This window comes from Mytilus californianus, unplaced genomic scaffold (assembly GCF_021869535.1).
Source record: "Mytilus californianus isolate M0D057914Y unplaced genomic scaffold, xbMytCali1.0.p SCAF_13, whole genome shotgun sequence".
Taxonomy (NCBI): Eukaryota; Metazoa; Mollusca; class Bivalvia; order Mytilida; family Mytilidae; genus Mytilus; species Mytilus californianus.
The window spans coordinates 19,304,920-19,377,008 of record NW_026262615.1 but is presented as its reverse complement, the minus strand read 5'-3'; the positions used below and the strand labels follow the sequence as shown (position 1 = coordinate 19,377,008).

The window sequence follows — 72,089 nt, the reverse complement described above, 5'->3', positions numbered from 1 at the left end:
ATTGTAACACCAGTATATAACTCAACACCCATGATCATGATCAGATGATGGTAATTATCTGTTTAAACATTTGTTAATAACTTTACTTTGAACAAAGCACAAGATCGTGTCTTCCTTCTCTGTTCAAGATGTTGCTGTTTGAAATCTACTCAGAATTACAGTAACCAATATTATGGCATGGTTTAAATTTCAGCTTGTTAAGAACCCCTAGCAAGTTTTCCGTAACGTCGTGAACATTCTTTCATATGGTATCATTAACATATACATGTATATGTACCTTTGTTCTCTACAGTTGTCTACAGTACCAATTATAAAGTTATGCATGTTCTTAACTTATTGATGTGTAGCTTTTTAAAACGCTGTACATTTTCAAAAACTCAAACACATCAAACGAATTGAAAACAACTGTCATATTCCTGACTTGGTACAGGCATTTCCTTATGTAGAAAATGGTGGATTAAACCTGGTTTTATAGTTAGCTCATCCTCTTACTTGTATGTCAGTCTCATAGAATTCCACTATGTTGACAATAATGTGTGGGCAAAACAAACAGACATAATAGGTAAAAACTTCAAAAAATGAGGTATTGCAGTCAACATTGTGTTATAATCTTAATCACTATTAAAACAATTAACTATTTCAACAAAGAAAAACAAAAATGGCGTAAAAACACTCTATGGACAGAGTACATGAGCAAAAATGAAAGACAAGAATACAAAAAATTACGATACCACAATAACACAATGGCAGGATGTATAGATACTGAGCCACGCCAAAAGTATATTACCAAAAATGGACTAAACAGTAAAGATTAAAAAATATACAAAGACAAATACAACGAACACTATAACACGTTATTTGGATGATAAACAACGTCAGTACCTAGACTCTATAATTCAAGACCATCATGTATTATTTGTGAAGTTGATACGGAATATTTATCAACAAGGCATGGTCTTGATATCTTCAGATGATCTTTCAAGTGTGACCACGTTTTATTCGAGTGAGTATGTTCAAAAATGCAAACAATCAGACTTATGTTCTTGTAAGACGTGAAAGAGATGCTTGGACGTGAATTTATATGAAACTTCAAATTTCAGAAAGAAAGTTGAATATGTTTTATATACTTGAATGGCTTAGTTTTACTATAATACAAGTGTACGTGAACTTTCCTGTAAAAACAAATCCTTAATATTAACAAAATCTTCATAAATGTACTACTATTGGATTATTGACTTCCCGTCACTAATTCGCCGATATATTTTCCGTATGCAGTGACCTTAATTACGAGACCTTGCGTTATAATTCGGCCACCGCACAGCGCAAGTGCGACGGGAAAACCGTGATGAAAGAATGTAAACAAACGAGCACTGGAAAGTAAATAGTGTTAACTGGTTCTTTAACAACAAATTTAATACAACAAATCATTATCAAATGTTAAGGAAAAGTTTAATTAACAAATTGAAACGCATGGAAAATATATAGAAAATATCATGGCTCTATCAATTAACTTAGTTGTCATGTGTTGATAGTTTATCATGATCCGGTTAACATCGGCAAAAAACTCGAAAGTTAATTAACTTGCGACCAACAATCATTGAATGAAATGTTATTTGTCGATAGTACGTTATAGATTCGTAATAAATACAAAAACAAAACGTGCATACAGGACTTAGTTTAGTATATATGCATGCATTGGTTCAATAACTTCGATAAAATTAAAATTACAAGAAAGTCATTGCATATGACTTTAAGATACAAGATCATACAAGGTTAGTTAGTATTTGTGATAAAAAGATATCATCAACCCTATATGTTTTATAAAAGATTAATTTTGCCTTACTATACTTTTATTCTAAAATATAGAATAAAGCAATTTCATACAAAAACCAATGCAAATGTCAAAGGAAAAGTATATTTGGAATCTATATATCCTTAGATATACAGACACTGTATAAAAATTCTTGTTACTGCAGTGAGAAGGACATATTTAAAATAGATTAATTTTCATGTGTCCGTGTTTTTTCGAGAGCAGTCCGGGTTTTTTTATTGCGGTCCGGGTTTGTATCCAGTAAATAGGCAAAATTTCAATGGCTAAAATTGTTATATGTCATTGAATTTACATCTAAAAAACAACAAAAAGGTTCAAATAAAGTATTTTTTCAAAGCACGAATCCAATGCATTAAACCAGTTTGATAATATCGTATTAAGTAACACGTATATTTCATAAAAAGCATTGTTCATGCATTTGTACATATTATTGTTTGCCACATCTTATAAATATAAATTGCATAGTTACAATTGGATAGACCAAACCTATCCACGCTCATGTTAATATGTTGGAACTATTCAAAAGTTCAACGCCATGGAATACATGTTGTATCGATCAAAGCATACGTATATCGATATCGATTCCATACAGTACAGGTACGTGATATGAACAATCCTCATTTTAAAGTACCGATATGGATTTTATACAGTACCGATGTAAGAGTACTTGCAGTTACTCAAAGCTATTCCAAAGCCAATAACAGCTGATAATTAAATCATGTTTGTCCAGACTGGTCATTTGGTCATTGACCATGGTGTTATCAGTTTGTCTTCGACTAATGGGAATATCGCTTAAATATCTTCCCCTCTCTTTTTTTAAATGAACTGAAAGGTACCAGTACCTTATATTTGCTTTGGATACACCTATATGCTTTGAATGTAAACATATAGCTGACTAATTGTTTATGAACAATTGTTAATACAACACTTTTGAAATTTGAAGAATTATAATACAGGATATACTTAATTATTTACATTCAATAGATTTATATTGAGTTTCTTGTTACTTAGACAACTTTAAAACCGGGGATAACTTTCAATGGAACTTAATCAAAGTAGCCATTAAAAATAAAGCAGTATCATTTTTTGTATCATTCAATTTTACCGATAGTCCAGAATGAACGATGATTGAATGAATGAAATTGAATATGAAAGAAATTATAGCTGAATTTCATGTATTGACAACAGATGGCTTGAAGATATATTTCTAACTTAAAAGGCAACTTTTATCTGATTAGTTGTAAAGGACTGAACTCGAAATAATTTAACCGTGTTCCATCTGTTTAATTATTCACAATATTAAGTTACGAAATACTAAGGACTTTTACCACAGGAATAGATTACCTCGGCTGTATTTGGCAAAACCTTTCGGATTTTTGGTCCTCAGTGCTCTTTAACTTTGTATTTTTTTTTTAACCTTTTTAATTTAATATTTTGGATTCGAGCGTCACTGATGAGTCTTTTGTAGACGAAACGAGCGTTTGGCGTATACAATTTTAACCCAGTTATCCATCATGAGTTTTTTTTAACTAATACCAAAAGTGAAGAGAAAGAGAAAAACAAAATATTCCAGTGACAAAAGAAAAGAGACAAAATGTCTAACAAAGGACCTCGAAAAACTACGTTTAGAAAACCCCAAAATAAACATGACATCAATTTATGTGTATCCTTCTTTTTAGTACTTCCTATCTTCTGAATTGAAAGTGCTGTTAGAAGGATGCACAACGAAAACAGAATACCAATATGAAACTGGGTATATATAATATAAGCATACTACATATGAACCGAAACAATCAAAAACAAAAATGCCCCTTTAACAGTTGATGATTTTTATATAGTTTTACATGATGTTGTTATTGGTAAGTAAAGAGAACTGAATGTTCTATGATTAAAAATAATTATATATCATAAAAACATTAATTCAAAAATAGTAAATTCCTATTTTATACTAGCGCAACTGACGAATCTATGTAGACGAAACGCGAGAGTAACAATTGTAAGCCTGGTATCTTTGATAAGTTTTCATTTACCTTCATGTCAAGCTCTTGTTGTGAAATTAGGGCATCAGTACTTCAGTACCGATATTCAAATCTCTTAAATCGATTAAATGGAAAACCAAGGTAACAAAAAAGTTAATCTCAAGAACTCCAAAAAAGCGAAACTGCATGATTTCTGAGCAACAACGTTTCTGGTCTTTCCATCCAAATTACACTTCTTTTTTGTTGGAAAATATTAAATTGGGATTTAAACAGTCCATTTTGTTATCAGCTTATCTTTCATTAATTCCAAAACTACATAGCTTATGATACTATTTTTATGAAATAAGGTATTAAATTAGCCACTTTTGGTATACTGAAAATCACTCTTATTTAACAGAGATTTTTAAAATGTATGGTTCCATACTCCCTCAGGCAAAGTTGACCGTAGATGGATTCTGCATAATTATTTTTAGTTCTTTCTTGTCATATGGCTCTTTAACTGTTTCGGTTCTTCTGCATCTTTGGCTTTCAAATATTCAGCTTTGACGATTAAAGTAAACCCAGAAAAGCGTTTCAGACGCATGAAATTTGTGTGTGTGTGTTTTTTTTTTCTTCTTTACAGCACTGGGTCGAAACCGCTGCTGGTGGACTATCAGTATCCGAGGGTATCATCAGCTTAGTACTTCGGTACTGACATGACATAACACACCTTTCTAAAATTGTCCGATTGTAAATTTAGAAATTGTGCAGAAACTCACGGTGTCAACTCCCTCAGGCAAAGTTGACCATAGATTGATTTGGCTATATATATTTTTTTGGTCTTTTCTGGTCATATACTTCTTGAAATGTTTTGGTTCTTATGCATCCTTGTCTTTCAAATATTCGGTTTTAAGCGTTCCTGATGAAGTAAATCCAGAAAAGCGCTTCCAACGCATGCAATTTAAGTGTTGTTTTTATTTTTTTAACGTACTTTTGATTGACATAAGGGAGATAAGTTTCTTCTTCCGGTTTACAAAATGTTACTTTCAACTGAATCATATAAGAAGTTACGTCACACTGGTTCTAAATATTTAAGGTTTATTGTACTTTAAAAAGAAATTGCTGCAAAAAAGTTGTTATTTCAGCTTAACATTGGGTCACTTGCGATCGCTTTTGAAGGCTTTTATTTTCCGACCTTATGCTAAAGATCCTATAGTGCAACTATTTACCTGTATGAATTATAACAGAAATCATAATCTAGAATATCATTTAACCTTTTACCATGGACTCAATTTAAGTCCAAAGGTCATGGATCTAAAAACGAAAGGTCTTTGCATGTTTATTAACAATATCATCATACAGCTTATTTCAAATACACTTGGGGGGAAAACTTCTATAAGTTGTTATCGTACCATTTACATCTGAATGTATTGCAGTTATGATATGGCGCCACTAACAATGCGGGGGAAAAGTTTTCCGTTACGAATACGAGTACGAGAACTTTATTAAACCAAATATCGGACTACAAATAGACATAAGTAAAGAAACAATATTGATAATGCTAATGATATTATGGATTTAACTAAAGTAGTTGTTTTCTTATTGTAAAACATTTATAAAAAAATCAATGTTGCATATTTCTTCATGTTCACAAGAAAGAAGCCGAAAAAGTTTGTTTTTCTGTATTTAGATTTTTGAAATTATTACATACTTTTAAAACAGAATTCAACATAACTTGCCTTTATTGTTCGAATTTATAAGCACTTATTCTCATTTGTGTGAGGTGCTGTCTAGTTTTAAACTTCTTTACAACTTTAGACATGTTAGATAAGTCTCTCTTTTGAAAATATATTTAAATTTGAAATAAGCTTGTAATTTACCCTGTTTCACTGTAGCATTCTGAAAAAGATTTTCTTTCCTAAATTGTATGAACCTCTTAATTGAAACATCTTGAATTTTATCAACATTGAGATTATTAATATCTACATTCAGCTGTTTTGCAATAAAACGATAGAAGAATATCATGGTTGTAAACCATTCTGGTGCATTTAGATATTATCTGTACGAGTTTGACTTAACAAATGACACTCATTCATGTCTTTGATTCTACAGAAAAATTAATAACTGAACAAATAATATCAAAATGTAGTGGAGTATGACCAAATTCGCCGCAAACTGCTAAATTTGTTGATTTACAATGAACTCCAAGTATATACTTATAAACTTTTAGGCATACATTTTCGCAAGAAAATCTAGTAAAATTTTGCTCTAGTTCATGCAAATTCATATTTTGTGATTTAAAATTACAAGTACCCCCAAATTTCGGAACCATATAGTAAAATAGCCTTAATTGTGTGATCAAATATATGAAGATTTGTATCAATGTTTTGCATGATACTACCAAAAACACCTTCTAGTTTAAAAATGCTTTTAGAGCTCTTCGATATAAATCATTTTGAGCAGTCTAAAACCTACCAGATGCTGAAAAAACAATCCAAGATATTTATAACACTGTACATTTTCAATCAATTCACCATTATTGAAATAAAATTTACAATTAAATTACTTTCCACTTTTATTGAAAACAGCAATTGTTATCTTCTTCAACTTAACCTGAATGAACCATGTAGTAAACTAATTTGTTTTATTTTTCTAAACAGTATGTTAATCCATGTTTGTTTTTTGAAAATAATATTACATCATCAGCATATAATAAACAGTTAAGTTTACGATTTTCAAGTATTGCAGACGAACAAGAATCATCAAAATATTTGGCAGGTCATTGATTTTCACTCTAACTTCTGAATTGAAAGAAGATGTTAATCCATCATTTATTCTAATATTTAGTATACATCATGTACATACTCTTTACAATTCTATAAAAAGATCCCCTTATGAATAACTGAATCAAACGCTATCTAAAATCTACAAAACATATATATAAATAAGATTTACCATTTAACGTATATGCTTCTGTAAAGGATCTAAGCCGATAACAGTCCATTCTGTAAAATATTAACTTTTGTTAATACTTATTTTCATCTGGTGTGTAAATTGTTTTGAATAAACTTCATTTTATCTTACATGTTGGCCCCTTTAAACAGAAGTTCACCTTAAACAATAGAAAAAAAATAAAGTACAGTTGAAGGTAAACTACATGTATAGCTACATGGAGACACAGTATATTTGTATCATGCTGTTTGCGTGCGCAAGGACTTCACTATATATTTACCGTGAATATCTTCACATGCATGTGGTGTCTCAAAACGGATAAAGACGATGAAAGTATATTCTAAATGCAAAATTCCTTCCGACAAGAAGATAGTGATGTCAAAATAGTGATTGTGTTGTTTCAAACTTTGAATTAAAATCAAATTAAATCTGTGTTCAAATATATCCGATATCAGTGCGTACAACGATGAGGATTAAGTTATAGCTAATAATGGCAAGTTTTATTATATATTTTAAAATATAGTCCTTTCCTATTACTTCCCTATTCCTTCTGGTGTTTTATTTCTTGTTAGGCGAATGAGAAAACAAAAAATAAAAAGCAAATGAAGCTTGAAGACAGACTCACTTTGCAAAAAAAGGTTCAACCATTTCGAGTGCACCTAAGTCGATTTTATATCAAATACAACACTATAAAATATAATGAATGAGCACAAGTGAAGAGATAACAAGCGTGTAAGCAATTTAAATTCTTTTGTTGTTCATCGAAATTTTCCCCTCTTATATCATTTCAATGATTTTTAAGAGAATTGTGATCCAACTATTACCTTTTATTTGTAAAAATGAATTTATATAGTTACAATATCTAAATTCATCGCCATGAAATATCCGGAGATAAAAAAAAAAATCGATCAGACGTATTCACTTACTATACATGAAAACAATGTATTTATAATTTGTCCGTATGACGAAGGTCCCAACCATCCTTCCTTGTTCACCGAAATTGACCTTTTATTTTGCAAGGTTCGTGTCGCTCTTCTTATTTTCTTAGTTTATTTGCGTATTGCTGTCCTTTGTTGATTTTTCATGTTGCCTAAATATATTTTGGTCCCTCGATTTCCCGATTTAAGTGCACAACCTTATTTCTGTGCTTAATGTATAATTATTGTATTTAATCAGTTTTACTTTTGAGATCTAAACTAAAGTGAAGCGTTCATAAATACATTGGAAAGAAACACATTTAATTTGTATTTTGACGTTATATATACATGTAGTAAAAATACCTTTATTAATAACTCCCCCCTTTTTAAGTAATGCAATGCAGGAAAGGCTTTTATGTTCAAATTTCTATAAACTATCTAAAAACTTATTTAGCATACATATAATTAAATATAGCACCTCATTTATCTAATTTCCATTTTCAGTAATAAAAAAAAACGATCACTACGAATATAGTGCATATCGGACACACGGTTAATTTCTTTAACCTGCGGTAACGTGTTCCGTTTTATTCATCGTCGTTGTCGAGTGCGGGAGGTTGTGGGTTCGAACCCCGGCCGGGTCAAACCAAAGACTTCAAAATTGGTATTTGCTGCTTCTCCGCTAAGAACGCGGCATTAAAGAGTAAGAGCAAAGACTGGTCGGCTCGGAGTCAAAATAATGTTTCCGGGTGAGGAGACATGTCTTCCTGCGGACTGTTACCTTGTGAACTAGCACGTTAAAATTCCAGCTCAGCGTGTCGGTATAGTACAAAGCAGGGTAATATTCATAGTACATTAATATGTTCTCGTCCTGAATATGCATAATAATTTGCCGCTGAACGTTAAGCAGCCATCCATCATCATCATCATTATCGTCGTTGTTAACCGAAGTTTTACATTATATTCATATACAGGCAATAACATCTGATGTTTTAAAACAAGAATCTTGCAAATCAACGCCGACACCTGAAAATTATAAAAACTGTTGTACCCCCTAGTTCATAAAGCAAGTTCTCGATACAGGGTTAGGTTTTAAGGTTGTTAATCAAATTCTGTATTAGCTATTTTGTCCAAGGAACAATCTGCGGCTTGCACATAAACACTTAGTAAAACATCTACTTTAGATAAACGATTTTCTCTTAATTATGATAATAAATTAGTTTACTTGTGGTCCTCGTATTGCGGCATGACCTTAATAAAAAATGTTTTTGTGTAATTGTCATTTGTTCTTTCGTTTTAAATTGTTTTCAAAATGAAGAAACAAATTTAGTGAATTGGTCGATTTTTTTCAGTCCTTGAAATTATCATTTACTTGTAAGAATCAATTATGCTACCTTCAGCTGTCCAATATTTTTAAGAAGAAGTTATTCTTTAAAATATTGGACAGTTAAAGGTAACATAATAATATAATACATATAAATGATCGTCCAATCACTGAAATAAAGAACGGGTACAACAATAGAATGACACCACAACAATGTTTTAAATGTATGTCCTCAAAATAAACATGTAATCAGCAGTACAAGCTTTCTTTTGGAGTTTCTGATATAATACTAAATTTGTCTCTAAAATGGTTATCTAATCTGTTATTACGTTATCTTAAACAGGTTTTAAGTAGTAGCGATACCAAGCAAAAGTCAAAATTAAGAGCATGACTTTGGCCTTATTTTTTAGTGGACATATGCCTCAAATAAATAAACCTAGGTCTTCATAACTTCCGGTTACGAGTTCTAACCTTTCACTTATTTCAATTTCATGCAGGGAAATAACTCCCATATTGATTATCTTGATCGCTTTGGTCAAAATTATTCTCAATATCTTGAGGACATAGCGAGTAATTTGAAAGAAAAAACAAATTTTCGGTTTCTTTAACTGTTGCGAAAACAAGTAAAACAGGGTTCGGTGAGATCACTCTTACAAAAACAGTATTCGTCTAAATATGATACTTTTCTGATTGGGTTACATGAATATATCCTCCAGAACTAGAAATTAAAGGAACACCAGACACGGCTTTCTCCACCTCATTTTTAGACTTATACCTCGAATTTGACATAAGCGGTCATCTCAGTACCAGAATCTATGACAAACGAGACGATTTTAATTTTGAAATTATCAATTTCCCCCACCTTAGTAGCAATATACCAACTTCACCTGTATATGGGATATACATTTCCAAACTCATTCAGTATTCAAGAGCTTCCAGCTTCTACTCAGACTTTATAAAACGTCACCAGTGTCTGAGCAGAAGGTTGATGAACCAGGGTTATGTTAAAGGACGTCTCGTCTTTTTTCTAAAAGAGTTCATCGGAAGATACCAAGACCTTGTTGATAAATATTCCGTATCAACTTCACAAATAATACATGATGGTCTTGAAGTATAGATTCTAGGTACTGACGTTGTTTATCATCTTAATTACGTGTTATAGTGTTCTTTTATTTTTCTTTGTAAATTATTAACCTTTACTCTTTAGTCCATTTTTGGTAATATCCTATTGGTGTGGCTCGGTACTTATGCATCCCGCTATTGTGTTTTTGTGCTGTGGTAATTTTTGGTATTCTTGTCTTTCATTTCTGATTATATGCTTTGTCTATATGCCATTTTGTTTTTCTTTGTTGATATATTTGTTGGTTTTTATTGTGATTAAGATTATAACACAATGTTGACTGCTGTACCCCTATTTTTGACCTTTTTACCTATTAATGTCTGTTTGTTTTGTTCACACATTGTTGTCAATATAATGGAATTTTATGCGACTGTCATACAAGTGAGAGGTTTAGCTAGCTATAAAACCAGTTTTAATCCACAATTTTTTACATAAGGAAATGCCTGTACCAAGTCAGGAATATGACAGTTGTTTTCAATTCGTTTGATGTGTTTGAGCTTTTGATTTTGCCATTTGATAAGGGACTTTCCGATTTGAATTTTCCTTGGAGTTTGGTATTTTTGTTTTTTTACCATTTTTTTTCAAGACCGCAAAAACTGTTTGATATTATATGCCAAATATAGAATAGACATCTTGCAAAACCACAATACAGCGTTGGAAAAATAGTGGCGAAAGAAGAAAAAACATATCATTAGAAATCAAAGGAAAAATGGAAATACTTTTATTGAAATAATGATGATAATAATAATTGAATACATTTTTTCTGAAGTTTGATTAATTACAGTTCTTTTCGAAATGATATTCTTAAACGTGCAGTGTTGCATGCACATTGGGTTTTTTTCGGTTGAAAAAAGAAAAACAGAAACATTATTTTAACTTTATTTGAAAACTCATCAGTTTCTACAAATTAATTTCACTGAGCATGTTCCTTTAATATCTTATCAGTGTTACATCTAGGCATGTTAGGAATGTCATGCTTGCATTCCACGCTTACAGTATTGCATATCTTTCTTCAGTGAACTGCGAAATCTGAGTCAAAACCCTTTCTTGCATATATTTTCGAAAAGTTCCTATCATTATGAACATGTGTACTAAATTTAAATTCATGCGACCAATACTTCATAGGTAATTTCCTTAAACCAAATCTTTATCTTGATACGGAACTGACGAACTGACTGACAAAATACCGCTTCTAACGTAGGCAGGAAATAAAGAAAAATAACACTTTCTATAATTTCTACTAACAGTTACTACTGAGAGCTAATAACCTTTCTGTAAGCATCGTTTATTTTTCTTCATTTATTTTGTGTTGTAGCTTGAGACGCTATCTACAATGTATGTCTAGATAAAGGAGTTAACATCTACGATTTTAGGATAAAAGTAACTGATAGTCACAACAATCTTAGACGATTATACTCGTTGACTGTTACCGTCATTGGTTTGTTTGCTTTCGATTTTATTATTTGTTATATAAAAATTAGGAAAAATCTATCTAAAGGTGGCACGGTAGTATTTCCTGGCCCATAAGGGATAATGATAGCCTTTTTAGAATTTTCACCATTTTCTAACACTGCTAAAAATTCTACAGTCACTGTTAACTGAAGTACTTTCATTTTACTATTCAGAAATGAATTTCAATATGTATCATGACCGTTTACTTTTTTTGCTATCTTTAAGAACCTAAGGCCACTAGTGCTTTTAGGTCTTTTATCGTGCAGTGAATACAAAATTTAAAAAAATTCTCAAAAATTCATTTTCATCTGTATATAAAATTATTTCATATTTTTCTACACCTGATTCATCCCTCAGTTTGGGAAAGTATGTTCAGTTGATACTGTATTTTTTGTCCAATCATAATGTTCAGATACATTGACTTAAGTAGGGTACACAAAAGAGCAACCTAAATTCTGGTGTGCAAATACTACCGTGCTACCTTAACCAAGACATTTCAAACTTGAAATCAGTCATGACACCTATGATGCATAGCCTTCTTACTATGTAACATATTACAATAAAGAATACTAGTCTGCACTTATTTCTTACCAAAAAAAAATGAAAGATTACACCCCTACCCCAGCTGGCAGATTTTTACTTTTTTATCATCTTACCATTTTTACTTAAGGAGTGAACAAAATCCAAATATATGATGTTTCAAATCAACACAGAAGTAAAACATGGTGATTCAGGAGGAATTATTGGATTGCCAACTCTATTTATAGTTAATCTGACTGAAAGAAACAGTTTAAGCACCAAATCATGAAAAATGATATTAAAGTCCATTCCACATTTTACAGCATGCCTTACATTACTTTAAGCATTCTCAGATTATGAAGGCAACACAAGAAGATTCTTTAGATGGCAGTTAACTATTATTCTAAAATCTTTTTGACAATATATGTACTAGAATATATCTCTAAGTTGACTGTTTGTCTATTTCTCATATATGCATTAAGTTAAATTATGTCCCCTTACATAATCATTTTACCTTTATTGTGCTTTTCATTGTCAGAAATTCAAAACAATTAATGACATTTGCATGGAAAATGAATAAACTATTTAATCTTGCTGATAAACAGTCATAATTACATTCTTTGTCAAAAAAAATGTCTTGTCAGTGTAAAGAAACCCCTATTGCTATCTCTATTTCAGCCAAATATGAGGGCTAAATGAATAAGTAAGGACCCCTTAACCACTTGCTGGTTCCAAAAAAGCTCATACTGGTGTCATGTTACCACAGAACTACAAATTAAACCTAAACAAAACTAGTACAGCTGTACTTGTGTGGAAAAAAATAAGAAATTATGCAATTTATTTATTTCGGTGAAAATAATAGGATGTACAGACAAATAAAATATGTCGCGTCTCAAATTCCATTGGTTGCACATGTGTCAGACACTGCGAAAAGTTAAAGCAAACATTTATAATTAAAAATGTATTGCAAGTTACATAAAAATAATGAAGTTCTACTTTCTAGGTAAATTTTTACTTTATTACCCACAGATGAGGCAAAATTTGCTGAATCAGCAATTTTCACTCCCAGGGGTGGAATTTAAGGGCTGTTTTTATCATAGTTGTCCTTAATCAACTTTTTATTGATAAACTTACAAATTGCATAGGAAAAAAAAAATACTTCATTGATTTAGTGTAAACATGTATATCCCCCTTAAGGTGGCACGGTAGTATTTCCTGGCCCATAAGGGATAATGATAGCCTTTTTAGAATTTTCACCATTTTTTAACACTGCTAAAAATTCTACAGTCACTGTTAACTGAAGTACTTTCATTTTACTATTCAGAAATGAATTTCAATATGTATCATGACCGTTTACTTTTTTTGCTATCTTTAAGAACCTAAGGCCACTAGTGCTTTTAGGTCTTTTATCGTACAGTGAATACAAAATTTAAAAAAATTCTCAAAAATTCATTTTCATCTGTATGTAAAATTATTTCATATTTTTCTACACCTGATTCATCCCTCAGTTTGGGAAAGTATGTTCAGTTGATACTGTATTTTTTGTCCAATCATAATGTTCAGATACATTGACTTAAGTAGGGTACACAAAAGAGCAACCTAAATTCTGGTGTGCAAATACTACCGTGCTACCTTAAGTAACCAGACGTTTCATCAAGCATTTAATTTAAAACTTTCAATGTGGAACAATTGATCTCATTAGAGAATATGCTTACTAAAACACATTTCATCATGATGGTGTATTCATATAAAACGTCGTTAAACTATTGCAAGTAAGTCATTGTAAGTATTGTATATATATAGGTAAAATATGCTTCCATGTGGAATATAAGACTTTTATAACCTGTTTAATTTTATTTTTTTATTAAAGTTATGAGAAAAACAAGTGATATTTTTAGTTATTAATTGAAATAGATCATAACCACAATTTCTTTTCTAAGAATTATTCCAAGCGTCATATCACATATGACATATGCGTTTCCAAAGCACAAATAATACGATGTAATAAATAATTAAAAGTAAAATAAACCTATGAAGTAACGATCTTATACATTGATTAACCAGATTGTTTTAATCGTATCAACAATTATTACATTCGTTTTATTTTTTTTCAGTAATTCATGTTTAGCTTTTGTATAGGAGTTTGAAGATGTGCCTGATGCGGGATGAAAAAAACATAGCTTTTCATGGTCTGAAATATGCGAAGTATGAAGTAAGAGTTTAATTCATAATTTATAGCATTTATTATGATCTCTTTGTTTATAATGAAATTGATGCAGAGCAAAATTTCAAGTATGCAAAGTAATAATTATCAATCTGTATGTCTTCGCATTTATTGCAATATTTTTTGTCTATAATGCATTTCTGCAGAGCTAAAGCATTGAGTTTGCAGTTGCTTAAAAAAATAACTGTGAACAATAAATTTTTTTCTTACGTAAAAGAGAGTGGGAAGATACCAAAGGGATATTCAAACTATGACAAACTGTCAACGCCATGACCAGAAAACGATCAAAAGACAAAAACCAGTTTACAAAACACAACATAAAAATGTCAATTTAGCATATTTCGCGGCATTATGTTGCTATAGATTACCTAAGCTGGATGAGGCAAAACCTTTCGGAATTTTGAGTTCATGATGCTCTTCAATCTACTTTATTTTGCCTTTTTAACTTTTTGATTCACAAAACGCTCATCTCGCGTACATAATTTTAATCCTGGAATCTATGATGAGTTTATTGCTAATTTACCGATGTGTTTCACATTAAAATGGAATATTTATTCCAGCTATTTGTATCCTCAAACGACTTTATGTAAACAGCTAAATGTTTTAAATTTCATTTTAGGTCTTCGCTCAAAATCAGGGATAAACTATTAATATTCGTCTACATTTCGTCATCTATCATTTCGGAAAGGCTGAATATAAGTGGTGGATCTTTTCAGAATGACAAATTTTTGGACATCAATCCAATGCTTGTTTTTGGTAACATTGGACCAAAGCAATGTATAAAAGACTGTATGCTTCACTACGGGTGTAATGCTGTTAACTATGATAACAAACGTCTGAACTGTGAACTGTTAGCCTTTACAAGTCCAAACTATACCTTATTAGATTGGAAGGGACACTATTTCACAGAAATAAACGAGTTGGTACAGGTAAATTAAATGAAATCAGTTATACATAATGCCTATCTTAGGGAGGGGGGGGGGGTGTTGTCGTATAAAACACCCTTTTTGCCAGGTTTTATTGTCGTATAACACCAAAAGAGGTGTTAAACGACAAGAAAAACCTTAAAATAGGCATTATCTGACTTTTATACCGTCAAAATATTTAAATTTTTGCAGTGATTTGCGTCTCATTTTACCGATAACATTAAAGTGGCATATTTTTGTCATGTGCTCATGTATAACAGCTACATTATAAATAAAAATTCACTAAACTAGATAATCTATGTCAAAACTTTACTGTAATTGCATGACGCAAGAAATAAAACAACTTTGAGCAATTAGATTATCTCGATTGAAGAAAATTGCAAGGTAAACATATTATTTGTTGCACACTTGTAATCAAAAGTAATGACACTTATTAACACTAGATCGAATGATCAACAGATTAACAATCATCAAAGGTGTTAATTGGGCCATAAACATGTCGCTTAAAGAAAACGGTTACATAAAAAATGCAACAAATGTACTCTGAATTGTAGAATTAATTCTAATGAAATAAATAAGCAAGCCCAATATGAAATTATTATGTTTTTTCGTTTGAGAATTATGAGGAGATAGGTTTTAAGTCATACAGTTTAGGTTTGTAAAAATTAAATATGCAGTAAAATCCTGTCTGAAGTTGTATGTATAGTTAATAGGTCGTTTGCTGACATTCGACGTACTTTCTAGTTTCCTAGTATATGCCCGTATCCATATAGCCAAACCTACATGGGGATCTTTCCATGTCTTGATTTGGACAACAGTTGTTATATTTCGTTGGACACTAAAATTCGTGGATAAAACCATCCACAAAACCACAAAAATTGGTACCCCACGAATAAAAGTACTTTCACAATAAGTAAAAAGTAAAATCACAAAAATACCGAACTCCGAGGAAAATTTATTATATTAACTTTATGAAAGGGGAGTTTTGTTTTTCTCTCTGATTTTATGACATGTTTACCGCGAAAAAGCATTATTTGTTCAACAATTAAAAAAGAACTTATTCAGAATAATTGTTTTCTCTTTTTTATTTGGCAATACAATTGTTCTTTAAAAATTAAGAATCCGGAAAGAATATTATATAATTTTATCTCATATATTTGTGCGTTAAAGACGTGTTCTGGTACTAGCATTTTCATCTAATAAATGGAGTAAAGGATTGTTTCTATCCAAAACCTTTTAGGAATATTAGATGGAAAATTGTATAGAAAACCCCAAATTGGCAACAAAACACGATTACTGTCAAATGATGTTGAACAAACAGTAACAAGTCATTATTTTATGCCTCGAAGTACTTTTCAATGAAACTTGGTATCGCCTGGGTTTTTTCTTCAAAATAATGACCTATCGTTCTGAAAGGTAATAACTCCACATTATATGTGTTTAATTTTGAATAAGGGAATGTAGCTCCCTCATGCCTAGTTCTGATTCATTGTCCAGGTTTGGCTTAATTTTTGTTTTTTTGTTGTTAGGGGGGGTATTTTTTGTTTTATCAGCTTTTCGTCGTTTATATTATGTTTAAGATTTTCACATGTATTGGCCTAGAACATTATTGTTTAAGATCATTAATTGTCGAAATGAGCATCTGGTGCAGTAAAATTGGAACCTTTAATGTTTTTTATCACCATTCGGTCGATATATATGCTGGTAGATTCTCAGTCATTTAGGGTATCACCATCCTTGCAGCCAGATTCATTATACAGTATCATTGTATACCTAAACGAATGCACAGTACTAAATAATACCGTATGAAAATAACAATATGAATCGTGAGGATTATGTGCAAGATAAATAATACTTTCATACTATTATATACTAGTATATTACATATTGCAAGTATTACTCTAAAGCCATGATAAACCTAGTAAGTATTTATATTTATCTACTAGTGTTTTTGACATTTTTAAACTAGGAAATGAAAATAACAATTGTTATAATAATACATTTCTTTACTCCAAAGCGCTTTTCTAGCGAAAACCATGGATGTACATTGTACAGTTACGTAAAAACGATAGAGCTATATATGATCACACGTAATGAATGTATGACATACTTTTGTGGTTAACTATAGGTCACCATAAGGCCTTCACACAATGAGTACATTGAGTAAATCCAATACCGTACAGTCATCTTTTAAAGGCCCCGAATATATTTCAGTTCATGAATTATGCCTTGCTATAGGACCATTGAAATAGAAAGTCTTACCACTGTTCCATGCCTTCAACAGTTGTTCAGCTTTCTCTTGGAAGGGTAAGGAATCAGCTTGGGGCACATTCTCCGTATATGAGAAATTGCCAGGAGTATTTGTGCAGATAATTGAAAATGAAGTGAAAAAATAAAAGCAATAGAAGTTATAGAACGGCATGTTGTGCATGCTTCTGTATGATCGGTCTAGTACAGTTAACACGATGAATGAATTAAGAAAACATTTATTTACAAAGAAGACAAACAAAATTGACAATATTACTCCGACAAGAGATGCTCTACTACAACATACGAAATGTTAGCTTACCGAGGTAGTGTTATTTGGGAATTTTTTAGTCGCAAATCTTGGTATGTCACCACAAGATTTATTCGGTTGGCAGAAACTTAATTATTCTGGTCAGGGCTTGCAGTAACTGCAATGTCATGTCAAAAGTTCATCCACTGTGTCTGTAAGAAAGGATGTCGAGGGGCATGTAAATGCTTCAAAGCAGCATTGAAATGCACATCATTATGTAAATGCTCATTAGACTGTGAGAGAGAAACTAATTGAGACTGTGCTTAATTTTGATTATCCTGCATTTGGATATTATTTTTATTATCAATAACTTGAATATATACTATAAAGTTGTTATGCCAAATACTAGTAGTTACTTTTGAGGCATCGTTTTTATTTTCGCTCCCATTTTTAAAAAAGAAATACTTGTCTTGTATCTTTGTAGGGTTTCATACATATTTTTCATTGGTAGTAAATTGAAAGATTTTCTGAAGTCATGTTAACATTAACTATAACTGTAAATTTAGACCTTGTCAGAGACGCCATATTGAATTGAATCGGCCATTTTTATTTCATAGTTTATTCCACCTTTTCAAAAGAATAATATGTTGGTTTGCATTTGTATCCAAATAAATATTTTATTAAAACATAATGTTTGTTCCATTCTATAACCATTATAACAAAAATCCGTCAAATTCTGACATTTTTGACGGCGCCATCTTGAATGGCCGCCATTTTGAAAATACTATATATGGCCCCTGGTATAATTAATCAATTGTAGGCCTGTGTTTACATCACATGATGAGTTTCACAAATTCGTTAACTCGTACCACATTGATGGTGTATATATAGATATCAATACGGTCAAACTCTGACATTTTGACGGTGCCATTTTGAATTTGGACGCCATTTTGATTAATTATGCATTCATAAAGTTGTGAAAAATAATTATTGGCATATCTGAAATGCATTTTCTTAAATTTGTGATATATACCATGTATACTGAACTCTTGCATATTGATAGACTTCATTAAGTTTATGATGTTGTATTCCCAGTACCTTATGTCGGCCATTTAATTTGGCGGCCATATTGGATTTTTTTTTCGTGGCTCCATATCTAAATTTTGTTTATACCCCTTAATCTTTCACTATGCCAAGTTTCATGCTTTTACCAAAAAGTGATCAATTATTCTTATATCCGCTGGACTAATCTGCCACCTCTTCGATAATGAAACAGTTTGTTTCCGCTGTCTGAAATGAATGAATGGACTAATGTATGTTGATCGTCCAGTGAAAACTCTATACCACATACATTCAGGAGGAGAATTTCTTTTCATTGCACAAATATGACCGCTGCGTTCTTTGTGACATATATTATCAAAACTGATGTAACATGTATAGATTTACATCTATAAGCTTTTTGCTATTTCTTTAAGAGGTCATTCCTGTTTTTGTACAACTAAAACGTTTGATTTACTGAAGGAGATGTGGCATGATTGCCAATGATCCACCAACGAGAGTAAAATTGAAGTGGTATTAAGCAATTATAGGCCGATGGACAGCCCTGACCAATGAGAAAACCCCAAATCTGTTTTGGAGCGTATATGATTGAGCATATCTGTCGAAATTCAATACAAAAATGCGCGTCGTATGAATCAAATTGGTTTTTATTTATTATTCTATATTTCGTGTTGTTCAGTCTCTAGTTTTCTGTGTTGTGCTTTGTGTACTGTTGTCTGTGTTTTAGTCTATTTCTGTTTTTGCCATGGCGTTGTCAGTTTATTTTCGACTTATGAGTTTGAATGTTCATTTGGTATCTTTCGCCTCTCTTTTTCCCATGTGTGGTTGGGACTTTTGATTTTACTTGAGGTCGGCTGTTTCAATTGACTTATTACAACGAAGTTTCTCTTTTAAATGGATATTAAACAGATTTGTAGACTAGTTACGTTGGAATATTCAGAATATTGAGCTCTACATATTGTTTATTTTCGTCAAAACTGTCAGACGACTTCTTAAATTATGAATTCTACCATGAATTATACGCAGCAAATGGGGCATTAAGTGTTGCCATTGATCGTCCGTATGTCCTTCCGTTTGTAAGTCTGTATGTCTGTACGTCTGTACGTCCAAAAATTAGTTTCCATTCTCTAACTTTAGTTGGCCTCAACCAAATGTTATGAATTTTATACACATTGCTCATAACAAAATAACACAGATCAAGTTCGATGCTTGCGTCACTTTTACCGTTCTCGAGTTATGTCCCTTTATCACGTTATATACAAGCGGGGGCATCATATGTGTCCCTTGTACACATTTTCCATTAATTTAAATGTTTGTCTATTATCTTGAAAATTATAATAGATAAAGATGATCATCAAGTCAAGATCTACAAATAAGTCAACATGGCCGACATTTTCATTCGACTCCTTATTAGAGTTATTATCCTATAATGACGATTTTTACCATTGTTTTTACGTTTTTGCCTTATATCTTAAAAACTGTTTTAGATATTTGGAAACTTTAAAAATAAAAATGATCAGCAAGACAAGATCTAAAAATAAGTGGACATGACAGAAATTGTTAGTCGACTACTTATTGAAGTTATTGCCCTTTAATGAGGATTTTTCCCATTTTTGCACATTATCTTGAAAACTGTAATAGATAGATAGAAACTTTACATAGCACAAATGATCAGCAAGACAAGATCCACAAATAAGCCATATGACTGAAATCATCAATCGACTCGTTATTGGAGTTATTGCCGTTTATGATGATTTTTGACATATTTTTTTTTGCATGTTTTGCCTATTATCTTGAAAACTATAATAGATGAAGATAACTTTAAATGGAAAAATTATTAACAGCATATGATCTACAAATATGTCAACATGACTGAAATTGTCAGTTAACTCTTAATAGAGTTATTCTCCTTTAATGATGATTTTTACTAAAAAGTGGTCATTGTTGAAGATGCAGATGAGCAACAAAGGCTCTTTAAAGCCTCTAGTTATAGTTTGGTATCTCAATATCTGCAATGAATATATAAATAAATAAAATTATGAACTAAATAATAATAATAATAATTTTAATAATAATAATAACAATAATAATAATAATAATATATATAATAATAATAATAATAATACTATTGATAATAATAATAAAAATATTGATATATGCAAAAAAGAAGATGGTGTATTAGATTAATTATTGCGTGTTTAGTTTTAAGTTAAGGAATACAATACTAACAATTAATGTTGACCAATTACTTGATCCGTCCAAGTATTCTAAGGATTTCACTTTCAGTTAACAAAATTAAAGACTTGTTTGATAAACGAAATTTTAATTACCTGATTTGACTGACAATCTTTTATGAGATGATAATTCGATATGCATGTAACAGACTAATTTTATATTTTCCTTTATAGGATGAGAACTCTTGCTGGCCAAACCCATGCAGAGGCAAAACCAAATGTGAAGCTGATTTCAACAACCAATATATCTGTGTAACTTACAGTAATTTCATGTTGTTTTTTTTTATTTTGATATAACATTAAATTTTTGAGAGGAGTATCACTTTTCCTTTTAAACAATTTGATATTCATATAAAGCTTGGTTAATTGCTACTGTTCCTGGATTTAAGAATCAAACAGTTATTGAGCATGTGTTCCCAACTGTTTAATAAGTGTTCAATAACATTAACGGTACCAATGTTACTGAAAATGTACTGTAAAGTGTGCTCATTAATTGTACTTGCAAATACTATGCTCGTTAAAGAACCCATCCACCAACTCCTTACATATCCAAAAATGACAGTACGTCATGATTCGTTAGAAAACAAGTAAAAAAAGTCTAGAGAAAAATATGACGCGAGTATGGAGAAAGTTGTACTTTTGTAAAGGCATCATAAAAACAGTTATAGTCCTTTAAATTTTCTTCACACCCATTACATTGCAAAAGCAATTGATCTCCAATACTACATTGGGACATATAATATTATATTAATCACACCACTTTAAATCACTGTATCTAAACTACCCCGGCAAAAAATGTTTGGACTCGATAGTATCTAATGTCCGGTACGGTGACGGACAATCAACAGACAGAGAAAAGGTAGAATTTCTGTTTATTTATTTGTTTTTTAATGACATTGAGAAATAAACATACACATATAACTATTTTCGATTGAATGATGAAATATTTTCTACAACCGTTCTAGATTAATGGAGAAATAAGTAAAAAGGCACATGAAAATGGTGAATTGAGTGAACTTTGCTACGAATTTGTTTAATTTCTTTTTAAATTGAGCACATTGTACGGAAAGAAAAGTACGGAAAGAAAAATATTAACACAGAGATTGCATGGCTAGTCACTATGAGCACCTCAATATTTGCATTTCTGTGCATGGAACGAAAGAAATGGGTCATGTCAAAATGGAAGGACCCTGTTTCGTCAATGTTGTTTATTACCTAAGAACCCGGTTTTGTCTCAGTATAGGACCCGGTTTTGTTTTGTTTTGAAACCACAAATTTATGAAAAGCTACGTTAACACGGATCTGAACATTGCCCATCGGAAGAAATTAAATATGTGAGTCAAAATTATGTTATAAAGATGTTATTGCAATACAAACATGTCGTGTTAAAATATATTTCAAACGGGAACTTTTCGAAATAGGGAGTAGACATTTTTGGATGCTATACGTATACCTTATTGAACTTATCTTCGAACTAAGTTTAAATGGAAATAAATACTTTATAGCATGTACTTACATTAATTCCTTATGATATAAAAAAGAAGATGTGGTGTGATTGTCAATGAGACAACTCTTCACAAGAGACCAAATGACACAGAAATTAACAACTATAGGTCACCGTACGGCCTTCAACAATGAGCAAAGCCTATACCGCATAGTCAGCTATAAAAGGCCTCGAAATGACAAATGTAAAACAATTCAAACGAGGAAACTAACGGTCTAATTTATGTACAAAAAAATGAACGAAAACTAAATATGTAACACAGCAACAAACGGCAACCACTGAATTACAGGCTCCTGACTTGGGACAGGTACATATATGGCTAAACATGTTAGCGGGATCCCAACACTCCCATAACCTGGGAAATTGGTGTATCAGTACAACATAAGAACGAACTATAAAAATCAGTTGAAAAAGGCTTAACTCATCAGATGGGTACAAATAGAAATACATCTCACAAATGTTTGTTTGTTTTCTATGCTACTGTAATGATGTAAAAAGTAAGAAGACGTGGAATGATTGTGTTACCATATCAATTTATCAAAATAGTAAGGATAGTATGCTATACTATACGCTATGTTTACAATATATTTACTCATTCGATCATCCATTGACGGACAGTGAGAGAAGAAGTTCCGTTTTGAAGGCCGTTCTTTGACCTATAATGGTTTACTTTTACAAATTGTGACTTGGATGGAGAGTTGTCTCATTGGCACTCATACCACATCTTCTCATATCTATAAGAACATTTTGGATATCTCAAATCAAAAGATTGCCTTTCGAACGTGTATTTTATGTCCTCTTCGAAATACACAAGTTCTAAACTTCCCTATTAAAATCGAAATAATTCTATCATGCCATGTTCTACGCTCATTTTAACATGGGTAGGCATTATATTTGTCAATATTTTATACCTTGTTAACGCTTGGTTTAAAAATTTTAACAAATATAATGCCTACCTATGTTAAAATGAGCATTGAGCATGGCATGAAAGAATTATTTCTTTTTATAAATAAAAGTTGGTTTGCAACATTATAACGTCCAATATCTTCGTCTTCGTCTTCGTAGAACAACCTAAGTGGCAATTTAGCCCGTGAAAAATTACAATGAGGCAGCTTTTTATCAGAGACGAAATGACGTAAAAGTTAACAAATATAGAACACCGTATGGCATCCAACAATGAGAAACGCCCATACGGCATAGCAAGCTAAATAAGGCCCCGAAATGAAAACTGTAAAAAAAAAACTAATGTGAACACTAACGACCTGATTTATGTACAAAATAAAAAAAAACGAAAAACAAATACATGTATGATATACAGCAACAAAAGACAACCACCGATTTACAGGCTCCTAGATTCGGTACTGGCACATACAGAATGGCGGGGTTTAACGTGTAAGCGCCACCTCCACCCCTCTCCCCCCAAAAAAAACAAGAAAAAAAACTGGTATAACAGCACAACATATGAACAAACTATAAAATTCAGTGAGTTGAAAAAGGCTTAACTCATTTGATTAGAGAGCCCCTATAGTAAATATGCGATTGGCGACTGTCTCTGTTTTTTCGTCTTTTATTAAATTTTATGATGGTTTACGACATAGTTACATTATATCAGTGGCGGATCCAGGGGTTAGATGGAGTACGACGACCCCCCCCCCTCCCCCCTTTTGGTGGCTAGAAATAATTATTTTATCATGTTTTGTATGATTTATATATAATTTTTTATTTAGCATAAAATCGTAAAAAAAAGTTCCCCTTGCTACGCTCGGCGGTGTAAAATCCGTTTATGAATATGCCCCTTTCAAAAATCATGGCCTTGGTCCGCAGTTGCATATTGACAATTTTAAACTTGACCAATGTGCTTGAATTGTAGAACACTTGTCAATGTACGATAATCATTATACAATGAAGAGATAAACCTATATATAATAGTTGTATTATATAGGGCGGTTGTTAACAACTTGATACTAGTGCATTAAAGAATTTGTTAATGTTAAAAAAAAGAGAAGAAAAAAAGAGATAAAATATTATTATACTTAGTATTATTGTAACAAGTAGGGGTAAACAAATTTTTAACACACTATTATTGTGATCCTTTTCGCCGTATGGAAATTCCTTTTCTTGGGCGATTCTGCATGCATATACATTTGTCTTATTCTCTTGCTTTATAATGAACGTTTAGTTTGAAAATTTTTATTTTCTAACGACCATACTGTCTCCCTCTTTAAGTACAGCGGAACATTAAGATAACTATCTTGTTGTCCCAGAAAATCACATATCAAATGTGCGTCCTTAAATTTTCAAGGCCGTACACTTTTAAAGTTTGAACACTCAAATTTACATAGTTGATATAAAAAAATCTAATTGCGTAACAAAACCTTCATTTCTTTTTAATTTTTCCTTTTTTTTTTATACCAAACAAAATTGAAATTTGCTTTGTTCTAATATAGCAGGAATTCAAGTGTTTACGGATTCAAAAAGGTTATTCAACGATCCCTCAAACTCCTGTTGAACGCCATATTTTATTTTTCGTCATGCGATTATGCATTATTTTCTATGACAAAACCGGGTCTGCTTTGTGAAATTTAAGGACAAAACCGGGTCGTACACATTGACAAAACCGGGTGCTTCAATTTTGACATGACCCACTTCTTTCATTCCATGCACAGACATGCAAATATTGAGGCGATCATAGTGAAAAGTCTTGAAATCTCCGTGTTAATATCTTTCTTTCCGTACTTTTCTTTCCGTACAATGTGCTCAATTTAAAGAGAAATTAAACAAATTCGAAGCAGGGTTCACTCAATTCACTATTTTGATGTGCCTTTTTACGTATTTCTCCATAAATCTAGAACGGTTGTAGAAAATATTACATCACACTATCGAAAATAGTTATATGTGTATGTATATTCTTTAATATCATTAAAACAACATATAAATAAACAGAATTTCTACATTTTTCTGTCTGTTGATTGTCCGTCACCGTACCGGACATTAGATACTATTGAGTCCAAACATTTTTCGCCGGGGTAGTTTAGATACAGTGTAAATGTTATGTGGTCATACATAAGCGTTATTGCATTGAGTTCTGGAGGTTGCTCATTATTATTGAATTTGTCAGTAAGAGTAACGACTTATTGGTTCTAAGTCATGTTAAGTAAGATTTTTACAATACTAGCTCACAATTTGAGGTTTGCAGGGAAAATGGCCCGCTTAGACAAGCACATTTTTGTTACAAGGGTGGGGGTCTTTAAAATGAGTAAAGTCTTTCGTTTAACGCCGCATCATTTGACACCGTGGCATTTTGCTATCACGGCGAGCAAAATTCAACGACATGAAAATAATAGTTTTAATGTGAAAGCATTGAGGGGTTAGGTCGCTTAATGGTATTAGTGTCCTGATTAATATTTTCCCCTTCTATTGTTAATTTGTAGATTACAGTTACATCAATCCTACTGAAGGCTTAGTAATTTCTTCTACTTTGTATCCAGGATATTACCCACACAACAATCGGAGAGCTTGGAGTTTTGAGACTCAATATGGAGGAAGAATTGTCATACATTTCTACGCTTTTAGTACTCAAAGCTGTCATGATGTTTTGAAGGTATATGCTTTAAATAATATTAGACGTATCTTTGGTTTAGAACAAAGGCGATAGAACATATTTGTAAGTTCGCCTTGTTTGATAGGCATATTTAAGAAGTTGAAGATAATTATTAAAATCATGTCCAACTACCTCCGAATAAATCACGGCTTTTGTTTGGTTGAGGCGAATTAATTTAAAACTACTTATACTATACTAAATTTAACGGATATATCACATACTGTTAGATCTACTTCATCTTCTACTTACATCTAGACATTGACGTTGCAGAATTTAACTTTACCACAAAAGAATTAACTAAAGTTTAGTGATTTTATCGGCATAGTTACCAAACTTTAAATTATTCAGTGAGAGATAGCATAAATATGTTCTATCGCCTTTGTTCTAAACCAAAGATACGTCTAATGTAGCTCCTTCTCCCCCTTACCATATGCGACCTACTAAATTAAACCGGGTTAGTACTTACATGATCAACACGACGGGTGCCACATGTAGAACAGGATCTGCTTACCCTTCCGGAGTACCTGAGATTACCCCCAGTTTTTCATGGGTTTCTTGTTTCTCAGTCTTTAGTCTTCTATGTTGTGTTTTGTTTCCTGTTGTTTGTCTTTTGTCCATTTTTTTGGCATGGCGTTGTCAGTTTATATTCGTCTTATGAATTTGAATGTCATTTTGGTATATTTCGCCTCTCGGTTGAAGAGCATTGATAACCCAACATTCCGAAACTATAATTGATAGAATTGAAAATGGAAACGGGGAATGTGTCAAAGAGACAACAAACCGACCAAAGAGCATGAAAAAGCTCAAGGACAGCAAAGGGTTTTCAACACTGCGAGAAAATCCCGCACCCGAGGAGGCCTTTAGTTGGTCCCTTAGTATAGTTTCTTTTTATTCTTCTAGGGAAACCTCTACATGAAGTCGGCCTCAAACGAATAAAGCACCAACCCGACAAAAAGGGGACGACAGATGTCTCCAATAGAAATGGGTCTATCTGTTGAAAAACATGTCAACCAAACGTAACAATTATGTTGGCAATAAAATATGACGCATTTTAATTATTTTATTGTTAGATATTAATAGATATTAAATAATGTATGGTTCGTCTAATCCTAAAACAAGAAATATGTATCGACAAGTACATTTACCATTTTTACATTAAATAAAGTTCAATCTGTCAACAAGTTTGGAATAGATATAAATATTAGAAGATGAATTAAGATTGCCAATGAGACAACTCCTTCAGAGATCAAATGACGAAGAATTTAGCAACTATAGGTCACCGTTCGGCCTTAAACGATGAGCAAAACCTATCCGCATAGAAAGCTATAAAAGGCTCCGAAATGAAAAATGTAAAACAATTCAAACGAGAATACTGACGGCTGATTTATGTACAAAACAATAAACGAAGACAAATATGATATATACAGCACCAAACGACAACCACTGAATCAAAGCCTTCTGCCTAGGTACAGGCACACACAGAGGTGGTGGTCCGAGTTAAACGCGTTTGCCAACCCTCCCCTTACCTGGGCTAGTGGTGTAACGTCACAAGATAAAAACAAACTATAAAAATCGGTTATGAATACTTGTGCAAAGGTTGAAGAAGTCAATTTATGAAACCATTTCATGAGGTGAGGGATATTGTATATTCTAATATACGTTTTTCAAATATTTGAGTTTCTACTTCTGATTCACACTGTCCTAAGACATGTTAGAATAGGCAGGTTTGCAGTTAAATCTGAAGTCCGCGTTTGATTGCTAAAAGAATAGATGTGAGTAATTTGAAAAAAAGGTCTCGTGGCGTATTTGACAAATCAAGCTTGATAAATCATTATGTGAAGGACAGTCATGTAAATGGGGTATTAAGAAGTTAATGAAGATTGAGTTCTTAACCTTAAGTTGAAATTCCCAAGAATAGTATAAAAAAACTATGAGTGTCAACACTTTTCACTTTTGTAAGTGCCGTTGGGACTTAAGTAGGTTACCAACTGAATTATCAATACCCACTGCTGTAATCAACCAGTTTTGTTATCGTAAAAATCAATTTTCATTTCTATCACTCTGTCCCTATGAACGATCTTGCGAAGTTCCGGTCAATACCCAAATGCTGTTATGAAACACTTTTTTTATTGTAAGAGTCAATTCTTAGTTCCATTACTATATTCATATAAGCGATCGTACGACGTTGCGATCCTTTCATTGAATTTGGGATTAATTAATTCAAATCACACAGAGAGAGAGAGAGAGAGAGAGAGAGAGAGAGAGAGAGAGAGAGAGAGAGAGTAATATAATACACGAGAGATAAAGGATAGCAGATCAGGTTCAAATCAATCAAAAACGCATAGTATTTAAGTTGTTGTGGATCTTAATGCCCGGTCATGTTTACTCTTTCAATCAATATATTTCTTGTTTTGTAGATATATACCAGTTCGGACAAATCCAGTCCTATTAGATTATGTGGTACATATATTCCTGGTGATATCTTGTCAGATGATAATGCCTTACATATAGAATTTAGTAGTGACCATTCAGTTAGATATTATGGATTTTCAATTAACTTGTATACAATTAAAGCGTAGAAAGATAAAACATTTGACGTTTCATCACCGATGGTATCACCATCTTTGTAGTCAACATTTCTGTGTTAACATCAAATATCAACAACTCAGTCATTTTCTGTTAACTGACTTGATAAAACATGAGAATTGTTCGAACATGTCGAAACACTAGGGTATTTATTTCTACCCAAAGGCATAGTTGGCTGTAGCCAGATTTGTTACAGTATTTGGGAAATTTTGGATTTCAATGCATTTCAAATGAAATTACAGTTTATAAATTTCGTGATTATTGCATTGAGTTCTGGAGGTTGCTCATTATTATTGAATTTGTCAGTAAGAGTAACGACTTATTGGTTCTAAGTCATGTTAAGTAAGATTTTTACAATACTAGCTCACAATTTGAGGTTTGCAGGGAAAATGGCCCGCTTAGACAAGCACATTTTTGTTACAAGGGTGGGGGTCTTTAAAATGAGTAAAGTCTTTCGTTTAACGCCGCATCATTTGACACCGTGGCATTTTGCTATCACGGCGAGCAAAATTCAACGACATGAAAATAATAGTTTTAATGTGAAAGCATTGAGGGGTTAGGTCGCTTAATGGTATTAGTGTCCTGATTAATATTTTCCCCTTCTATAGTTAATTTGTAGATTACAGTTACATCAATCCTACTGAAGGCTTAGTAATTTCTTCTACTTTGTATCCAGGATATTACCCACACAACAATCGGAGAGCTTGGAGTTTTGAGACTCAATATGGAAGAAGAATTGTCATACATTTCTACGCTTTTAGTACTCAAAGCTGTCATGATGTTTTGAAGGTATATGCTTTAAATAATATTAGACGTATCTTTGGTTTAGAACAAAGGCGATAGAACATATTTGTAAGTTCGCCTTGTTTGATAGGCATATTTAAGAAGTTGAAGATAATTATTAAAATCATGTCCAACTACCTCCGAATAAATCACGGCTTTTGTTTGGTTGAGGCGAATTAATTTAAAACTACTTATACTATACTAAATTTAACGGATATATCACATACTGTTAGATCTACTTCATCTTCTACTTACATCTAGACATTGACGTTGCAGAATTTAACTTTACCACAAAAGAATTAACTAAAGTTTAGTGATTTTATCGGCATAGTTACCAAACTTTAAATTATTCAGTGAGAGATAGCATAAATATGTTCTATCGCCTTTGTTCTAAACCAAAGATACGTCTAATGTAGCTCCTTCTCCCCCTTACCATATGCGACCTACTAAATTAAACCGGGTTAGTACTTACATGATCAACACGACGGGTGCCACATGTAGAACAGGATCTGCTTACCCTTCCGGAGTACCTGAGATTACCCCCAGTTTTTCATGGGTTTCTTGTTTCTCAGTCTTTAGTCTTCTATGTTGTGTTTTGTTTCCTGTTGTTTGTCTTTTGTCCATTTTTTTGGCATGGCGTTGTCAGTTTATATTCGTCTTATGAATTTGAATGTCATTTTGGTATATTTCGCCTCTCGGTTGAAGAGCATTGATAACCCAACATTCCGAAACTATAATTGATAGAATTGAAAATGGAAACGGGGAATGTGTCAAAGAGACAACAAACCGACCAAAGAGCATGAAAAAGCTCAAGGACAGCAAAGGGTTTTCAACACTGCGAGAAAATCCCGCACCCGAGGAGGCCTTTAGTTGGTCCCTTAGTATAGTTTCTTTTTATTCTTCTAGGGAAACCTCTACATGAAGTCGGCCTCAAACGAATAAAGCACCAACCCGACAAAAAGGGGACGACAGATGTCTCCAATAGAAATGGGTCTATCTGTTGAAAAACATGTCAACCAAACGTAACAATTATGTTGGCAATAAAATATGACGCATTTTAATTATTTTATTGTTAGATATTAATAGATATTAAATAATGTATGGTTCGTCTAATCCTAAAACAAGAAATATGTATCGACAAGTACATTTACCATTTTTACATTAAATAAAGTTCAATCTGTCAACAAGTTTGGAATAGATATAAATATTAGAAGATGAATTAAGATTGCCAATGAGACAACTCCTTCAGAGATCAAATGACGTAGAATTTAGCAACTATAGGTCACCGTTCGGCCTTAAACGATGAGCAAAACCTATCCGCATAGAAAGCTATAAAAGGCTCCGAAATGAAAAATGTAAAACAATTCAAACGAGAATACTGACGGCTGATTTATGTACAAAACAATAAACGAAGACAAATATGATATATACAGCACCAAACGACAACCACTGAATCAAAGCCTTCTGCCTAGGTACAGGCACACACAGAGGTGGTGGTCCGAGTTAAACGCGTTTGCCAACCCTCCCCTTACCTGGGCTAGTGGTGTAACGTCACAAGATAAAAACAAACTATAAAAATCGGTTATGAATACTTGTGCAAAGGTTGAAGAAGTCAATTTATGAAACCATTTCATGAGGTGAGGGATATTGTATATTCTAATATACGTTTTTCAAATATTTGAGTTTCTACTTCTGATTCACACTGTCCTAAGACATGTTAGAATAGGCAGGTTTGCAGTTAAATCTGAAGTCCGCGTTTGATTGCTAAAAGAATAGATGTGAGTAATTTGAAAAAAAGGTCTCGTGGCGTATTTGACAAATCAAGCTTGATAAATCATTATGTGAAGGACAGTCATGTAAATGGGGTATTAAGAAGTTAATGAAGATTGAGTTCTTAACCTTAAGTTGAAATTCCCAAGAATAGTATAAAAAAACTATGAGTGTCAACACTTTTCACTTTTGTAAGTGCCGTTGGGATTTAAGTAGGTTACCAACTGAATAATCAATACCCACTGCTGTAATCAACCAGTTTTGTTATCGTAAAAATCAATTTTCATTTCTATCACTCTGTCCCTATGAACGATCTTGCGAAGTTCCGGTCAATACCCAAATGCTGTTATGAAACACTTTTTTTATTGTAAGAGTCAATTCTTAGTTCCATTACTATATTCATATAAGCGATCGTACGACGTTGCGATCCTTTCATTGAATTTGGGATTAATTAATTCAAATCACACAGAGAGAGAGAGAGAGAGAGAGAGAGAGAGAGAGAGAGAGAGAGAGTAATATAATACACGAGAGATAAAGGATAGCAGATCAGGTTCAAATCAATCAAAAACGCATAGTATTTAAGTTGTTGTGGATCTTAATGCCCGGTCATGTTTACTCTTTCAATCAATATATTTCTTGTTTTGTAGATATATACCAGTTCGGACAAATCCAGTCCTATTAGATTATGTGGTACATATATTCCTGGTGATATCTTGTCAGATGATAATGCCTTACATATAGAATTTAGTAGTGACCATTCAGTTAGATATTATGGATTTTCAATTAACTTGTATACAATTAAAGCGTAGAAAGATAAAACATTTGACGTTTCATCACCGATGGTATCACCATCTTTGTAGTCAACATTTCTGTGTTAACATCAAATATCAACAACTCAGTCATTTTCTGTTAACTGACTTGATAAAACATGAGAATTGTTCGAACATGTCGAAACACTAGGGTATTTATTTCTACCCAAAGGCATAGTTGGCTGTAGCCAGATTTGTTACAGTATTTGGGAAATTTTGGATTTCAATGCATTTCAAATGAAATTACAGTTTATAAATTTCGTGATTTCGAAGCTCCAAGTTTCTTGATATATGAATGGAATATCCAATTTTGAATACAAACAGTGTAAAATTATATCGAAGGTATCAAAAATCATACAAAAGTTGACGTTGCATCATGCTTAACATTAGAAGCACGTTACCATTTATAAGCATTTGATAAAAATGCATTGCATAGCATTATGCTATTAACGATCAGTTAGACATGCTGTTTCGTTTTAGTGTATTTCACTTCTTTTTACATTATTTATATGGTTAAATTTGGTTTAACAAATTAAAGTATCGGTTAAATGTAGTATTTATTAATTGATAGTTCCGTAAGTATTTCCCGACGATTGGCCAATTAAAATCCAGTCGGGTGACTTTTTGTTATTTTGTTATTTTTATTTTTTTGTGCCCCGATATCCCGGTCGAGCTCTATGACTATAGGAATTATGAATAAAGTCATAACATGTAACCGGGTCACCGGCAGTCTACTGTTTAGAAATTGGAATGAGCAGACGCTAATACTATGCATGGTAAGTTTGTAAGGGACATTGTATTAAACAACATGTAGACCAGCCGCCACCATACACTTTTATATTTAATGTATGTAAATTTATATCCAATCTTCTCAATAAAAAATGCATTCATATTTACTTTGTTCGCCTAATATCCCAGAATGTGTGCATACAACAAAGTCAGACATAACAATCTTTTTTAAAGCAAGTTTAGTTTATGACATTTGTGTTTTTAAAATCATTTGAAAATATGACCAAGATTATTTATTGGTGTCTATAAAGTTTGTTCGTTTAACACTAATAAACTGCATTTGTATTCTCCAGGTAGCGAAATTTTGTGAAAGTTCCACGGCTGGGTTAATCTCAAAGTCTTGAAATTAGTACATGTATGACCTACTCCTCCGCTTACTACGATGCCCTTTGAAGTAAGAGCTAACAAGACACGATTTGTCCGAGTAGCGTGATATGTTAATCCGTGAGCATACACGTTAACAATCCATCTAAACGTGTTATCATATCTCATTAACACGCTTCCGTCCTAGACAATTTAATCGTGTTAATGTATGATGCACATGACGTTGAACAGTCACCAATCCATCAAGGTACCATGACGCTGTAGCAGAATTTTTCTGGTTTGGTCCATATTGCATTTTCAATATATTTCATTTCGTGACATAACCAAGTACAGTGTTCTCCTGTTGTCTTTTGTTTCATTGGGCATTATTTACAAAACTTTCCCAAATTTCATACGTTTAATTGCAGTAGTTTATTAGATTTAATTTTTATTCATGCATAACTCTAACTTACAAAAAAAAAACAGGGAAAACTATAATAAAACCAACTAACATTTTATAGGCCAATGAACACGTTTCAAACAAACATAAATTTAATACTTATTTACATTTTCCAAATTAAAAAGGAGCTGAATGTCAAAAGTACCTTATGTTGCCTTGGTTACATCTATATGATTTGAATGGAAAGTTATACGTAAATGTATTTAAATATTTAAAAGTGAATTGGATATGAATTATACAATTAATACAATACTTTTGAAATTTGAAGAATAAGTCATACATGCTACATTAAATTATTTACATTTAATTAATCAATATTGAGAGTGTCACTTTAAACCAATGGATTACTTTCAGATTGGAAGAAAAAGACCAACGTTTTTAGGATCATGCAAATGATCCTGTAGAATGAATGATGACGCTATACATGAAACTGAATTAATCAAAAATTAGAACTTAATTCCATGTATTGACACAAGCTCAGTGGAAGATAAATTTTTAACGTAAAAGATCTTTTTTTACGGATCTAGTGAAAAAGATTGAAAAAGTATAATAAAACTATGCTCATTCTTTCAGTCACCTTTTTAGTTTATATTCAGCTTTAAGTTACTGCTTCCAAATGTCGAAGACAATCATACATTACCCGTGTAAAAAAAAAGACAAAAAGACCAACAACGGTCCACAATTACTACGCACAGAAAATTCAATATTAAGCAACCAAAGTTTCCGAACCCCAAAAAAAACCAGGACATCAATTTCTGTTCCATTATATTTTCTGCTTACTATCCTTTTGGATAGATGGATGGATGGATAGATGGCTGTTGAACTCCAGTTGCAAATAAAATGCATATTCAAGACGACATGGTAATTCGATATGAATATAAACCTTCCTTTGTACTAGACCGACACGCTAGGTCACAAGGCAACAGTCCGCAGGAACACATGTTACCTAACCCGGACAAATTATTCTGACTCCGAGCAGACCAGTATTTGATCGTACTCCCAAATAACGCGTGATTGGCGGAGAAGCAGCAAATACCAATTTTAAAGTCTTGCTATGATTTTGGATTGTACGTGCTGTTATCAGGATTCATAACACAAGAGAACACTTATAAGAATCTTGAAGTATTTAAAAGTACATGTATCATGGCAATTGGTATTGGCTAAAATAATATCGGGCTACCATTAAATTCGATCCGAACTTTTTCTTTGGATGGACTAAATCTAATTCTAATATGACGTGCTTCTTTTGCTTTGTAAACAACAGCGTGATAAAATTCTCGATATATCTTTACTTAGCGCAGACTCAGAGATGTATAATACTAAATCCATCAATTTGAAACACAACTTCAAAATAGTGATGAGAAACTGAATGGGTCTATGAATACCCACGCTACATCAATCTTTAAAGACCCAAATGTTGCAAAACACTTGTCCTACCTCCATGACAAATATGTTGTTGTCCACGCAGATAAAGCCCCAAACAACATCGTTTTTGTGTGTAAATCACATTACATAAACTGCTTGATAAATGAATTAGGTGTTGACGATTCACCTGGAAACTGAACATATACCCACACGACACTTACCAAAGAGAAGATCATGGATAATCATAGGTCTGTTCTATGTTCCTTTGGAATTTAGAACAAAGATGAAGAACTGGATCTTCCATCACTGTATTGGATACCTAAACTACATACATGTCCTTACAAACAAACGTTATATTGCTGGGTCTTCCAAGTGCTCCACGAAACCTTTTTCTAAATTATTAACATCAATTTTATCAGCAATCAAAGCCGGGCTTCAGAGTTGTGAAACTACATATTCTAGAGATGGTGTGAATCAAATGCTGATACTAAAAAATTCCAAAGATCTTTTAGTTTAGAGAACATACAATCTAAGACTATTTCTATTCTATTAAACCTGAACTGACATAATCAAGATGCTTGATTTCTTCATTTACAACCTATTTGTTACGTTTGGAGGACGTGTTTTTCAACAAACAATCGGAATTTCCATGGGAACCAACTGTGCCCCTCTTCTTTCCTACTTGTTCCTTTAGCAGTATCCTTTAACTTTTATTTCCGCTTTATATAGATGATGTTCTCTCACTAAATAATTCAAAATTTGATGACTATGTTGAACGCATCTATCTGTTGGCGTTTGTTTTTGTTGCAGTTCAGTGTTTCTGTTGTTCCGTTGTTTTCCACTTATAGTTGATGTGTTTCCCTCGGTTTTAGTTTGTAACCCGGATTTGTTTCGCTTAATCGATTTATGACTATTGAACAGTGGTATACTACTGTTGCCTTTCTTTATCTATCCCATCGAACTTGAGATAAAGGATACAACAGATACAGTCAAGTCTGTCTCATATCTTGACTTACATCTAGAAATTGATAATGAGGGTCGATTGGAAACAAAACGTTACGATAAAAGAGATGATTTCAGCTTCCAAATTGTGAACTTTCCATTTCTATGTAGCAACATTCCAGCAGCACCTGTATACGGAATATATATCTCCCAGTTGATACGATATTCCAGGGCTTGTATTTCCTATCATGATTTCCTTGATAGAGGGTTGCTGCTTACAAGGAAGCTATTAAACCAAGAAGTGGTGAAGTTGAAATCATCCATTCGTAAATTTTACGGACGCCATCAGTTGGTTGACCGTTATGGAATATCCGTTTCATAGATGATAGCGGATATGCTCCAAATGTCGTAACTACAATCCCGACCACTTTTCCCCGAATGTGACCTTCCGAATTAGACCTATTACCGGGTGTGTACTAACATGAGCAAGACGATGGGTGCCACATGTGGAGCAGGATCTGCTTTCCCTTCCGGAGCACCTGAGATCACCACCGGTTTTTGGTGGGGTTCGTGTTGCTCAGTCTTTTGTTTTCTATGTTGTGTTATGTGTACTATCGTTTGTCTGTAACTGGTCTTTTTCTTTTTTAGCCATGGCGTTGTCAGTTGATTTTCGACTAATGAGTTTGAATGTCCCTTTGATATCTTTCGCCTCTCTCTCATGTACATATTAATAGCTGTTACTATTTACCTCCCACGTAAATCCACATGTATCGTAATCTATGTGCAAAAACTATGTGGATTTTGTTGTGTTGAAATTGAAATTGAAAAAGAAACTACAGAACCGTTATTCCTATTCTAATGCATAACAAAAAGAATGAATGCATAAGATCTTAAAATATGTATAGAATTAAAATAAAATAAATTTCCGCGAAATTTCATGAATGATCTTGGCGCATTAACGTCATGTCAAAACATTGCGTCATACGAATGAAATGTCTTAAGCTGAAGATTATTCCGCTATGTGTACGCTCTAAATTACGATAATATTGCATTAAAATGGAGTTTTGAGGTAGGCGTTGTCTTATTTTCTATTCTATTTCATCATTAGTTACGACATGTCAACTGTGGATTTGACAGTAGATAGTAGGCAACGAAAAAAATGTTGGGTTAAGAATTATAAGGAAAGAACACATTTTTTCTAGTGGTATTTACGAAATAATTTATGCAAGCCTTAGATTTATTTGAAATTTGTAGCTTTTACCTCAGAGGGGGTAAAATAGAACAGCCATACACACGGCAATCTTGCCTTTGCTTCAGTTTTTCAAATTACCGTATTTGTCTTATAAGAATCGAAATAATTCATGCAAACCATAGATTTGTTGGAAATTTTTACATTGCCTGGGCCGTTATATTCGAATTTTATCTCAAGCTTTAGCGAGGGATAAAATTAACGAATATAACAGCCCAGGCCATGTGAAAATGATAACAAATCTATGGCTTGCATGAATTATTTCTTAATTTGACATCTAACAACGTGTATAAGAAAGGCCCCATGTCGACGTCTTCCGGTTGAAATATGAACTTTCAATCCAATCCATGATGTAGGGAGTAAGTCGTGCTATCTACTCGTTCAGGAACCTTAAAATAAAACTTTTCATGGCCCTGGTGAATTTTATTGCAAAACACAATGTGTGTCCCTATCAAAAACACCCTATGGTAGTCCAAATTTTCAACCCATACGCAGGTGGTATTACGATGTAGATTTTCCTCTGCCGTCCAAGATACCTAATTTTACTGTTCAAACATCCCACCTTATATTCGAGTCTTACTACTTTGCAAGGTCTATCAAATTTATTGTTAGTTTGTTCTCGTTCTGAATATGCCCGAAATATTTGCCACTAAACGTTAAGCAAACACCTGTCAATCAATCAATCATTCAATCAAACAAGCAGTCGTGTCAGAGTAAAAATAGAAAACTTGCAACTGTTTAGCACAGATGAGTCATTTTTTGTGGGGCTTACAATTTTCTTCCCCAGATAAATATTTTTTTCGACTTTAAACAAAACCACTCTATTTTTTCAATATCATTCAGGAAGAAGAAATGTTTTGGAAACTCTATATTACGTGTATTTGGCAAAATCTTTTGGAATTTTGGGTCATCAATGCTCCTCGACTTCGTACTTTATTTGCCCTTCGATTTTTTTTATTCGAGCTTGACTGGTGAGTCTTTGTAGATGAAAAAAGTAAAATCACAAAAATACTGAACTCCGAGGAAAATTCAATCGGAAAGTCCCTAATCACATGGTTATTTGAGTGATTGTAGAAAAAAAGCGCGTGTCGTACTAAATTGTAAAATTTTTCACAGGAAAAAAAATATGTTTCACTGCCTTTGTGAATTTGTTTGCCTTAACTTCACGAATAACGTCAATTTGCTTAAATATCCTTAAATTCAAAACAAACCTGATCTATTCCTAAATAAATGTTATGCAATTCGGTAGTTTTACTCGAATCTTTGAATCAGCTCTCTCGTCGTATCTGGTCATAAGTTTAGAGTGTTACTGTTATTTGAATCAGCTCTCTCGTCGTATCTGGTCATAAGTTTAGAGTGTTACTGTTATTTGAATCAGCTCTCTCGTCGTATTTGGTCATAAGTTTAGAGTGTAACTGTTATTTGAATCAGCTCTCTTGTCGTATCTGGTCATAAGTTTAGAGTGTTACTGTTATTTGAATCAGCTCTCTTGTCGTATCTGGTCATAAGTTTAGAGTGTTACTTTTATTTGAATCAGCTCTCTCGTCGTATTTGGTCATAAGTTTAGAGTGTTACTGTTATTTGAAAAAGTTGATTGGTTTGTGTTATACTTATTGATATTAGTGTAACAACATAGCTATACAAATATATGAAATGAAAATATTCATATAACAAAAACATCATTCAAACAGTTGACGTTTAACGCTGTTATTAATACCGCGCTGAAGTACTATTGATATAATTTTAAATAATGTTGTTATTTTGGGAATAAAAGGAACTGAAGGCTCTATAATGGATAATAAAAACATAAACCATCAGTAACAAGTTTGGATTTTCATAGTTAATTGCTATATTTTACTCTTTCTTGTCCGTTTCCTCATGAAATTTTTTTTCACCGTTTCGAGAAATATATATTTCGCCATTTAGTCTTCAAGTATTAAGATACATATTAATATGTATCTTATTCATGAGTGGAGATTTCTTTGTTTTTTGCTGCCATTTGCTAATGGTAAGTTTATTACATTATGATAAGATAAAGTTGAATGAAAAAAATATTACAGTATTGATTTTTACTTTCATTAAAATAATAACAACCATCATCATAACCATAAAAATAATGATTGTGATAATCATAAAAATAATGAAATAGAATAAAAATATTCTAGTAAACAATCCAATCATGACAATTAAAAGAATAATCATACATGCTATTACATTACACCGACCCCCTCATAGAAAATGTTGATACAAAAAACATTTATGTCTGCATCATGAGATGCGCAATGATACTGACCACGTGATCGCTAAAACCCCCATGGTTTAAGACCGTACATTTTACAATAATTATGACTTCTGATAATTTGAGATTTGCTTGACCAACTTTGGAAACGCTTATAACATTTTGAATATTTCCTAAAATTACTTTTAATTTCAATGCGAACGGATGATATTTAATACTTTATGCTTAAACACTTCCTTTCTATTTAATTTATTTTGTGCAGCACTGAGTGTCAGCCTCAATGGAGGACAAACAACAACAACCATATCTGAAGATACCACAGACGAAAAGCAGCTTACATTGATCATAGTAACAGGGGTTACAGCAGGCCAGACCGTATCGTGTGACTTAAATCCTTCTCAAACGGAATTCTGGGTAAAATTGGATCCCGCCTCTGGACGTAAGTTAAAAAAAAAGGTAATGCGTGAACTTTAATAAAATGCTGAAAGGAAACAGAATTAAAAAAAAAAACACTTAATATAATAAATTATGAAATATAGCACATACTAATTGTAACTCATACCAATGATTGCATACATGTATGAGTTAAAATAAGCAAAGAATGTTCAATAGGAATCATTCACGACTTTTCACGCGTGGCGGCGCTGCGGTTCCATAAGTGGTTACTTGAACGCTTCAATCACGTAAAACGCTTGCATCTGTATTTACAACGTAAACAATGGCATCCGATGATTACAATACCTGGTCTGTTCCAGAACTCACGTTACGTGGAGCTGTCACAAGAGACAGAAATATAGATCTTATAGAAAGGTAAACGATGTATTTAAAAAAATATTGAGATTTCTTCTATTATAAGCGGAAACGCCGCTACAGTACATTGCCAAAAAGCTTTCGTCACCTACATTTTTGGGCTATATATTTCATATAAAAAGACGTTTATTTGAGGCATTTATATATGGTTGTATTTTTACAAATAATGTGTTGAAAAACGCTGAATTGTATATGAAGAGTATTTGTTTGTTTTGTCATAGCTCTGTCATCTGTCAATGTCTGTTGTTTTTATTTTCTCCTGATGTGAACACATATACTATTCTTTACAATTTAATTTGGTTGAAATATAAATATATAGGAAGATTGTTTATAATAGACAATAATATTTATGTTTATCTCAGAAGAAAATGAAAATAAACAAATAATTAATCTCGTACCAAGTTGCATAAAATCAAATCAGAAATGTCCCCTAAATAATCTTTTGAAATGCAATTTTATATGAAATATTTATTGTGAAATACCAAGTGACAAGTACATGTACCCCAAGTTAGAAAAAAGCAAAATAACAACCCCACTGAACATATAAATAGTCATGAATATATAATTAAACTTTCTAGGATACATTTAAATGATTTTGTATAATAATAATTAAAAATAGGGGTTCTATACAGATATTATCTGTTGGCCATGAAATGTGATACAGACCATGCAGACTGGGCAAGGGAAAATTAAATTTAACTTGTTATATACTGGGACTATTATACTAATAGTCTATTAGTCCCAGTTTTATATAAACAATTTATTACTTTTGAAAATGGGACAATTGCACAAGGAAAGTATTAAATCCTCCCAATACCACTTTTAAACAAGACATGATTCTACATTTTTAAGCTTTAAATCTTTTAATATGTCTCAGCTTCATCAACTTAAAAAAAAGACACTGTAAAAAAATATAAAGGCCCTTCTCTGCAAACTTTTTATATATAACATGATGGGGTCAAATTTGGAAATTTTAAAAGATATGTACATCTATAATGAAGTTTTATTTGCAATTCAAGTTCAAACAAGGAATTATTTAAATATATGGAATAATTTCAAATTCTGCAAAATTTATTAGAACATAATTATGAAAACTAACCCAACTAAATATTTTTTAAACTTAAAAATGTGGTCCCTATACATATAGTTCTACGTCCTTTTTGAATCCTATCTGTGCTTGGCAGATAATCTTATAAGATTCTAAATAGTTTTCTAAACTATTATACTCTAGAAAAAAATGTTCCTAAACTAGTAAAAAGGGTTATACCTCTGTTGTTTGAAGGGCTATTAAAACATCTTCCTTTGAATATGGGTTAAATAAATTTTCTCTCCAATAAGAACTTCTTGCTAGAGAGAAAATTTTATTAATTTTTAAGAAAAAAGTAATGTTTTATAATTTTATATACATATCATGCCCAACATTCAGCATACAAGAATTTTTCAAAATTTCATTAGTTATACCATTTAATCCACATGATATCTTGTTTTTCAAATATTTCATGGCAAGCAGAATTTAATCTATGTAATAGTACTTTAAAAAATCTTTACCTACATGTTTTAAAAAAATTCAAACCATTCCTTAGCTTGTTTAATTAAACTTTGGCTGGAACATGCATTAAATATTTGTCACTGGACATTAAGATTCCAACAATCAATCAGTATATTTGAACTTGAATCATTGATTTCTTTCCTTTTTGTCTTGCCTTGACAGAGTCCAAAAGCAAGACATAGCATATATTAGGTATGCTGTTTTCAGCGTCATCAACAATGTATTAGTTAGTAAAGTAATATAAAATAGTGAAATATTGCAGACATTTTCTACTGGTAGATATTTGTAACCATGAAAGACAATATATTCATTATACAGTTTTCATGATTAATCGCACAGGCACTTGTCTCAAAAAAAAATTTCCTATATAATACCTTAATATAACACGTGTTATAGGAAATTTTTTTCTGAGACAAGTGCCTGTGATTAATCGCTAGCCCTTCAAGGCCAGGCCTGATATATTTTTTGTAAGTATAGATAATTGTTAATGTGTCAATCCTAGTCAGGAGCCTTTAATTTAGTAGTTATAGTTGGTTAATTTCTGATATATATACATATATATTTGTTTTTTTATTGTCTTATTTTATAATTTAAAATCAAGCAATTAGTTTTCTTGTTTGAATTTTCTTTCATTTTTGAATGTTGTGACCTTTGTAGCTGACTAGTACTATGTGATTTTTTCTTGACTGTATTTTATTTAATATTTTGACTTTTTTTTATCTTTTGTAGAATCAATTAGAAGAGCCAAAATTTATAAGCTTAGATTCAAAACATTCTGGAGGAGCAGATTGTGTGAAGGTATTTATCCTTTTATAGCCTCAATCTATATTACAAAAATGTATTTGTGTTAAAATATACAATTACCATTAAGACAGTTGATTTTTTGTAAGACCAAATAAAGGTTACAGGTCCTAATCTCAGTTGGGAAAATGGTACTGTACAGTTTTATTTTAGTACTGGTGAACTCTACCGTTACAAACTCGTATGATAATAATACACCTGAAACTCCACAGATGTACATGTATATCTTCCGAATCCAGCCACACTGATTAGATGTCGCTTTTCAATATAAATTTTTATGAAACCAGACTGGATTAAAATAAAATTTTCATGTGTAATTTGATGAAATTTAAATTATCTCCACTAGTTTACTCACTAAACAACAGGACTAATCTGTTAACATTTTCTTTACAGAAGCCAGCAGAAGTCAAAAGAAATAAAAAGAATGGAACAAAAGAAAAATTGAAAAAGAACAGTGAAATGACAAAATTAAATAAAAACTTTGCATTTCTTATTGTTGTTATCTTGTGTATTGTTGACCAAGACAGCAAAGAAAACCATCGAAAAGCTGTTCAGACAGAAAATGACAGATGCTACACATGATCAAACAAGAGATAAAAAAACACTTCTAAGAAAAAATTTGTTCAATGCTGGACCAAATGAAATGCATGAGGATATTTATAATCTGAAATAAAATGCTTTGCTGAGCGCAGCCTGATACGACCGCAGAGGTCGAACCCTATACAGTTGGGGCAAATTTGGACACAATATTCAAGCTTGATACTGTCTGAATTTGGATTGTAATCAAATTTTTGACATAATATAGGTTTCTGACACAAAATAAATGTGGTCAAAGATCTTATAAATCCATTGCGCAATACTGTTCAATTGAAGATTTCTTCTTGAAACTTTTCAAAACTTCGAAATTTTAAAAATTTTGAAAAAAAAATATGAATCCCTTAAAAAAAAAATTGTGAACCCCCCCCCCCCTCAACTTTTTGACCCCCCCCCCCCCCTTGGAGCAATAACCCCAAAACTCAATCCCAGCCTTTCCTTTGTAGTATAATTTCAGAGAGATCCATACACTTACACACAAGTTATTGTCTGGAAACTAGAAAAATGCTTGTTTTTGGCCCCTAATTCCTACATGTTTGGGGCAATTAACCCCAAACTCAATCCCAGCCTTCCCTTTGTTATATGGAACCTTGTGGTACAATGTCAGAGAGATCCATACTTACACACAAGTTATTGTCTGGAAACTAGAAAAATGCTTGTTTTTGGCCCCTTTTTGGCCCTTAATTCCTAAACTGTTGGCCCTATAACCCCTAAAATGAATCCCAACCTTCTACTTGTAGTATTAAACTTTGTGGTACAATTTCAGAGCAGTCGATATACTTATACACAAGTTATTGTCCTGAAACTAGAAAAATGCTTGTTTTGGGCCCCTTTTTGGGCCCCAAATTCCTAAACGGTTGGGACCATCATCCCCAAAATCAATCCCAACCTTCATTTTGTGGTATTAAACCTTCTTAAAAAATTTCATAAAGATCAATTCACTTAAACTAAAGTTATTGTCCGGAAACCAATGTGTCTTCGGACGACGACGACATCATACGATCCCAAAAAAAATGTTGCGGTCGTATAAAAATTAATACCTCTATGTAAGTGAAACAAATTATGCGGTATGGGCTTTGCTCATTGTTGAAGGCTGTACGGTGACCTATAGTTGTAATTATTTCTGTGTCATTTGGTCTCTTGTGGAGAGTTGTCTCATTGGCAATCATACCACATCTTCTTTTTCATATGTGTTCAGTGCAAAATACAAAAAAATGGACTATTCAATAAAATTGATATCTAAGACAGGAAATATTGGGGTTTGTCAATGAGACATTACCCGACAAAAATAGACAACATATATATAGATTAAACAGGCATCAACAGCATGCAGACAAATGTAAAAGGAGATGTGGGGTAAAGATCAGTATGACGGCAGTTGTTTTCTCAAATGTGGATTCAGGATTTTGAATCTAGATAAAGTGACCCCCCCCCCCCCACTCCACTCTGAAGCAACTGTATTAAAACAAAGTCAATGTAGGACTTTCTTTGAGATATTATTGTGTCTGGGAGACACAATTGATGCCCCCGTAGATGCAAGGTGTTATTTTAAAATAACTATAACATTTAACCGCTTATACCCCAAAAATGACAAAGTTCAACTATCTCCCAAAAGGGCAAATATCAATAAAAATGAAAAACATAACCACATGCACATCTTCAATATATGTACAAACAGACAGCAAAGTGAAAACTTCCTAGGACTCTAACTGTAGGAGGAGTTGTGCTGGATAACTATATACCCATAATGGGACGAACGGACAGACAGAAGGACAGACAGGGGTAAAATAATATGCCCCCAACTTTCAGTTGCGGGGCATTAAAAGGGGTCATCAGGCCCCAAACTAGACAAAGTTTTGAGAGTAATAAAAAAATCTGGATTTACCATAAATGTAGCTCCATAAGGGCCATAAAGGGGGGACCCAGGCACCCCACTCCTAAATCTGTCTCTGATATTAAACATTGTTTATATGTTTCTGAATATTTTATAAAAAGACTTGAGAGATTATGTTAGAAAACATTTTTATAATGATATTTCGAATAACATTTAAATGATTTTTTAATGATTTTTTGAGAATATGAAGATTATTAAAACATTTTGTTAAAACATATTTTTTGAACTTTTTCAAAACATTTTATCCTGCAGAAATGAATTTTTTAAAAATGTTTCAGGGATATTTGATTGACAAACACATTCAAATCATTTATAAGACATTTTACAAAAATTGTTGTCAAAATTCAGTAACATTTTAATGATGTTTTAAAAGTATCATGAAAATGTTTTGAAAATATTTTTAACGCCATACATTTGTGCATGATTTTGATATTTTTCTACAATATTTTTTCAACATTTTTCTATTTTTTTGGGTGCTAACTGGGAAAGCAGTGGTGAAACAGCACCACATTAGAACAAATAATAAAATCAATTGCATGTAAATCCATTTCATCTTTTATGCATATTTATTTACAATGTATTTTTATGAAATTAGAAAGAACACAGCAAACACAGATAATTCTGGAACCAAGTTGAATTAGAAGTTTCCACATGGAATTACATGTTTCAGATTGTTTATTCCCCTGCCACAGTGGAGGAGGGGCATTAAGTTTTACCCTTGTGTAACTTTTAGACAATACAAGGACTCTTTTAATGTGAATTCGGTTGGACGACACTTTTCTATCACAAACTACTTTCTTCTGATCTAGTTGGAATTTCCCTTTCAGAAAAGTTTGTGTGTTAATATAAGGAACTGTCTTGGCTAGTAAATAAATCCTGTTCCATAATTCCACTATTTGCCATTTGTTGTCACCTTTGTAAAATTTTTTTTTACATCTGGTTCTGACAGAAGTATTGATCCTCGCACTTGCAGCCACTTGGATTTTAACCATGAATTCATTTCAAACATAAACCAGATGTATCCCATTCATCACTTCATGGTTGGGTAAAAAGTCAGTTATCCATGATGGCTTCTGAAATATTAAAACAGGAAAACACAAAGCATCATGTTATTTAATAAACTGCAGGTTCAGAATTTTTTTCTTATCATTCATAAAGGACAAGCGTTTAATGCAGGGATGTGTGTGATGTTTTTTTCTAACAAAAATACTCTTGATTTCCAACTTTGAAGAATTAAAAAAAATTGTTCTGACAGCTTTTGCCATAAGTTTAATGTAAAGTCCTTAGCAAATTCAGACTTTAGGGAGCTACCATTTGATTTTTATGGGCGGAGCTAGGATGAAAAATTTTGTCCTGCCTATTTATTTTTCCCTCTATTCGGTCCTGCCTTTTTATTTTGCACTCTATTCGGTCCTGCCTTTTTTTTTTTTACTTTATCCTGACTTTTTTTTAGATAAATTGTCATCCTGCCTTTTTTTTTTGGCAAATAATCTTATCCTGCCTTTTTTTTTACTCAAAACTCCTGTCCCTCTTATTTTTTTCAAATTTCATCCTAGCCCCCCCATAAAAATCAAATGGTAGCTCCCTTATTGCGACAAACAAATAGAAAAATTATGCTCATATGTACCATGGTTTTTTTTAGAATGCAATATAGGGATTGTCATATTTCCCAATACATGTAGTTCTCTTCCTTTCATGCATTGTTTTGTCAGGGAAATATATTTCAATTGCTATAATTAAGTGTACAACATAATTATTATTTCTTATTTACAATGCAAACAAAGGTAAAAGGGTGAAAAAATGTGAAGACTAGGAAAAAACTTACAAAGTGTGAGGGTATATTTGAAGAATAAAATACATCCCTGTGTCATTCCCCTATTTTAATAAATAATAACCTGTCAAATTATTGGGCTGTTTAATCGAGAAAAAATAAAACAAAGAGGTTAAATACTGTACTAAATATAAGAAAAATATAAATACATAATAACCTAATCCTGTTGTTATATAATCTCCTGGCATGACATGGTTAACAGCTGGTTATGGCAAACTTGGTCGAATATTTTCCGCCGGGTTTCCCTAGATATTTTTGATGGGTGGATCAACTCTCTTGATGCCTTCTCTCCATTTTAAAAGAATTTCATGGTCTTTTGGGAATCTGTGGTCCCCCTTCAGAATAATTGCAGCCGGGGACACAACAATTTTGGAGCTTAGTTTGGTGAAATTAGCGAGTGTCGATTGTGGTTACTAATGTAAACATGTGCAACGTAATGCGATTCAAGCGTCAAATTGATTAAAACGTTTCCGACAACCACTTATGGAACACCAGCGACGTCTACAGGAAGAAATATTACGAATGATCCCTATTGATTGAAGCTGTTTCTTAACTAAGTACGAATAACTAAGAACTGCATGTAGTTGCATAAATAGCGTTTGATTCGAAATGATGACGTTTCTTACTATTGATAATTATGATACAAAAGCTCATCAATGATACCAGACTTATAATTTTGAACGCTAGACGCACGTTTCGGCTACAAAAGGCTCATCAGTGACGCTAGAATACGAAATGTTGATCATGTGAGCTAGCATAGCATATGTCCGTCAGGTGGGGACGTTAAATCCGAGGTCCCGTTTTCAGGGAGTACCACGCTCTTTGCACGTTAAAGATCCTTCTCAACAAGCTCTTTTTGAGTGGTCAATAAGTGATGATTGTTTGGCAAAATTATTTCATACTGGTTTTGGCTTTGTATATTTTTCTGTGGTTAATAATTTAACTATTTGGTAATTTGGTTTTCATGGTCTAACGTTTGTCTAAAATCTGTTAGTATTCATACTTTGATGAGTTGAGCCTTTTTTCAATTAATGTTTTATAGTGTGTCCTTTTATGTCGTATTGTTACACCACTGTCTCAGGTAAGGGTGAAGGTTTGCGCCAGATAAAACGTTCAAACCCGCTGCATTTGTTTGCACCTGTCCTATAGTCAGGAACCTGATGTTAAGTGGTTGTCGTTTGTTGATGTGGTTCATAAGTGTTTCTCGTTTCTCGTTTTTTTATATAGATTAGACCGTTGGTTTTCCTGTTTGAATGGTTTTACACTAGTCATTTTTGGGGCCCTTTGCTGTTCGGTGTGAGCCAATGCTCCGTGTTGAAGGCTGTACTTTGACCTATAATGGTGTACTTTTACAAATTGTGACTTGGATGGAGAGTTGTCTCATTGGCACTCATACCACATCTTCTTATATCTATTGTAAATCCGACCCTGTCTGTCGGTCTGGTTCAAATCAGAGTATATTGCTGTAACGTGTTTTCGCATGTATGTAATATTTTCCACTGGATGTTAAATTTCCGTTATTAAGTCATCAAATTAGGAAAATAAGGTAACATAAAAGAACAGGGGAGAATAATTTACGAATAAATTAATGAATAAATTAAAGATTAACTAAGGAATTCAGTTGATGAGGCATCTGTATAACATTCCGAGAGAGAGGTAAAAGCATTCTCTCTTCAAACTACAAAAAACGCACAATGCATACTTTCAATTGAGAGACTTTCTAATGTATGAGTTAAACTCATAATGTATAATGTAAATTACAGAGTATGGAGTTTACTTGACAGCAATGCCGAACCTCGATTTCGACACAACATCAATGTATAGTCTCGTTGTGGAATGTACAGACGGAGTCAGCACAACACAAGAAACCTTCACAGTAAACATTGATAAAAACAAGTATCCAACCATATCAAACCTATATAGTAAGTTAATATCGGAGGCAATATTAAATTTTAATGCATGACAGTTTAACTTAGTTCACTGTTAAGATATTAGGCGCAAATGACTTACGTAGAGATTTATAGATATACAGACCATTTACTATGATACAGAGTTAGAAATTGCTCAAATATTATAGAATTTGATTAATGTACAAAATGTACTGCATTAGACCTAACATCTTAAATCTACAGTTCAGTCTTCTTTCTATAAGAATTTTCAAAATATACAATACGAAGATTTTTGTAAAACCAATTCTGCATTGGTGATTTAAAAGTGAAAAACACGAAAAAAAGATTTTTGAGTTTATAACCATAGTTATGATGTCAATAATAGTACAATCGAAAAATAAATCAGAACACTTTTTATTTCAAAAAATATTCTTACAGACTACACCACTTTGTCCACTGCAAATACGCCGACTGGTACCGTGGTGTTCTCAGTGTTAGCCTTGGATCCAGAAAATGATCAACTAACATTTGGAATGGTCTGTTATGTGCTAAGCTCTTCAGCTACATGTCCATTTGAAATTTTTGACTGTAAGTTTTTTGTCGTAAATATGGAATCTTTTCTGCAAAGCGCAAATTACCTAATATAGCGTACCGGAAACGTGATTTCTTTGTAAATTCGACAGTTTTTTTTTCTAAGTTTTATATTATGCTGAAACGTTTTTTGCGTTTGTTTTTTTTTTTAGGGGTTGGAAAGGGGGGGGGGGGGGGGGTAAATAGAGTAAAAAAAACGCTTATCGTATTTTCCGGATGATTGTGTTTTTGTTTTATACAGAATGTGTATGCCATCTTATTATCAAATCATTAATATACGGAAAATGAAAATAACACTTTATCAATTGGGTACGTCCAAACGGATTTCATGCTTTTATCTTCTTCAGGAACATTTAAACACAAAAACGTTGAAAGCAAAGGATGCATAATTACATGAACACGTGAGGAGCTTCTTGACAACAATGACCATAAAAAGAATAGCCAAATTCATCTGTCAAATTCGCTTGAGCTGTTTATTAAAACTGTAATTTTCAGTACAAAATACCGTTTAAACATAAAATGCATAATCTGATTGTTTTCCATTCTTTTGATGTGTTTGAGCTTTTGATTTTGCCATTTGATAAGGGACTTTCCGATTTGAATTCTCTTGGAGTTCGGTATTTTTGTTATTTTACTTTTTAAATACTAAATAAAAGATAAATCCATCTACAAACAGCCAATGATCTTTAAAATATGCTTATTTATTGTTTTTTATTTTATATAATTTTGGTTGTAGCCGGAGAAGTTCTATCTACAAGCGATTTCCTAGATTATGATGTTGGGACTTACGACTTAAGAATATCAGTAACCGATAGTCACAATAATATGATAGGACCTTACTCGTTGACTGTAACTATCACTGGTTTGTATTCCTTCGATTTACATGTAACTATCATTATATATAATTGGTTATCAAAACTAAAAATTAGGTATAATCTTCAACGTGGCGAGAATTAAACATGATTTTTTTCTTACCGCTTTGAATCAGCAGATTTTCAATTTCATTGTAAAATATTCCTGTTTAAACAGTTAATTTTTACAGTTTTTCATTCTTTTCACCGTTAAATGATTACATTTAAAACGATGCAAAAAGCACTGAAGAAAATTTGAAAATTACACGCGGCGTTGAAAGCTACATACGGTTGTTTTCATATACTAGTACTGAATCAGATATATTGTTTATGTAGAAATATGCCATATAATTATGTTGTTTGTTTTAAGTACATGTTTGTCTTGGTATCTATATAGGTTTAAATACAATACCTGTAATCGACGACAACATTTTGTCATACATACCAGTTGTGTTGGAGAACAGTCCGTTAGGATCATCTGTATACCAAGTTACCATTACTGACCCGGATGTTGAAGACGTACACACATATTCAGCAACGTTTACACCATCTATTGCTTCCAACTATTTCTCCTTCGATTCCTCTAGTAAGCTTTTGATATTGTTGTTCAACTGTTATTACATTCCTTCCATTTTTGAAGCAGGTACTTTTTTAAGAACAGAGGAGATAACATAAGATTGAAGATCCAGGGCCTGTTCGATTGTTAAAGACAAACTTTTGACTCCAAATATAAAAAAAAAACAAATTGAACGGACTTAGAACTCCTAGTCACGGGCCCCCGGTTGTTTACTATTGAATACGGGTTCCTTATATAGGACTTGTCATCCCGAGTACATTACCCAGAGTTCAGTTGCATCATGGAGTCCGTGTTTCTTCTCCGTGTTATTCTCTTTTTATTTTTCTTTCTTATATACTGTTCTTTGGAGTTTCAATTAATGTATGTACCTCCCATTCATACGGGTTTTATAATAGGCACTCGTATTTTTGTCCTCATGTGTTTTGAAATTACTGAAAAGGAGGGAGTATACTGTTTTATCTCCCTCCGTCATCGATCCTTCTTCGTTTGTCCCATTAAATTTTTGTTGTATTTTTCTTAGAAAATCCAAATCAACGCTTTCAGTAATGTGGTATCGTTAAACGTTATGATGAGAAAAATATCAAACAATTCAATCAACTACGAGTAAAATATTCTCCGCCGCTTATATAACATACTTTGTACTCTTTCAATTTCGTAATACACAGAAATTACTAATTGTAAAACTTTAATATGAATAGAACTAAGAACAACGTTTTCGTCAATTTTAAATCAACTACAAAAGTTCGTTCGATTTTTAAAAATTATTCATCTTTTTATCGTCACGGCATTGTCGTAAAAACTATACTTGATTTAATAAGCCTGTAGATTGTGTTACAATTAAGTTAAATAAAAATTTTAAAAAATATCATTGGTTCACAGTTAAGAAAGCAAATATAGTCAAATTATCATAACGAACACTTGCAACGTATTTAACTTTCTTTTTCAAAGGCTGGTACCAGTTTTGGCACTCCTAAATATAACGTCACAGACCAAGATGGCGACTCTGTAACCTTTGGACTTGATTGTCCGACTCTGAATATTAACACATCTACAGGGGAAGTGACGCTATCCGTGAATTATGATAGAGATGTGGTATATGTTGCGTCATCTGTGACATGTGACCTCACGGTAACCGATGGTACAATGACATCGACAGCTACTCTTCAAGTAATCATATATGCAATAAATGACAACACACCACAGTTTTCCCAGAACAGCTACGAATTTCATGTATCACCTTATGGCACTGTTGGAACTATTGTAGGAACTGTTACTGCCAGTGATGCTGATATCGGTTCTCATGGTAAGTATTTTACCATACCGTCGTATCAAAATGAAAAAAAAAGTGAGGTGCGTCCGAAGCTCTTTTCTGTATTTACCTTCATTATGAGCTCTCAAACCCAAACGTTTGAAAGTCGATGATGTATAATGTATACATACATCCTTGAACACATGGAGCTATAGTACCAAAAGGGACTTAACAGAATAGGAAATTAATACCTATGGTCAACTTTGCCTGAGAGAGTGCTTTTTAATTTTATATCATTCGTTCATAACTAGATTCTCCCTGACATTTATATTAGTTTCCCTTGGTTGATTGCGCGTAATAAGAAAACTAAGAATTAGTGACCATAATTTAAATATAGCAAAAGGTAGACATTCTAATATTCATAGAGAGCAGATACTATGCCTTAAATGTAACATATTAGAGGATGAAAAACATGTTTTTATTAGATTGGGAATTAAATATGGAACTGATAAACAATTTTTTTGATAATTTGGAATTAAACTTTTCTGTTAAAGATTTGTCTGAATAAGAAAAGGTGATTTTATACTCAATCCATCAACACCATCACAAGTAAATAAATTGGGGTCCTACATCAAAAAGTCATTAGAACTGAGGACAGGGGACACTGGACTATTTACTGTTATTAAATGATTTTGTGTATATATATATATGTGAATTTCAGTTATATTGTCTACTTATTTTGTATTTGTGACAAACTTATTGTTTAAAAGTTTATATGGCAATACATATTTGAATTGGATTTATTAATTCATATTATTCTTCAACTGCCAGTGTTATCTATATGTGTATATAAAATTATATTAAAGTATCAGTTGTAATGATTTTTCAGTTTATAAATTATGTAACTTTTCCAATACAGTTGCAACTGCTGCATAAAAGCCTTTTCATAGTAATTACATGTTCCGCTGTTCCTTATCTCGCTTTGAAAGGTAATCATGATAGCTCACATAATTTTAACATTATCTAAGAACTATAGCTTCTGCTGAATAAATGTTATGACTTTCACTGGTTTCAAACTAAACTATAAGACCCATATGGCAAAATCAAAGGTACTTTATTCAAATGATTTGCACCACGTGACTTTGTCCCTTTTGATCAAATTACTTCCCTTAGTTTAAGATTGAAAATATAATTTATTTTAGATTGGCGGATAATCCAGTCCTTTTCCGTTATGTATCTAAAACTAATGTATCTTTAAAAACTGCACGAGGATAAAAGCTTATGTGAAGGGTTACTGCCAGTCATCAACGTCAAAACCGTAGCACTACGAATATTGTATACGCAAGTTAATGTAGTCCCAACCAAAAAGGTAGATCTAAATACCCAAAGGAAAACATTGTAATTGAGCATTTATTTGCAATTTTAGCGCAATATTTCTTGATTATCAAATTAAATAGAATAGCCTGTGATTTACAAGTAAGATTAATTCCAGCAAAAAAATTGAGATTAAAATCGACGATGTTATTACATGCAACGTGACTCAGTTGTTGCTAAACATCATAAATTCTGTCAGTCTCTATAATTTGCATTTTGTGTCCTTTAATTTTAACTGAAGGTTTCAGATATTCCGTTTTTATCTTTTGATTATCCTCTTTGTATTACGTTGACAATTACCGTTTATTGGAAATATTTAAAATACCATTAACAATCATATCAGGCAAAATGGAAGGTGACTGCAGGTCACATTTACATATCACCAACTTTTTAAATGTTGTAAGATCTGTTCACGTAGGGTATCATTGATTTACAATTATTCACATGAGAGTCAAAGAGGAATTTGAAGGCAAGACCGTGGGCCTGCTTTTCGAAAGTATCTTATGACTAAGACATGTCCTACGATTGTTTTAGGACATTTCATAGTCGTAAGATGTCTCAAGTTATAATATGTAATAACTTTTATCGTACACTTAAGACACCTCGTGACATGACTTATGATGGTCTTATGATGGTCATAAATGTTACGACATCCCATACTAGTATTTGTTTCTAAGGTATAAGTGTCATTTACTGCATCTTTATTTGCTCATGCAACACGCAGATCCAGGATTTTGAAAAAAAGGGGGGCCCAAACTAGGCAACGTTTGGAGTGGCATAATATGCTAAAAGTCCATTATACATAAACCATGTATGTAGCTCCATAGGGGGCGAGGCCCTGCCTCTCCTACTAAATCCATTTCTGCATGCAGCCTCCCTTGCTCTCTTTTCGGAACTGTTTGTTGTGTTGTTTAATCTGCTAAATAGTAAAGATTTTTTCTTTTCCATGCACTTCGTCATTTAAAATTTGAATCTCCTGCGACGTAAAATTTGGAATCCTTTTCGTAGTCATGATCATTTTTAATAAATATTTATTATATTTCTATTTTTATATAGTAGTTCATTAACGTATTTGCACGGGCATTTCTTTAAGCGGGTACTCGATGTACCATATCTTAAAGGTATTCCCAATTAGATAACACTTCATTATAATAAAACATGAACGCGAAGTTCTAACTAAATTTAAACAAATTATCAACTCAGATTATAACTCGTTTTCATATATACTTTCATGTTCATCGTGTTCATTATAATGAAAAATATGAAATATTCGCATAAGATCAGAATAGTAATAGTTTTTCATACTTATATATTTTCTCTTTTGACTGTCATAAGAGCATCATAGGTATGACTATCGTATGACAGCCATGATTTACGTTCTACGACATATCATATGATAGTCATAAGATGTCATAAAATTTGTCCTAAGATGTATCTTATGACATATATTAGGATACTTTCGAAAACCAGCCCATGGACTTTTGAAAATCAACAAAACTAAATGTCTACTTATTAGTTCGTGAAAACATAGGTATTTACTGTACAGCAACCGAATTTGGAACCCAGAAAATATCTACAGAGGCATATCTTGGAAGTTACTGAATCAACAGGTGAACTTCGTCATAGTTCAAATGTTGTTTTAGTGGAGTCTAGTTGCCATTCCCTTCCTTGAGTGTTGCAGTGTTTTCCCCTTTTTTGGTAATTCATGATGTCAAAGAGTGGTGTCGTGTTAAAAGACTTTTAAATTTAATTAAATGTTATTTCTGACCGTTTTACATAGACGATCTATCACAAACCCGCAGGAGTTTCACTTAAACGGCCTGTAGGTCACCCTGTTATTGATCTGTACCACAATTATCTGAGGTACCTGTATGTCACCCTGTTTCTGATCTGTACCTTATCATTTCAAACGTGCCGGTATGTAACCCTGCTATTGATATGTACCATATCAACCCTGCTATTGATATGTACCATACCATTTCAAAGGTACCTGTAGGTCACTCTGCTATTGATATGTACCATATCTTATCAAAGGTGCAAGCGGTCACATTGCTATTGGTCTCTCTCTATCATATCCTATCAAATGTGCGTGAAGGTCATCTAATATTAGTCTCTACCATATCCTACCATTATGATACATGTAGCTGCTGAAGATTATATTCCTCTTTATCTTTACCATATCCTATCATAATTATCAAAAGTGCCTGGAGGTCAACCTGCTATTGATCTGTACCATAATTATCTGAGGTGCCTGTAGGTAACCCTGTTATTGCTCTGTACCATAATTATCTTAGTTGCCTGTAGACCGCCCTGTTATTGATCTGTACAATAATTATCTGCGTTGCCTGTAGGTCACCTTGTTACTGATCTTTGCCATAGTTATCTGAGGTGCCTGTATCTGTACCATATCATTTCAAAGATGCCTTTAAGTCAACCTGCTATTGATCTGTACCATATCATTTCAAAGATGCCTGTAGGTCACCCTGCTATTGATCTGTACCATATTATTTTAAAGGTGCCTGTAGGTCATCCTGATGTTGATATGTACCATATCATATCAAAGGTGCAAGAGGTCACATTGCTATTGATCCGTATCATACCCTTTCAAAGTTGCTTGAATATCACCTCCCTTGTGGTTGATCCGTACCGTATCCCAATGGCTATCAAAGGCGCTTGTAGGTCATTTACTATTCGTCTCTACTGTATCCTTTACCAAGTCAGGAATATTTCAGATGTTATCAAATAGTCCGTTTGTTTTGTTCACGCATCGTTGTCAATATAATGGAATTTGATGCGACTGTCATACAAGTGAGAGGTTTAGCTAGCTATAAAACCAGGTTCAATCCACCATTTTCTACATAAGAAAATACCTGTACCAAGTCAGGAATATGACAGTTGTTATCCATTCGTTTGATGTGTTTTTTTTTTTTATTTTGCCATTTGATTGGGGACTTTCCTTTTTGAATTTTCCTCGGAGTTCAGTATTTTTGTGATTTTACTTTTTTCTATGTATGTTGGCGTTTGTTTTTGTTCCACTAGTGTTTCTATTGTTCCGTTGTTTTCCTCTTGTAGTTGATGTGTTTCCCTCGGATTTAGTTTGTAACCCGGATTTGTTTTCTCTCTATCGATTTATGACTTTTGAACAGCGCTATGCTACTGTTGTCTTTATCTATCATAGCTGCTGAAGATTATATTCCTGTTTATCTTCACCATATCCTATCATAATTATCTAAATTGCCCGTATGTCACCTCGTTATTGATTTGTACCATATTATATTCTAGGTGCCTGTATGTCGCACTGCTTTTGATCTTTACCAATCATTTGAACGGTGCCCGTACGTCACTCTGTTGTTAACCATGTAATATAATAGATGCACGTAGGGCACCTTGTTATTTTCCATATCACATTATAGGTGCCTGTAGGTCATCCTGCTATTTATCCGTACCATAAGTGCCTGCAGGTCACCATGGTATTTATCCATATCATATTATAGGTGCCTGTAGGTCACCCAGTTATTTTCCATATCATATTATAGGTGTCTGTAGGACACCCAGTTATAATCCATATTAGGTGTTATAGGTGCCCGTAGGTCACCATATTATTATTTTATCCTATCATAGGTGCCTGTAGGTCACCCTGTTAATTTACATATCCTTTCGTAGGTGCCTGTAGGTCACCTTGATATTTTCCATATCACATTATAGGTGCCTGTAGGTCACCATGTTATTTACAAAACCCTTTCATAGGTGCCTGTAGGTCATCCCGCTATTTACCCGTACCATAAGTGCCTGCAGGTCATAATGCTATAGTTAATTTCACTAACTAGGTGACTGCATTTGTCAATTCCATTATTATTATAATTATCAAAAGTGACTGTAGGTCACCCTGTTATTGATCTGTACCATATCATATCCTATGTGCCTGTATGTCACACTTCTTTTGATCTTTACCATATCATTTCAACGGTGCCCGTATGTCACCTCGTTATTTTCCATATCATAAATAGATGCCCGTAGGTCACCTTTTTATTTTCCATATCATAAAAAGGTGCCTGTAGGTCACTATGGTATTTATCCATATCATATTATAGGTGCCTGTAGGTCACCCTGTTATTTTACATATCCTATCATAGGTGCCTGTAGGTCACCATGGTATTTATCCATATCATATCATAGGGGCCTGTAAGTCACCTTGTTATTTTACATATCCTATCATAGGTGCCTGTAGGTCACCATGGTATTTATCCATATCATATCATAGGGGCCTGTAATTATAAGATTCAACCTTCATGCATCTATAATACAGATCTATATAGTGATTGGATTTGCAGGCTCCTATAATGCGGAATAGTATAGATAAATATCAGTGTGACCTGCAGGCACATATGATAGGCTATGGTATAGATAAAAAGCTGTGTGACCAACAGGCACCGATTATAGGCTATGTTACATATACATAGCAGTGTGACCTGCAGGCTCTTATGATTGGCTATGGTAAAGATCTATGAGGATACGACCTGCATGCACCTATGATACAGATCTATGGTGACGTGACCTGCAGGCTCATGTGATGGGCTATGGTACATATCAGATAATATCAGTGTGACCTGCAGGTAGCTATAAAAGGGTAATGTTACATATGAATAAGAGTGTGACATGGAGGCAATGATGGTAGAGATAAATTTTAGTGTGACCAGCAGGCACTTATGATAGGATATGGTACATAACAAGCGGTGTGAACTGCAGGCACCTATATAATAATAAACCTGCAGCACTATGGTAGGATATGGTACTTAAAATAGCGGTGTGACCTACAAGCACCTATGATTGGATATGGTACATACAAAAAGCTGTGTGACCTACAGGCACCTACGATGGAATATGGTAAATAAAAAAGCTGTGTGACCTACAGGAACCTATGATAGGCTATGGTATAAATAAATAGCAGTGTGAACGGCATGCTCCTACGAAAGGCTTAGGTACTGACAAATGGCGATGTAACCTGTAGGCACCTATGATGCAGATCTATAGTGAAGTGACCTACAGGCACCTATGATAGACCCATGATAGATTATGATACAGATCTATGGTGATGTGACCTGCAGGCACCTATGATACAGATCTATGGTACAGATCTATGGTAATGTGCCCTGCAGGCATTATATTATATGATAGACTATAGAACAGATAAATATCAGTGTGACTTGCAGGCACCTATGATAGTCTATGGAACACATAAAAAGTTGTATGACCTGCAGTCACCTATAGACTATGGTACAGATAAAATGCTCTGGGACCAGCAGGCACGTATGATAGGCTTTGGTGCAGATATATGGTGATGTGACCAGCAGGTACCTATAATAGGCCATGGTACAGATAAATAGCAGTGTGACCCATTATAGGCTATGGTGCAGAAAAAAGAAGTATGACCTACAGGCACATATGATAGGCTATAGTGCAGATCTGTAGTGAAGTGTCCGACAGGCAACTCTGATAGACTATGGTGCAGATCTATGGTGATGTTACCTGCATGCACCTATAATAGGCTAAGGTACAGATAGATAGCAGTGTGACCTGCAGGCACCTATTATAGTCTATGGTACAGATAAATAAGCAGTGTGACCCGCAGACTCCTATATGATAGGCTATAGTGCATATCTATGGTGATGTGACCAGCAGGCACCTATGATGGGCTATGGAACAGATAAAAAGGTGTGAGATCTGCAGGCACTATTGATAGGCTTTGATCTATGGTGATGTGACCTGCATGCATCTATGATAGGCTATGGTACAGATAAATATCAGTGTGACCTACAGGCTCTATGATAGGCTATGGTGCAGATCATAAGTGAAATGACATACAGGCATCTATGATAACTGCGAACACTCTCAGATCTGTACCTTTGTTTGGTTATTCGCATGTACAAGTACCCATCCACGTCAACTTTGTATTTTTGTTAGATGTATTTCTGTTTGTATCAATCTGGTGAGTTAAGCCTTTTTCAACTGATTTTTATAGTTTGTTCTTATGTTGTACTGTTACACCACTGTCCCAGGTTAGGGGAGGGTTGGCGCCTTCAAACTATTTCTGTTTGTGCCTGTCCCAAGTCAGGAACCGGTAATTCAGTGGTTGTAATTTGTTGCTGTGTTACACATTTGTTTTTCGTTCATTATTTTGTACATATATTATGCCGTTAATTTTCTCGTTTGAATTGTTTCACATTTGTCATTTCGGTGCCTTTTATAGCTTTCTATGCGGAATTGGCTTGGCTCATTGTTAAAGGCCGTAAGGGGACTTATAGTTTTTAATTTCTGTGTCATTTGGTCTATTGTGGAGAGTTGTCTCATTGGCAATCATACCACACCTTCCTTTTATATATATGGTGCAAATCTATAGTGATGTGCCCTGCAGACACCAACCATACAGATATATAAATGAAAGTGTGACCTGCAGGCACCTTTAATAGCATATGGTGCAGATCTATGGAGATGTGATCTGCAGGCACATATTATAGGCTATGGTACAGATAATTAGCAGTGTGACCTGCAGACTTCAAATGATAGGCTATGTTACAGATCTTAAGTGATGTGATCTGCAGGCACCTACATGTATGGTTCAGATAAATTTTGGTGTGACCTGCAGGCACATATAGTTTTGTTTATGATTATACGCGTAGGTGTATGCAGCACTACTTTTTTATAAGTGGTGACTGGCAGTAACCGTTCACACAAGCTTTTATCCTCGTGCTTAAAAACTTCCTTTGGCGGATATTTACTAAAATGCTGTGTAATTCTAAGGGAAAATGCTTAAGATTTGACGTTTTACGACATGGGAAGGTTGAAATCATCATGTTTTAAAAGAATTTGGCCGAAAACTTAAGAAAGCAGGTAAGTTAAAAGTTATTCAACTTTAAAGTTCAACCTACAAGGTGTTTTACTATAGATCTATGCGAACAAATCATGAACAATATCTTCTTGCATATGTATTTCTGTTTTGAATCTTGCTATTTTACGATTTTCCTTCATTTTATATGATCTTATATAGCAATTATACTATGGTTTCGCTTCCGATTTTTAAACTAATAAGGCCGAAAGATTTCAGAGTAGACATGCAATGTCCATTTGTACACGGACAGAAGCCTAAACACATGTACAATTCACCTATATGCGATCAAATTGTTCATTCAACATAGGTATTGGCATATTGGCATTTTTATTGAAGGGGCTTATATAATCCTATTGTAATGGCTGCCGTCATGATAATGCAAAATGGCCGCTATGCAAATTAGCAAATAACCCCAAATTTTGCCATATGTTGTTACTAGTATCTGAACATAAAAGTAAGCATGTATGGTTGCCAATGAGGCAACTATCCACCAGAGTCCAAACGACGTAGGTGTAAAGCAACTAAATATCACCGCCGTATGGCTTCAAGAATGAGAAAATTCCAAACCGTATAGCCAAAATTTACATTGCTTAATACCAATGATCATGTTCAGAAAATTGAACAAGTTGATAAAATTAAACGAAAAGTCATATTAGCTGATGAAGTTGTCCATCACATATAAATTTTATTAAGATCATGACATCTATAATATGTAAAAACCATGTACATTCTACAAACTTTCATTTATAGGCATTGTCTCATATCTCGTTGAAAGTGGTACATATTCAAACTACTTCGGTGTTGATACTTCCGGTAACTTGTATCTGAGAGCTGCATTCAAAACTGTTTCTGGATCGACTGTTTCTGTTTCTGTAAGAGCGTATGACGAAGATAACAAGATGGACACAGTAACAGTAGATTTTATCATACAGGCGACTACAACCATGACAACAACCACAACAACTGACAGATATTTAACATTCTTTGGTTCACCAGCTAATGTAGCTTGGTTTTCAGCTCTGATGGTTATTTTGTCTGAACTAATTGTTTTCCTGTTCCTCGAAGTTATTCGGTCCACTTCGATATTAAAGCTGTGCTCAACCTGCAACGACTGTGAAATACCAGAGCGAAGGTAAAATTTTACTATTTTCCCTTTTATTTTTGAAAAGATCAAAATCGAACAAAATTCTGTAAATACTACGTCATAATAACAGCTCTTTTAATGATAGTTCAGGAAAGTTCACGTTTAAAATTCATGTATCTTTAAAAAAATATAAATACTGTAAACACTAACGATCACATCCTATCATAAAAAATTTAGTTCGCTTAAGCTTGTTTTACGATTAATGACAACGGTCAGCAAATTTAAAATTTAAATTGTTTTAACATTCATATAAATGAAGGAGATGTGCATTTATCAAGTTTTTTTTTTTTTTTTAGAAATTATGATAACGAATACGACTTTGAAGATGATGAAGGTATGTTACATTATAGCATTTATTTGAATTTACGGAGTTTAAAAAAATCAATTTGAATGAAGCAATCCTGATGGTTATTCCCTAAGCACGTGATGTGCCAACGTAAATCATATTTTTTTTTATATATGAAAAAATAGAATTAAGAAAGTATGTACAAATAAAATATTCCTTATATGTTTTTTTAAATTTTTTTTATATTCATTGTAACATACTACCGTTAGTGAAATGGATTTGCATTATTATGTGTATTTGTCTTTCTTGAACTCCATACTGAATATTTATGAAAACTATTAGTTTTTGTGCAAAGAACAGAATTTGCCACGAGCGGGGTTCGAACTAAAAATCTCAGGGTTGACGGGCTTTTGATGACTATGTATGAAATACTTAGACCAATTCGTCACCAAAGCCCCTTAATTAAGTTTTAAGGGATGAATAGTATACCACTTTATATTCATTCAAACAAACACAAACTAATACAAAATATTGATATTAGAATTAATTGAATTATTTAACTAGACTATGACTATGCTCCACGTCATAGAGGTCAAGGGCGTAAACCAATACACAAAGCAGCAGTTCACCAATGGTCCGCATGGAAGAACAAGCACGAGATGAACGTTGATAGGACCGCAGTGGTCAACTCAACTGTTGAATGGTCAGCTTGGAACCAAAAATCGGATACCTAAAGGTAAGATTACACTAAGGATCTTATCTGGAGTTTTTCCTTTGCGTTGTGGCAAGTCCTCTTAAAAAAAAATAGTCATCAGGGGGAAATACTCTCATAAATAATAACACACCCATAAACTAAACATGTTATAGAGTTTTATGCTTTTTTACATCAAAATAATTTATGTTCAATAATTTATTCAAGCAAACTTTACGTAAGCATTCAAGTTTCAAGTTTTTATTTCTCAAGACCCTTAACAAGGGTATTTAAACAAATACAATTGAACATAAATAAACACAATATAACACAATAGGTTGATTCAATAAACAAGTAAACATGATAGGCATTTACAAATATATGGAAGATGGACATATTATATAAACATAAACATCATATTTGAATAAATGTATAAATATACCGTAACTTCAATCATTTTACTAAAGAAAGTATGAGTTTACAAAATTTTGCAGCTTTGAAAATAACATTATAATTGTCTGAGTTAAATAAAGCATGAAATTTATCAACATTTGGATTTGTAGTGAATTCTTTTGGCAATAACATTTTTTGAAATAAGAACATTTGAATAAATAATGAAATTCGTCACCTAATGAGTTTCAGTCACAAATATCACAAATTATAGAATGTTTTATAATCCACTTCATGCAGAACTTCTATAACGAAAGATGAAACATCCCCTTGAGATCTAATTTCGTGAATATCATCAGGTGTTTGAAATTCTTAATTTTGCAAACAATTGAATTCAAGATAAAAAAAAAAAAGTTAGTATATTTTACTCTCTTAGAAAATTTGAAAAAATTTTAACGCCTAGAAATATGAATAGGATATGACTGGCGCATGATTCGAAGTAAAAATTAAAGGTTATAAAAAAAAAAGACGGTAAAATCGCCGGAATTAGACATTAGACTTTTTAAACAAATCGCTAGAGTACAAAAGGAACAAGTGCAATCAACATGAAAGGTGTGGAATGGTCGAACATTTGTGATTTTCTTCCTAATTTTACCATGTGAAAAACTAATGTTTGAATGGTGTATTATGGTTAATTCCCGTTCATGTCTACATGTTGACGTAGATTGTCTGATGGAATACATGTACTTTTAGTAAATCCCAACACTCCAAATCTTTACTGAATTAGAATATTGTGTTATTTAAAAAAAAATGAATACCCATGGTCGTAAGTAAGTAAGTAAGTAAGTAAGTTAGTAAATAAGTAATTTTTATCGAAATAAGTCCAGACATTGGACTATCATCAAATACAACAATTACAAAATGAACATCTACATGTGTTTAGAAAGTGGAACGAAATTATAAAAACAACAATACATTGATGAACAGAACAATTATCATCACTGATACCACGGCTGAGTTAATTAGAGTTAAGTCCCATGTTATATATATCTTAGTTATTACAAAGAACTCACAGGTTATCTTATGATCTGTTGATTAGTACGTGTTCATTCAACTACTTACTAATAGCGGCATACATGAGAACATAGCAGAATGACGCAATATCATAACATAACCCGTATGTACATGTAAACCATCTTAGTATGCTCAGTTGCCAAATGGTGACTTTTACATGAAATGGTCTCATCTTTCTGTTCAGATTATCTTCCTTTTCATTGCTATGATTATGCTTACCAAAATGCTACATGTAAGATACACAGGAACTACTGCTATGGAACAAATTTATAAATCACTCGCTGAATGTTAATTGTTCACACTCATTCTTGTTGACTCAAACAATAAATTTGACTTCAAGAAATTGAAAAAGACAAAAAGTGACATTTTATTTACATAATAAAGGAAATATTGAACCTTCAATTACGATATTTTGAGCATTAAAAAAATTCAACATACAGGAAAATGTTGCCTGTATATATTTTTAATTTATCCCGAGTAGAGGGTTCTCGACAAGAGACTTAAATTATTCTTTATTTACGAGTAGGATTTGCTTGAATTGTAAGGTATTTCCTTTTACAGGAAAACAAATCACATATTACATTATATCTATATATGTATGTGAAACGGGAATTAGTACCTCAAGAAATTATCATTTTGATATGTGATAGAGGCTATATTAACCATTAAATGAGACCAAATTTCCATCTGTTGAAATTCGTTGGGCCTTATTGATGGTAGATTGATTTAGTTTTATGTTGATTTTTCAGAATGTTTGGACAAAGAGGAACAACCGAAGATAAATTAACTTTGTCTGCAGTATTGGAAAGTTTTCTTTTTTGATTATTTGCCTATTTATTTCCATTGTGTATTTTCAAAAACGACATCACTACACACATACATACATAATAGTTTCTCTTTTAAGTAAAAATAATTTTGTACTCAGTGTTGTTTTTAAATTCAGAAAATAATTTAAAATAAACATCTTTTTACATCTGTTAAATTCCACACATCATTTTTCCGACCTTTGGTGCTGACCTCATGATGCTTAAAGTTTCCTTGCAAGTTGGCAGGTCTTAAATTGATCAATTTGGTAAGCACAAATAAGGTTTATCAAACTTATTATTTCGTCAGATGCTTGTTGGTGTTCTTCATGAGTCTACTTCGGTTAAATTAGATGTGAAAGACCTAGATTATTGGACATAGTCATTAATAGGACTCGGAGGTGCGATTGGGGACGCTGAAGTGCGATGGTCACGCTGAAGTACGATGGTCTACGCCGAAGTGCGATGGTCCGTTCGCTGATGTGCGATGGTCTATCTGACGCATGATGGCTAGTTTAAAATCTACAGATTATTTTGAGTAGTACATGTAGATTTATTTAATAGTTAGAATATAAATCTACATTCATCATTGTCTATGTCTGTACTTCATTACAGTTGCATACTAAATGATAGAGTTCGTCCTCTTTGATTTTCTACATGTGGACATTATAATTCTATATTAACATTTTATCTTTACTTTGTTCCTTTCATGAGATCCTCGTTTACCATAATATTTCAATACGGAGAGTCTGTCTGCGGACCCGTATTTTATTAAGAGAATTCACGCTCCATCGTACGCAAAAAGGAACAAGTTGTAGATTTCGAAAAAAAAATCGCTACAGTAGGTTAACTTTCCCCTATCCACCAATCCTCCCCGTTTCTTGTAGTATTTAAAGTTAAGAAGCCCCTTATCAACTTAAAAACCTAGAAACTGCTTCTTACATACACATTGACATCTACATCATCATGCGTCATGAAAAGCATTGAAAATGTAGTTTGTTTAGACCATCGCACTTCGGTGTAGCTATCAACAAGATAGCGTCACAATGCCACCATCGCACTTCAACGTGATCAAAAATGCACTTCAGCGTCAAACCATCGCACCTCAGCGTGACCATCGCGGTTCGGAGTACCATCGCGGTTCAGAGTCCTACATTATATAACTCTGAAAATTATTGATAAATACAAATGTATGTGACAACTGTGTTCATAGTTTCTGATCCAGAAGAAATATACACACAGTTTAACTAACATATGAATACCTTATATAGATTTCATGACGATGACTTTATGAAAAAAAAGGTCGCCTTTTGTATTTTTTTAAAAAGTACCTTAGTGCACAGTATCATGGAGGAAGTTAAACCATTTTGACAGACATGATACTTTTTTCTGATTTTTTTCCACCTTTTGATAATACAACGCATATTTATACAGGCAGTTGGTTTGTATTGAATTACTTTCAATTCACCCCGATAATATCAGATCTTTTACGATCGATTCCACTATCAAGTCATAATTTAAATTTTCTATTGACTTTATTTTAGAAGATCAACTATATCATATCAATTTCTATATATATAAATAAATATTTATATCAGATTTAAAATAACAATATGATTTACTAATTGATACCCGTTCTAATGGTTATTTACAATAGTTCAATTATAATATGATACGCATGGCCTACAAATCTTTTTGTGAATTACGATTTTGTGGTTGGATCAATGTTCCGTGTGCTTTTAATATTGACAATCTAAACAAATAATTCAACATTAAAATTATATGGTCACCAGCCATTGAACACAATGTGTGTTATAATTGAATTTGTATGCCATCTGTATTGTTATTATATCAATAATTTAAACTACCCTTTTCAAGGTTATATATTAAGAACAACAATTGTTTTCAAATGAATTCTATCAAATTACCTTACCGAAAATAGCAAATGTATTCTACATTTCATAAAATGAATTATTATTGATATTACAACACATAGTTTTCATACTTTGTAATAAAAGGTAAGTCTGGTTAATTAATTTAATCTATAGGGAATTATATTTATTTCTATAGTAATCGAATTATATATTAGGGGAAAAGTTCATTTATTGTCTATACTACACTTTATGAAAATAAACAGATGCTATATGATTGCCAATTAATGAGACAACTATCCAAAAGACGACTAAACGACAAGATGTAAACAACAGCAGTACGGCCTTAATAAACAATACATAGTCTTAGATTCATGTTTTTTTTCAATTAGTTGTAATTGGCTTTGAACTAGCTGTAAGTGATTGCGAGTACTCTCAGATCTGTACTTTGTGTCTGTTTTGTTGTTAGGGATGTATAAATACCCTGCCTCGTCCGGTCTGTGTTTTTGTTAAATGTTTTTGTGCTTTGTATCGATCTGATGAGTTAAGCCCTTTTCAACTGATTTTTATAATTTGTTTTTATGTTGTGCTGTAACATCACTGTCCCAATTAAGGGGAGGGTTGAGTGCTCACAACCATGTTTACCCCCGTCACATTCTATATGTGCCTGTCCCAAGTCAGGAGCCTGTAGTTAAGTTGGTTTGTCATATTTGTTTTTCGTAAATTTTTTTGTTATAGATTAGGCATTTTGTTTTCTCAATTGAATTGTTTCATATTTTTCATGTCGGGCCTTTTATAGTCGACTATACGGTATTGGTTTTTTCTCATTGTTGAAGGCCGTACGGTTGCCTGTATTTGCCAACATCCACCTCATTTGAACTTTGGTGGATAGTTGTCTCATTGGCAATCATACTACATCTCCTTATTTTTATATAAGCACATACCATATAGTAAGCTATAAAATGTCCCAGAAAACAAAACATAAAACAATACAGAGAGAAAGAGGGCCTGATTTGAGCTAATAACATTTATGACTTGAAAACAGGTCACTTGCAAGGACCAGACACATATAAATTGTGGTAGGGTTTAAACTTCTTATGAGTGCTTACCCCTTATATATACACACCAGCTGATAAAAACGTCGTTTTTCTATCCTTCAACTATAATGATGTACATGTACTCGCCATGTCTTAAATGTTTGTGAACTACTCACAAGACATTAAATATACCGTGAGTAGTTCATGAAACAGCAAGAATATCAAATGCCATTTTCATAAGAAGGACCAAGAATAAATTAAACACAACACTTTGGCAATAAATTACCCAGTGGTAGGCGGGTTCTTTCCCTTGCAACATACGGGTATCTGAGTCACACCGATAAAGGACAGGGAACAAGTCTATGCCTAGCGCCACCTTTTGTCTTCTCCACATTGTGGAAGAAAGTAGAAATCCAGTAAGCTGGTTCTCTCCCTTGCAACATACGGATATCTTAGAGCCAAATAGATAAGGGCAGGGACCCAGACTAGAAATTCAGTTCAACTGGAATGAAAGTCACAATCTTGCATTCATTCTAACATTACATGCTTGGTGGTTGGCGACATGTATATGTGTAAAAGCCGGGTTCTTCAGGCTTTTATTAATAAATAACTAATAATTAATAGATAATATTTAAACCTTACCAAAGATGTAGTATTTGATTATCTAATGGTTTATATGGAAATGTGCCACTTGCACGATATGTGAGGTAAGCTACGTGTATTTGTAATCTTGTTTCGCTTAGCTTCAGTTTTTAATATTTGCGATGCTATATTGTTACTTTTTTGTGCTTATTTGCTTTTTTATTTAATCAAGCACGCAGCTTACGTTTTTGTGTAGTTTATGTTATCAACACAAGTATTGTTTAAATGATATATGATAGACATTATTATGAGACAGCATACGAGAACATGTACTATAATTTAAAGTCTAATTGGTATAACTGTAATTGAGACAAGTATATGCAATGGTATCCACAGTATATATTTTTGTGACTAGATACATATATGTATGCAGCTAAATAAGTTTGCATGATAATAAATTGCGAACATTGGTTTTAATTATTATTACTTAGTAAATACAGAATTATCTATAAGTACATTTATATTTTACAGGGCTGTTTTTTTTTTACATATCCATTTTGTTTACTTCGTATCGTCTTAATAAAAGTTACAGAACCCTAGCTTGCAGTTATTTATTAATAAAAACCTGAAGGTATTTGCTTTATTTCCATCGAGGACATGATAAGAATTTATTTCAACAGTCTAAACACTATAATTGCAGTTTCAAAAATGAATACATCGTGGATCAGGCAAGGAAGCTTGCCAAATGTCGTTTTTTAATTATTTTTATTACATTTTTAGCCTGAATTACTTGTCAATGGCGTATGTTTATTGTTTAAACATGTACGTATACATATTTTGCAGATCTTCACAATTCATCAAGATATAAATAAACCCCTTACACATCATGGAAGAACTACAGGTATGTCCGGTTCATGAAAATGAATCTGTGACGTCATTTTGTTATCAGCATGCTGCAGTTCTATGCAAAAAATGTCTGACAGAGAAGCACAAAAATTGTCGGCCTGTGACGCAGATTGAAAATGCTTTTGAAAGTCTGAATAACGGAATTCCTTTAGAAAATATTGAAAATAGTATTCGTAAAATGTCCTTGACAATAGATCAATTACTTTCTGGCAAAGCTACTAATTTATCAGATTTGAAGGAGAAACGAAACAATATCCGACAAACAGTCAGAGAAGCGCGCCAAAGAATAAATACGTATTTGGATAAACTAGTCAGGATTTTGGACGTGGAAATAAATATGAAGCATGATAAATTGGTACATAAGATTGAACAGTCAAAGACTGACATAGAAAGTCAAAAAGATACTTTAAAATCTCTATTAAACGATATCAATTCTATAAAAGAACAATCTAATGACACAAGTTTACATAGTGAAATACAAACGTTACAATCTAAGGAAAAGGAACTGGAATCAAAAATAAAAACTTTGGAAAACGAGGACAAAAAATCTGAACTACACGTGAAGCTCTCTGAAGCTGTATTTGGATTTGAAAATTTCTTGCAGACGATGGGATGTGTTGTTATATCAGAAGTAGACACAACGTTACTGCGGAACGGTTTGGATGTACTACAGCATAATGCACTGAATGGTTACAACAATCAACTGGCAGGGAACCAAAACGATAAAGATACCAGATCAAATGTTGTAACCAGTAAACTAACATTAGTCAGCTGTTTCCCGACTTCCAAACTAGGGAGAGGAGTAAGAATATTCAGGGCATGTTTTCTACCAGACAATAATCTTATGTTAGCAGGATATCAAGAAAAAACGTTATACATATGCAACAAGAAAGGCGACGAATGCAAGAAGGTGCGCATTGCAAATTTCCCAGGAGGAGTAACACTATATAGTAGAACATGCGCCTTAGTAAGTGCATGGCAGCATGGTGTACAGAAAATTAATTTAGACACTCTAAAAGCTGGTGACGTCATAAAACTGCGAGGTGATAGTTCTGCAATCTCCAGTATTCGAAATGAAATTTGTGTCAAAAACGGAGAGGACCATTTAAAAATCGTTGACATACACGGAAGAACAATTCGGAAATTTCCAACAAAGTTTAATCCGTGGGAAATTTACTTAAACGACACGGGAACAGTTTTCTATTCGAATCTCGACAATAATGATGTCTATTGTGCGTTTCCGGATGGAAGTAACTATATTACGTATAGTAGTCCCGACCTTTTCGACCCAGCAGGACTAACTGTGGACAATCAGGAAAATCTGTACATAACAGGATCACGTTCGGATAATATACATAGAATATCTAGCAATCGAGAAGCAAAGGAAATTATTCTAACTGCCGAAGACGGAATTCGAACGCCATCTGGTATTTCATTTAATAAGCAGACTAATGAATTATTAATTATTAACGAAGATTTTTCATCTATTAGAATATACAAGGTTCATATAGTAGACACGTAAGATAAAGAGGATGCTTTTTCAGTTGACATTTGAATGTAAAAAATTAAAATGTATTCAAAATTCTTGACTCTTAGTATAATAATACATTGTATTTTGATGCATAGTGTATATATTAAATTGTTTTCATCTATGATGTCCGAGTCTTACATTCTGTAATTCTACAATAGCAGACTTGTTCCTGTATTGTTATGAATCAGTTTATGGTCTAACTCTGTAAATACCCGTCTAAATTGCATTGAATTGATAAAAACAACAACTCTTATCGTTATCTTGATGATTTTTTTTTTCGTTAAATAATCAAGAATTTTCTTAATATACTGCCGAAATTTACCAAAAGGAACTTTAAGTTACTTTGAACAAATCAAATATAAACGGTAATAACTGCCCTTTCCTAGATTGAGATATTTTAATTTTACACGGGGAACTTTACACTAACATTTTATGACAAAAGGGACGAATTTTCTTACCCTATTGTTAATTTTTCTTGGTGATGTTCCTTTGGCACCATCTTACGGTGTTTATATACCACAACTCGTTCGCTATGCCTGTGTCTGTAGTGACATTTTAGATTTCAATGAACGTAATCTATGTATTACTGTTAAATTATTAAGTCAGGGATTTCGTTACCACAAATTATTTGAAACCTTTACTAAATTCTTCCATAGATACAAAGATTTGGTTTGAAAGTTTGGATGTACCTGTAGAAAACTTTTTTCAAACGGGAAAGCACATTCTAATTTTGACGGAGATGTTGTTTACCGAGCCTGGAAATTTAGATATGATCCGTGTTAACTTATCGATTCTTACAATAAATTTAGATCTGTTGATATTGTTTTATTGGTATAGATATTAATTTTATTATCAGTAAACTAAAACCAAACTTATATTATTGTTATATACATATGCACATTCACAGTTCTATAATCTGTCGATACCTGTTTTTTGACATTGCATAAGGTCATGTTTTTCAGTAAATGCAAGTACTCTCAGATCTGTACTTGTGTCTTTTTTGTTTTGGGGATGTATAAATACCTTGCCACATCCGGTCTGTGTTTTTGTTACTTGTTTTTTCTGCTCTGTATTGACCTAATGTTTCAGCACTTTGCACTGATTTTTATAGTTTGTTTATATATTGTGCTGTTACACCACTGTACCAGGTTAGGGGAGGGTTGGGCGCACAAAAAAGATGTTTAACCCCGCCACATTCTTTATGTGACTGACCCAAGACATAAGCCTGTAATTCAGTGGTTGTCGTTTGTTACTGTTTATCATATTTATTTTTCGTTCATTGTTTTGTACATAAATCAGGTCGTTAGTTTTCTCGTTTGAATTGTTTTACATTTGTCATTTCGTGGCCTTTTATAGATGACTACGCGGTGTGGGTTTTGTTCATTGTTGAAGGTCGTACGATGACCTATAGCTGTTAACTCTATGTCATTTGGTCTCTGGTGGAGAGTTGTCTCATTGGCAATCA

At 32.9% G+C, this 72,089-nt stretch overlaps 2 protein-coding genes and 2 long non-coding RNA genes across 11 annotated transcripts; all 4 read left to right on the top strand.

Moving 5' to 3' along the window:
* The first annotated feature begins 14,170 nt into the window (after positions 1 to 14,170).
* Positions 14,171 to 32,958, top strand: LOC127723330 (bone morphogenetic protein 1-like). 8 transcript variants are annotated; one of them, XM_052229896.1, is made up of 5 exons: positions 14,171 to 14,285; positions 14,917 to 15,226; positions 21,188 to 21,275; positions 29,381 to 29,493; positions 31,905 to 32,958. In XM_052229896.1, exons 1-5 carry the CDS (start codon positions 14,272 to 14,274, stop codon positions 32,064 to 32,066), a joined length of 687 nt encoding a protein of 228 aa, XP_052085856.1. In that variant the 5' UTR covers positions 14,171 to 14,271; the 3' UTR covers positions 32,067 to 32,958. The 8 variants fall into 8 exon arrangements, 5 of the variants coding, with proteins under 5 accessions (XP_052085856.1, XP_052085854.1, XP_052085855.1 ...); XM_052229894.1 differs by having other exon boundaries at positions 29,324 to 29,493; XM_052229895.1 differs by lacking the exon at positions 29,381 to 29,493 and adding an exon at positions 25,949 to 26,118.
* A 6,724-nt stretch (positions 32,959 to 39,682) lies between these two features.
* LOC127723329 (uncharacterized) lies at positions 39,683 to 49,374 on the top strand. Its single transcript, XR_007991998.1, has 3 exons — positions 39,683 to 39,852; positions 48,656 to 48,814; positions 49,220 to 49,374. It is a non-coding gene; the product is annotated as an uncharacterized LOC127723329 (long non-coding RNA).
* Positions 40,019 to 43,041, top strand: LOC127723328 (uncharacterized). The gene is made up of 3 exons (XR_007991997.1): positions 40,019 to 40,223; positions 42,502 to 42,570; positions 42,967 to 43,041. It is a non-coding gene; the product is annotated as an uncharacterized LOC127723328 (long non-coding RNA).
* A 1,841-nt stretch (positions 49,375 to 51,215) lies between the features above and the next one.
* Positions 51,216 to 70,748, top strand: LOC127723891 (protocadherin-23-like). The gene is made up of 7 exons (XM_052230606.1): positions 51,216 to 51,245; positions 51,749 to 52,103; positions 61,060 to 61,441; positions 61,750 to 61,787; positions 62,304 to 62,475; positions 64,644 to 66,715; positions 69,031 to 70,748. The coding sequence occupies exons 1-5, from the start codon at positions 51,216 to 51,218 to the stop codon at positions 62,471 to 62,473; spliced, it is 975 nt and encodes a 324-aa protein (XP_052086566.1). The 3' UTR covers positions 62,474 to 62,475; positions 64,644 to 66,715; positions 69,031 to 70,748.
* Positions 70,749 to 72,089: the final 1,341 nt, after the last annotated feature.

Bases quoted from the DNA above. Each gene is read 5' to 3' on its own strand.
- LOC127723330 (XM_052229894.1), top strand. The intron at 21,276-29,323 runs GTAATTTCATGT...GTTAATTTGTAG, and splicing joins ATATATCTGTGTAACTTACA to ATTACAGTTACATCAATCCT. The intron at 29,494-31,904 runs GTATATGCTTTA...CTTGTTTTGTAG, and splicing joins GCTGTCATGATGTTTTGAAG to ATATATACCAGTTCGGACAA.
- LOC127723891 (XM_052230606.1), top strand. From the start codon at position 51,216: ATGTGTTTTGAAATTACTGAAAAGGAGGGA. The intron at 51,246-51,748 runs GTATACTGTTTT...TCTTTTTCAAAG, and splicing joins AAATTACTGAAAAGGAGGGA to GCTGGTACCAGTTTTGGCAC. The intron at 61,442-61,749 runs GTAAAATTTTAC...TTTTTTTTTTAG, and splicing joins TGTGAAATACCAGAGCGAAG to AAATTATGATAACGAATACG.